Source organism: Protopterus annectens, chromosome 2.part2 (genome assembly GCF_019279795.1).
Source record: "Protopterus annectens isolate FY-2018-M chromosome 2.part2, PAN1.0, whole genome shotgun sequence".
Classification (NCBI taxonomy): Eukaryota; Metazoa; Chordata; order Ceratodontiformes; family Protopteridae; genus Protopterus; species Protopterus annectens.
In genome coordinates, this window is record NC_056730.1 from 171,087,139 (window position 1) to 171,159,227 (window position 72,089).

A 72,089-nucleotide genomic window follows, 5' to 3' on the forward strand; every position below is an offset into this window, starting at 1 on the left:
AGGTATTTAAGATTCAATGGTTAGAACTACTCACCTCCTAAAATATTTTGTTATGATTACTCTGTAATATATTTCATGCTATGCTGGTGAATCTGATCAGTTTTATTAGCAAACAAGATAAAATGTTATGATATGTATTGTCACAAAAACATTGTGTTGATTCTACCTACAAACTTTTTTTCAATTTAGCAACTACAATTTTTTATTTATTTTATGCTTTTCAGAAAGCTTGAATTGCAACTGAAAAGGCTCTGTTGACCACCTCACCTAGCTGTTGAATGAGTGGTGAAGTAAATAAAAATATACAAATTAATTAAAATTAGTACTACAAATGATACATTTATTTTAAAATAAAATTGCTGTTTAACAGCAACTCACTATGGCAATGTCATAAGCAAGTCATATTTTCAACATTGGTGGGGTGGAACTCTACTTTCTCTAGACTGGTCACAGGGGCTGCATCTCTGTTTGAAAATAAATGCTGGTTATAGTTTGAAAAAGATAATTACATTCTCACTTCCATGGATAAATTATGCAGTGGCCTTGATAACTAAGTTCCATCCTGAAATGTTATTGATCAGCAGGTGCATTAACCTATGATGAACTATATTACCAATAAAAAGAAGTGGAACTAGGCAAACATCTTTCATTTCCAAATATTAAAAATAAATCAAAGAAAATAAAACAATTACACTGATTATCCAGAAGCAGACAATGCAATGAGTCAAAATGAGTCAAAAATAAAGAAAAAAAATGATACACAAAACTTGTGCCTACAAACCTAATCACATAAGACAACCTGCTTAACAGCAAACGGAAGTCTGTTTCCTCAAACACAGTTTCCACACCTCTCTGACTGGGAATGCATTAAATGCACTCCTGCTATCCTTTGTTAATGACATTATGTTCACAGTAACACATATGTGCCTTTTAGCTATACTACTTCTTGTTAGCTAAATCTATAGCCAAAAAGTGTACTTCTAAACAATATAATTTATAGAGATAGCAAATATTTTGCTTTAAAATAAATGGTGTACGTCAGCAGTAAAAGCTATCTTGCATTTGTGTGAGTGTGTGTGTGTGTGTTTTTATGTGTATGTGTGTGTGTGTGTGTGTGTGTGTGTGTGTGTGTGTGTGTGTGTGTGTGTGTGTGTGTGTGTGTGTGTGTGTGTGTGGAAAGGGCCTAGCAGACAGCACTGACATATGGACCTGATCAAGATGTAGGTTACATCACACATTTCCACCTGGTGAAATGCCACATACGTGATACACTGGTCTGCCCACTTGGTGATATAGCTGTTTATGGCCACATATGACAGTGTATATTGAATACCTCTTAGTGGATTTGTGTTAGATGCCTTGACCTGGTCAAGTTCAACAAGATGATACTGTTGTCATCATGTATCCCCTGCAGGACCTCTTTGAGGACATCTATCAAATGTAAGAGACATGCTGTAGCATTAAAAACTGATAACAGTCCTGTTGCACACCGCCAGAATATTACTAATGTCCATTTAGAAGAGGCCCATGATGACATGCTGGTCTATCTCACAGTTGAGGAGAGCCAGGATGTCTCTATATATGCATGCATCAGGTGACTCAGATGAATGCATGTTCATGTACACCCTTCTGTGGACACATAGCCCATAAGAAGTGTGTTTGAAGTTTGTATTCAACAGTTTCAGGAAGGTTTATGTGCTCAGTCATGCCATAGGTGATCTGTGGCATTGTCACAGCCCAATGATTCCATATGGCCAGCCTAGATGGAGGTAAGACAGTGCATACTGCCTATCATAATCTGACCTAGAGTTTGGACACAATCACCCGCACAGGTATCATTGAGAAACTCTCACATCTGGGAAGTAACCATTACATCACTAGATATGTAACCACTTGGCGCACTGACACAACACATACTATGAATGTTGGTTAAGCAACCTATACCAGTAGAACTGTCATTACTGGCACACCCCCAGAGATCTGTGCTTGGCCCTTTGCTGTTTGGACTCTATTTCTTGACAGTTCAGGCTAAAGCAAATGGTCTTTGGCTTACCATGTTTGCTGATTCTTGCATATTGGGTGCACTCATTGAGTTTACCAATGATGATATACTACAGAGGAGCTAATACAGACAAATAATTGGTAAGAAATCCACATGATCTACAAATAAATGCAGAAATGTGTCTTTATGTTGTCCTTTTGAAAATTGGAAGTCCATGTTGATTACAATATTAACAACAGTTCTGTATGCTGAAACCCAATGATGTCGGCACTGGAAACGCATGTAGATAGTAATCTGAACTTTGACCAGCAAGTGGCCATACTGGCATTGAAATCCTGTGTTGTGCACATCATACATCACGCTATCATATTCAGATTTTAGCATTGCATGACAGCGCTATACTCAAACTTCAACAAAACACTAACAGAGTAGAATGTTCTCTTTTGCATGTACAGCAACAGACACATGCAGCAGCTGGATAGATAGCAGGGCTTTGTCATCAGGAAAACACAGGGCCTACAAACCATGCCATGATGTATGTGGATAGATTGAAGGCCACATCACTCTAATCTGTATCATATAGGAGGAGGTGATGTCTGCCCAGTATCTTACCTTGTCCTGGTGAGAAGAGTGCATCTCCAAAAAACTGATATAGCTGATGACATCAGCGGTGCCTGTTGAGAATACAGTAATAGCAGTGACTCACATGATGGTGTAAAAGGCTCCATGTAATGTCAAGCAAGAACACAAACACACAGAGACCAGTTGTCTGCAGTGAGAATATAACCCCTACCTATCTAAATACACAGACTACAGAACTCAGTACTTTATGCAAGCACCATAGCACAAGTCCAACTTTTACAAGAGTGCAGGTCAATTTATAGTGGATGACATCAGCAGGCTATGTGGGAGAGCAGAGTTTGGGAGGCCTGCATAAAATTGATGTATAGGTGTGTTCAAATACCAAAATACTGTCAATTCATGGCATTGGAGCAGTAACTGGGGGTAAACACTTCTTCTCTTCTGTCTAGGCACACACACACACACACACACACACACACACACACACACACACACACACACACACACACACACACACACACACAGTTGATTGCAATGAAAACAGATCCCCTACCTACCTAGGTACACAGACTACAGTACTCAGTACTTTATGCGAGTGCCATGGCACAAGTCTGATTTTTGTAAGAGTGCAGGTCAATTTATAGTGGATTACATCAGCAGACCATGTGGGAGAGCAGATGTTGGGAGGTCTGCATAGGTTCATAGCTTCATAGGTTCACAGCAGATTATTAGCATAATGGCCCTAGAGTAGTTGCAACCTAGCTATGTAAAAGCACAAGTATCCTTATTCTATATAGTTAGAGGACCATTGTTAGCAGAGTGATTTTGTGAGCAACACTAACTGGGCCTGTCCATGATAGGCATAGTTGCCACCCCAGGCGTGATTTTACAATCAACCATCCAGTTGTCAAGGTTGTACTTTAACAGGGTCATTGAGCAATACTATTTCACATGCAGTGGGAGCCTATTACAAAGTAATGTTAATAACTGGAGGATATATCTGTCTCCCCAGCATGTTTTGTTCATGTTGCAGGCAAGGTTGAGATCCCAGGAGCAAGTTATTCATATCCCATTTGATTTGCAGATGTCCAGCATTTCCAGTAAGGCAGGGTCTGAGACTATTCTGTAATCCAGGCATAGTTCACTGGTCAGCAGCTTGCATGATACTGAGTACAGTGGCATGTCTATCAATCTTTCCATGTATGTCATGTTTTGGAGGCTCTGGATTCTCCCAGTCACAAACCTCTGTGTTTTCTCCAATTGCTGCAGCTGTCTGGTGAGATACAGATAGAAGGGAGCATTGCACTCAATTAGTGGTCTGATAAGGACAGAGTATAGTACAGATATGATCTCCCTGGTCCTGGATGTGATATCCATATGCATGAGGTGCACAATGCAGAATGTTTGTCTCACCACAATAGACACATAGTGATTAAAGTGTAGATTGCTATCAATGTATATTCCCAAGTCTCATAACACTGTGTTTGAGCTTAGAGAAGTGCTATGTATATCATAATTATCAGGGATACTTCATTGCCAAAGGGGACAATGAGGTGTTGTTTGCTTTAAGATTCAGCCCATGAGTTATGCACCAATCATTTCTCTGTGTCAGCCCCTTCTGTAATATAATACCATCAGTGGGGGACTGTATACTAGTGCATCATCCATTTAACAGTCATCTGCAAACTTGGTAAAGCACAGGCCATCTACCATTGCCTGGGCTTCAGAGAAATAGTTTCCAAACAGGTGAGGGCCCAGCACAGATCCTTGTGGTATTCTACTGGTAAGTGGGCTAGTGGTGGAGGTGCAATCCCCAACTTTGTATGTTTTGTCGGTGAGCCAGTTCACTATCCATCTAGTAATGTATGGCTTAAAAGTTTCACTATGAGACATGAATGGAGGATAGTGTCAAAGGGCTTGGATAACTCAACATAGGAGGTATGTCCTGTTATCCCTCATCTAGGTTTTTGGGTCAATATTAAAGAATTCCACTAAGTTTAATAAGCAAGACCTACCCTTGACAAAAACAAAATGTGTCAGGTCAAGTGTGTTGAAGGTCACCTGTATCCCTGTGTGTAAGGTACATGCTGATTTCTTCCCTAGCCTTGCAGATAAGACTTTTAAGGCTTATGGGCCAATAGCTGTAGTCATGTATGTTACCAGATTGATGTGCATTGCATATCACACACCAGTGAATATTACTTTCTGTAGTGTAGGTGATATATGTGTGGAAAAAGTACTTAGGCACCAGGGTTGCAGTGCTTGCAGGGAAGCAACACATGGCCTTCAGTTTGTTATGTTTCCATGTGTAATTTCATATCATAGACAGGACATGGACAGTAAACAGCAGTAATACATAATAATATTCACTTTTCCATAGCAGGCCGAGCAGCAGGTTTGTGCAATGGTTGGCAAAGTGTATGTGTATGTGAGATGCACATATCCAATACTATTCTTGTTTGTGCGTAGCTAAGCAGTGCATAAATGTGAGTAACATTGCTAAAGTCTGACAGTTAGTATTGACTCTATGAAACACAGCTGCATCTTAAACAGTTATGTGGCAGCATGTGTTAATACATTGATACATAAGCTTTTGAGCTCAGATGATACTGGGTTAGAATCCAAGTGTATCTAATACTTTTAAATACTTTTACGTAAACATTGATAAAGCAATAATATGCATTTTTTATGCTATGTATGTAGCTCTGTGTTGGTATTGCGCAGCTTGGCTAAGTGGCACTGGGCAGAGGTAACAGCAGCAGTTTGCCACCACTCAACATTGGGATGTGCAACTTCTGTGCAAATATGGAGCTCAATAAGTGAAGGAATACATTGGCTTTTCTGCTACTTATGTGTGTTGTGCATGATCCTATTTTTTGACCAGATTAAAGGTGTTAAAATGGGGTAGATAGGAAAGTGGTGAAATGGGAAGCAAGTGGGGGAAGAACAAAGGGAAAGCAGGAGAGGAATGTGCAGGAGGAAGATAGGAAAGAATAATAGATATCCATTTCTTTAACAATGTAAATTGAAAATATGTGCATGATATTAATGACTTTGGACTGTCACCTCCAGAGAGAGAGATAGGTGACCACAACACAATCATGTTGTACAGTCAATTGAACCAAATCAAGTGTGTCAAGAAGACACATGTACAAAATGGAGAACTATGTATAAGACTTTTTTTTGTGGGACAGGTGGCCATTTAATTTTTTTATTTGAGAGAGAGAGGAATGCTGGGAAAAGGATGTAGATATGTCTGGGTCAGGTAAGTTGGGTTGGTGAGGAAGCAATTGCAGACAGACAAGACAAACAAGACAAAAGACAGGGATGGTGATGGACACAAAAGGTTGGGGGGGCACCATGATTGGGGTGGGCACCATGATTGGGGTGAGGATGGGGGGGACAATCCAGGCCCATGGCCATCAAGCTTAGAGACAGTATGAATCGAGTCCTCACTCACTGGACTGTCATCATTGTCACGCTACTCTGCAGGTGGCTGGAGTGCTTGATGTCTCCTCCTCCTCTTCCAGAACATGAGGGAGATTAGCCTTTCTATTCAGCATAGGCATGAACCAATGGTGTGGTGCACCACCCTACCTGCCATCCCTGGCATCTCACTGTGGGGATGAAATCACCACCTCTGACACTGCTCCCAGAGGGTACCAGTGGAACAGCCTTCAGGGCAGGACAGCCTGAAGTTGCAAATAGTGCAGGGGCAGCAGACACAGTGCTGCCAGGTTGGCTCCTAGACTGCTAGACATCAATTCTGGAGCCAGTGGAGCAGGGGCAGGCTTATCCAATGAGGCTGGCCTACCTGGCTGTGCTGTGGAGCATTTAGTGATGTGGTACACATGGATGAGATGGACACATTTTGACAACACAAAATAAAAACAAAAAATAGCAAAATAAAGATAAAAATAAAATATAAAATTAAATTAAATTAAAAATAAAATAAAGAAAATCAAAAAGATATCTAAGGGTTGGGTTGACAAAAAAAAGAAATAACATTAGTACCATCATATGTGACATACAATGTATTAATACAATTATACAGCTCTACTATCTTAAGTTTTACATTTAAGTATACCTCCTGACAGATACACACTATACTATAGATTGCTGCAAGTAATCCTTGAAATGTGCATATATTGTACATATGCATGTTCCAGTTAAACTGATTATAGTTTACAGCCGAACATTTTTGCCACTGGCATAGAGATTTTAATTTAATGTAAATATTATTGAAGAAATAACAGTACTGTATAGTTGTGAATTCTGGTATTTGAACCGACAAACTCTGATTAAAGTCTAATATTGGACTCTTACAATTGGTTTGTGCTACAGACTAATGCATGCATACTTGCTTTTACAGTTGGGATATGCATGCTTAATTTGATATAACTGTATAAAATACCAAAAAAGCCATCTTTAAGATTTAATGCTTGAATAACACTTCTCATCTGTTGCACTCATACCACTTGTTTCCCTCAGTCTCTCCAGTCTAGCCCCATGGAACCAGACATCGAACTCCCGGTCTCTGACAGTTGGTGACAAAACAGAACAGAACAGAAGACCATTATGCATGCCAGTCTTGCCTATATTAAGCCTTTGAAGTATTATAAGTACTTTCTTTAGTTGATACTTATACAGCTGTGGAATGTCCACAGTCCTATATCCTCGAATCAACGGTCAAGAGTATCCTTCTTACCCTTCTGTAGGTCATTAAATGATGCAAACATTGATTTCCAGTGAGTGGGATACCATTGGCACTGGATACAGCCTGGATTAAGCTATTCCAAGCCTCAGACTTGTACTGGGAACCAGAATAGTCCCCCTTTAGAGGCCTGTGGCTGTGGTCCTTTACTAAGAGTCCAATAAATATCCTGGACACCCCACCTTTCTGCCCTAAACCTGGCACCTTCCCCAATAATGATTCTTAATGCTAAGAGCATTAATAATAAAGTTTTTTTTTTTATTGGAAAATTAGCTATGTTCCCACAAGATTGATATTGTGATTGTTTGTGAAACATGGTTAAAGAACAATGACTGGAAACCAGTTCTGTCAGGGTGTAAATGTTTTGCTGTAACAGACATTCTAATAAAAATCAGGTGGAGGTGTTATGATAGGGATTAAAGATAGTTATGAGACTTGTCATTATTACATGTTCAGTGATAACACCAGTGCTGTAGACTGTGTAACTGTGACAATAAAGGTTACCCTGGAACATATATGAATTGGAGTGTATAGACCACCAAAGTCAAGTGCAGATGACCTAGAGGAATTCATACATTTCTTGCATGAAACACAGGATGGAAGAATAATATTAGCTGGGGACTTAAATTTACCAGAAACAGACTGAAATAATATTGATTCAACAATGTTAATAAGGAAATCATTTACAACATATATTCAAGAGCAACTATTGTTTCAGATTGTAAAAAAACCTACCAGGAGACAGAACATTCTAGACATTGTTTGTGTTCCTAAAGAAATTCCTGTTACTTCAAGTCAAGTTTTACCACTGTTGATGTGCAGTGATCATGGGGTTATAAAGGTTAATTTATTGTTAGATAATTCTGCCAAACTAAACCAATGCACAGAAGATTAATCACAGATTATATGGAAGCAAAACAGTCACTATGTAAAACTAACTGGAGTGAGGTGTTCAGTGGAAAAACTACAGATGGACTGTGGAAAGTTTTGAAAGAGAAATTGTTTGAGTGCAAAAAAATAAAAAAAAATGTTTAACATCAGGATCTAGGCATTCAGCATCAGGAGGATATATTTCTATAAGAACAAGATATCTGATTAAGGTGAGAGACAAAAATATAAGAAATGAAAGCAAGGTTGAGCTACAACTTTGAAAACTGAAATAAACAAGGTGGACAAACAGATTAAGCATAGTGTGAGACAGTATCAAGAAAAATTTGTAGAAAATGTATATAAGGATATTGAACAAAATAGGAAACCTTTTTATAGATGCATAAGATTTGGAAGGAGTAAAGACATACACATTGATAAATTGTGTGCAGATTCTAAAATTTATTCTCAGACACAGCAGATTATAGATATATTTACAAAATCTTAAACAAAACAGTTTGACTTCACAAAAGGGATGAAAAGTTGTCCTACTGCCATCCAGGTTTCCCCAGATACTGGAATCAAATCAGATTACATTGAAAAAGAACTGAGCAAACTGGATACAAACAAAGCACAGGGAGGAGATGGAATTACAAACAATGACCAGAGACTACTTCAGCAATAACTTATGGCACTATTATAGCTATTATTCACCAGGTCATATAAATATGGGGAGATTCCTCAAGATTGGAGACATGCACTTATTAAACATGTCTTTAAGGGAAAGGGGAGTCATACAGACCCTTAAGTCTACTTTCATATTGTGGAAAAATAATGGAGAAGGTAATATTGGATAAATTATTGTCAGAACTCAATAAGGTGGGACTTGAAACCATATATCAGCATGAATGTGTTGAAAATAGATCTATCACCACTATTTACATGATGTTCTATAACAATATAATAACAGCTATGAATGAAAAATTGTGCTGTGATGTAATTTATATAGTTTTAACTTTATCATTTGACAGGGTCATACACAAAACACTGATCAATAAATTATAACAACTAGGTATTAATGTACTCATGATAAGATGGATAGTTGCATGGCTTACAAATAGGATATGGCTAGTATCATACAGCAACTGGACAGGTGAAATGCTTGGTTACAGTCAGAGTGTCCCAGAGGGCTCTGTCCTAGGCCCTTACTTGTTTATATTGTATCTTTCAGACCTAACTTTTTCATCTGAGGTGTTCTACAGTCTATATGCAGATGACCTGAAATTGGGTAAACTGATTACATGTGTTACAGATAAGGCTTGTCTGCAGAATAACTTGACTAAATTGACCATTCGGGCACAGGGGAATAATATGCTGATAAATATATCAAAAACTAAGCACATGAGACTTGGGAGACATAAATTGAAAGGTGAATATTTAATACAGCACTCAGTGATTAAAACTGTAGACTTGTTTAAGGACCTTGATATATGGGTAGATTCAGCTGAGTTTTTCTAATCTTATCAACCAATTGGTTAATGATAGTTATAGAATTATAGGTTGCATAGAAAAGGTTTATAAAGTCTAGAAAATCAAAAATGATGATGTCATTGTTTGATAGTTACATTAGACTAAACTTGAGTATGGAATAACAATATGGAAACCCTATAAAAAAACAAACATGAGTAAACTGGAAAGAGTACAGTGGAAATATACCAAGGACGTCCATGGATGTGAACATTTAAGTTATTATGAAAGACTTAAACATCTGAACTTGTACAGTGTCTCTTACAGATATCTAAGAGGAGATCTTATTCAGGTATATAGGGCATTTAGAGACAACTACCTCTGGGAATGTTTGGTGTTATCAAAAAGTACCAGAGAATCATCAGATTACCTATGTTGAAGATTCTATAGGAATGAGAAGTGTACTAATTGGTTCTCTGACAGAATAGCTGATGCATGGAACAGACTACCAAATTACATTAAAGCAAGTACTAGTTTAGATATTTTTAAGAATAGACTGGACACTAATTATGGGAACAAGTGTTTTGGTATATTGGCAAGCTAGAAGGGCATTAATGCCTGTGCTTGAAATATTTGTAAGTATGTATGTATGTATGTATGTATGTAATAATGTCAGCCATGTCTACCAGCAGACCTAGAGCAATGGAGACTGATGCTTTCCTGCCAATTCCAGTTATCATGTTACTGGGTGCACACACCTGAGCAATGCATTTGCATGATGGTAAGAGGAGAACATCAGTGTCAAGCAGTGATGAATGACATAATTGAAACTGAAAGGTTAATTTGCTAACACTTCAACAGTGTCTCATCCCTCATACATATAATTAATATCAGCTCCACTATCTAAAGTGTTATAAGTGAGAGTGAATGTAATGGGAAGTGGAACAGCAGTAAAAGTGCATGGAATATCCTCTATTAGAACCTAGGACCATAGGCATGAGAGTCTTACACTGACAGCTGTTGCTACAATAAAGCTGAAATAACTTCTATTCATGTTTCCCTCCATTGTTATCAACTGCAAAGTCCCAACAGTAAAAATAAATGTTGCTTGCCCTGCACTAGAACCCAGGACAATCTGTACTCCAGACCTACACTTATACTTCCTGCCACAGGACTAGTTACATGACATTCCATGATTAGTTACTAAGCATCTCATCCAAAGGAGGACATATTCAGGAATGCAACACCCCACCTTCTTAAAATACAAATCTACATGCTGCTGGAGTCAAACCTACAGCCCTCTGCATCACGATGCAAGCATGCTACCTGGTGCGCTACTAACACATTCATCAATCATTCTTAAGGTCTGTCTGTTAACTGTCACACAACACTGCTTAGCAGGGTTGCATGGTGCCCAACAAAATTAATTGAATGTATCTGGTTTCTGTTGTTAGCTGTCTAAGTCCTGTATGCTTCTTGGGTGGTCCGGTTGTCCAGTTTGCACACTGAAACACTTTGCACAAACAAAGGAAGCACAACCAAACCTGATATTCATTTCCTTCATTCCTGTGATTGCACTAAGCACTGCATTGCACAAACACTACCCCCAAAAAACATTTAAAAATTTAAAGACAAAAAAAAAAGAAAAACAATGGAAAATTAGCTGACATGAGGAAAAGCAATGCATGACATGCACACCACAAAATGCTAGTATACATGAGATATTTCTACATAGATCTGGATTTGATCTCTGATGCCAGTGAACCTTCAGAACACAGTAAGGGTGCTTTATCCCTCTTTGTCACATAAGCAGCTTTGCAGCAAGGAGCTGAAATCATTCTATATATAACCAACTGTAACATCATCTACAGTAATATGACATCATACGACTGTTATTTGTATATGTATTATTTTTGGATGTATGCAGTGCACTGAGTGATCACACTGCCAGTTATGATTATTGCTTTCAAATATACAGCTCTGTGTTACCTCTCTGTATTTGTTATTCATTCTTCTCTTATCTGACATGTAATCTGAGACATAGTGTTGGTAAGCCATTATATATCACTGGCCTTAGCATTTTTAAGGATATTAAATGGTAATACTATCATATTCAATTTCCAACAAATGAAGGGGAGGTTGGATGTTAATGAAATGAACCTGTGAATTGTGTGCTGCTTACTTACATTTCTAACTTTGACAAAAGTACATCAAACACTTTGTAAGTCTAACCTGACACACCCACTGGCTATAGGGAAGTATGCTTTGCTGTTGTATTTACCTTCTCCCAACCAGTAATCATTCACAGTTGCAATCCATTAAACACAAACACTGACAGAGTGGCTGCACTATATTTACATCTGCTACACAGAGCCAAGGATTTGGGATTCAGTAATTCTAATGAGTTCACACCTCATTTGCATTGTCACTGTGCTGACAGCCCTGAATCTACAACATAAAGGGCAAATGTATAGCTAGGGAAACTGAAGGTGAGCAGACTTGTTTATGTGTTGAACACAGAAGAAAGGCTATTACTTTGGGATATATCTGTACAGCAGATTACTGATTTTGTAAAGGTGTGCTTGCAGTCTAATAGTTTTATATACAGTTTTATTAACAAAGGCCTTTATAGTTTTATCTGTATGCATTAGTTAGACATGTACTGATGGCAAGGACAAGTTTGTCAGGGCATTTCACAGGCAATGATTGGTAATACCTTCATGTGGAATATTCTGTATTAAATCTGTAGATGTGTTTCAGAGACAGGTTATTTGATAGCACTTTTAGCATTTCAAAGATGCTTTATTAGCCAAATATGTTATTTGCCTGTTCTGTTGGGGATAGGGGAGCAAAGCTGCATTTCTGTTATGGCACAAAAAGGACACATTGCTACTGTTACTGTCCTTTTTTTTTTTTGCATCCAGCCTGCACATATAGGTGAAATATGTCTCTGGTCTCACATGTTAAGGTTATTTCTGTACAAATCTCCCATCTTTTGCTTGCTTACACAACCAAGTAAGAATATGCAAGGATATGCCACTCATTCATGTTTTTACGCAATCCACTCCAGTTCAAAACTTACCATCTCTGGGATTCATGAACGGCCTTTTTCCATGCAGGAACAGTGTAGGAGCTCCTGCATGGAAAATGGCCACTGAGTGATCCAGGAAAGTGCTGTTTTCACGTGCAGAAGCGGCCCTACACTGTTCCGGAATGGAAAGCCATGTGGGATGCAAATCACCTAATTTGCTGGTAAAAAACATCCAGATGAGGTGATTTTGCGATCCACGAAGCTGGCCGGACTCCGTGCAGGAACAGTGTCACAGGAGAAATGTATTCAGTTTGTAAGTGAATATATTTCTGCATCTGAGCAAACGGAGGCAGGACAGCTCATGGAAAGCATGTATTACAGTCAAACACACATGCCAATGGCCAAATATAAGGCCATTGGCATTAATAATAGTTTATTATTTTATGAAATTACACTTTTTTTTGCCAGTCATAGCTGTTTAAGCTTAGGGCAGCAGCGCACAAATGGGATTGTGCTGAAAATAAAAAAAACATTTGAGAAAAGTCAATTTTAAGATAATTCTGCATTTTGCCATTATAGTCAATGGCATGCAGAATGTAAACAATATGAGGAAGCACTAGTCATCAAGGGGAAAGGGTCCATCTAAGTGCAGTAACTAAGGACCTACACACTGGGGTATGCAAATGAGGGGAATTATTCAGCTTGTACCTAACCATGTAGGTGCAGCAATACAACAGTCCAAGTATAAGAGCTGAATGACTTCATAAGGGGGTGTGTCATACTTGCTGTAAGCTCAATGAAGCTCTGTGGCCTGCGTTTGCCCTTAGCTAAGCACAGCTAAGGAAGGGTGTATGTCTGAGGCTGTATTGTCTTATTCCATGAAATGCAGAGCGTGTTCATGTCCAGGGAGGGACATTTCTGCTTAAAAGTGCTTACATTAGCTAAATGGGTCTGCACAGCATGCAGCTGGCCTAAAAAAAACAAAAAAAAACCCACAGGAAATGGCAAAACTGTTTACATTTGAGCACCAGGTATGGGCGGCGCACCTCGGGGCTTAAATAGGGAGAAAGTGGGAAGGGGAAACAGCAGTATGAAGGCAATCAAGGAGAACTAGCATAGCTGGCAGGGGGGAATGTATCAGAATCAGTCAATTCCACATGCAGCATCCCAGCACACTAATATAAACTATGCAAAAACCCTACAGACTGTTTTTTTCCCACAAACTCTACACCACTGGTGTACACAGACGGGGGATTTTTAACTTGCAAAAATAACTAAATATGTTAGAGGCTGCTGCTGCTTTACTCCATCAATATGTGCTACAGACTGAGGGTGATGAGGAGGAGAATGCTGACAACTGACCCATAGTGAGGAGGAGGAGAAGAGTGTACAGACTCAGGGTAATTTACAAGGGCCCACATGAGCTGGAGATAGTAGAGCACTATAGGGTGGACAGGGACATTCTACAGCAAATCGGTGAGCTGTGCCAGCCATGCCTTACAAACAGAACTAATAGACGGGAACCCATCCCAGTGGATACCAAGATATGTCTAGGCTTAAGAATACTACCCACAGGTACCTTCCAAAAACCAACTGGGGATATCATGGGGGTTCTCACAGGCATCACCATCCAGGGTACTCCACCAGTTCCTGGATGCCGTGACACAACACTCCACTGAGCACATATATTATCCCACCGCCCGTGAGGCGCTGACCACATGTATTTATCTTTTCCACTGTATAGCAGAATACCCTGAGGTAGTTGGTGCTATAGATTGCACGCACATCCACATCAAAGCACCACCCAGTGAGCGAGGCAGGGTCTACATAAACCGCAAGGGCTTCCCCTCCATCAACTGCCAGGTCATGTGCTATGCCCAGGGCATTATCATGAATGTGTGTGCTGGCAGCCCTGGAAGCTATCATGACTCCCACATCTGGCATTTCTCACATCTGTATTAGGCATTTTCCAGCGGGGACATCCCATATGGCCATCTAGTGGGGGATGCTGGCTATGCACTGGAGCCGTCGTTGATAACACCCATCAGAAATGCATACACACCTGAACAAGAACACCATAATGAGGCACATGCACAAACCAGGATCATTGTAGAGCATGTATTTGGGATGCTCAAGTCATGGTTCTGCTGCCTTGACATATCTGGTTGGGCCTTGCAGTACTCTCCAGCTACATGTACACAAATGTTCATAGTAATTGCCATGCTATACAATATGATCCTGTGGAAACAGCTGCAGCACTAACAGCACGATGCAGGGCCACACAGCCCCCCACTAATGCCAAGGCCAGCACAGGCACAGAGGGACTCGGAGGAGGAACATTCTGAGGCTGCCCCTGTAGGCAGAATGAGGCATGCACAGTATGCCCAGGCCTTGGCAAAGAGGCAATGCATAACACACACACAGACACTGTAGGGACCCAGGTTCTGATACCTCTCTTCAATTCGCACATACAGTAAAAGGGATGCCAAACATGACCCTACCTGAGCTTTACCATGTACAGGGAGTGTACTATGTGTAGTCAACATAGTCAGCCCTCCAGCACTGTCCTCAATTCTGGCCCAGCAACAAGGTAAGTCACTCTTCTTATATATTACTGAATGCAGTTGTATGTTCTCATACTTGTATGTATGATATGATTGCAAGCATGCAAGGGAATTAGGTGGCTGAATGGGATAGCAGCAGACAGCTACATGGGACAGCAGGAAATTCATAACAAATACTGGTGTCAACATACTAGGCAGCACTACACAAGGTGACAACCCCCAATGCAGAACATGTGATGGCCCAAAGAACTGTCGGTGTCAATTGGTCACACACGTGGATGTCAATGTGGGTCACAAATCCACCACCAGCCTCACCCAGCAGGGCAGGTATAGATGACCATGAAGAAAGGCTGGACTAAGGCCCCCAAAAGATGGCAATGGTGAACAGCCCCCCATCAGACCTACACAGACATTCTACAACAGGTCTGGCAAGTGCATTCCAGTTCTGAAGAAGTCTGAAACTGAAATATATGCCATTAAGATCTAACATGTGTACTCTACTGATATGCCTCCTGTCTGCATGATAGGTCACAATACAATATGAAATGGAAGTCAACAGAGTAACCAAAATGCCAGTACAGTCATTTCAAATGTAAAAGTCTGCAGATGTGCACCCCCCTACAATCTCATGTAGAAAATGCAGTAACAGATGGCCTGCAGCACTCTCAAATGGCCTACAGTCCTCTGGCAAAGGCAAATGACTCACCCATAGTGCCAATGTATGGAATGTCAGGGGTCCCAACTAACAACCTAACAGTAAACAGAAAATAAATGCAAGGCCATGATGACAAATGCCAGTAGCATGCCTCCCCATGTCCTACTGCAAGGACTGTGGATCAGGCCATAGATACTACTGGGATAAAGGCCCAACTATAGGGATACCTCTGAGATATTGCTTACATAATGTTAGCTAGAGGAGACAATAACATAGGGTGTGTGTGTAAAAGCATGGATGTCATGGAGTGTTAAGTCTGAAGCTCTAATATCCACCCATACTACTCCCTGCTGCAAACCCATGAATAAATAGCCACAAAACCACTTGTAAACCACAGTGTGAAGGTAAACTGACCAGATATACAAGTCATGCCTCTGGATAACCTGCGTGTATCTGTACAGCTGAGAGGTATGGCCCCAGCAGGATATGGCCATTCTGTGAAGTTGAGAAAAGTACGAGTGGAACCCCAGCCAGCATACTAACAAGGTGCTGCACCATCTACACAGAACCAGCAGTCTATTGTCTGTAGCTACCCCTCCACAATGGCAGGTGTGTACCAGAATGTGTAGTCTGTATACCTCAGAATATTGGTCTCAGCTTCATTCATCTTGTATTTCCTGGTAAATAACTGTGAGCAAAGAATGATAACTGTCAGTAGTTGATGACATGACACATCACAGTGTAAAACAGTACATATGTCAGAATATATATGCTACAACCAAACATGTCACACAAGCAGCACAGACAGCAATAATTACAGTATCCCCTGTATGTTAAGCTCATTGTGTCTCCATAATGGCAACCTATCTACAGATATCCTGCAGAAACAGTTTGCTAGATGTAGCTATAGCACACAAAACCCAGAATTGGAGTCCAACCCTTCCTGGAATGGATGCATGCACTCAATATAGAAGGTCATACTGGGCATGCTCCTACACTTAGAGAAATGAAGTCCATGTCTCACAACACAGTGGACTACAGATATCGGTTATTCACAGCTGTCTGTGCATACACACCAAATTGTACACCATTGGTACTTCACACACACACATTGGATAGGAATACACACACACATATCTAAGGCCAACATAATATATGTCAAACATACACACAGAGACGTGGGGAAGAGAAATACAGACAGCGAGAGAAAGAATCCCATTATGAGGCCTGTCCCACCCACTACACATCCCATTGGCCTATATCACATGATGTGCTGATGTTATTCACTGTAGAAATACCTTTGGTTAGCCCTCAGCCCACAGTGTCAGTGGTGCTTGTGATAACTGTGTAGCACTACAGTACAAATATGTATCCATGTAGCAGTTGTAATCTCAGTCCTGTCAAATGTAAAGTTGTGTGAGTGTGTGTGTGTGTGTGTGTGTGTGTGTGTGTGTGTGTGTGTGTGTGTGTGTGTGTGTGTGTGTGTGTGTGTGTGTGTTTCTAGATGAATGTGGTTGAGACCATTCAGACTCACTAAATCTCCTGTACTCCTCCTTCAGCAATACTGCTGATGTCACTCACCTTCAAAGATACCTTTGGAAAGTTCCCTAGCATATAACCTCCAGGGAGCTTGTAATAACTGAGTAATACTATAGTGTAGCAAGCTAGTTAGATAGAAGTTCCAATCCTGATCCTGGCAACTGTGTAAATATAAGTGTTTATGTGAAAGAGTGTGTGTATCTTTGTAGAGACCTGATTTTGTGGTCATTCACACTTACAACACTTCCCTTACTCTTCCTTTAGCACTGCTGCTGATGTCACTCACCTTCAAAGATACCTTTGCACAGCTCTCTAACATGTAAGCTCTATGGCATGTGCTATAAATGTGGAACAGTGTAATAGCATAACTGCATAGGCATGGGTTTTAATCCCATCCCTGGCAAGTGTTTGTGTGTGTACATATGTATGTCGGTACCTCCAAAATGTTGGCCCAATTTACACCCAGTACACATCTCAGTGTCTGACTTTAGCAGTCCTGCAGATATCATCCACCTTAGCAGTACCTGTTGGCAAACCTAAACCATGTAAGTTCAGTAGTGCATGTGGTAAATGTGCAACCATAATAGTCCAAAAATATAGTTAGAGGTTTAAACCTCACCCCTGGCAAATGTAAATGTGTGTACAGTAAAATGCTTTTTGGAATCTCTCACCCACTACATCACCCAATGCTAGTCTTTACAAGGGCTGGTGATGTTCCTCACATTAGTAGTACCTTGGGACAGCAGTTTGAATCTCATCCCTGGCAAGTGTTTGAGTGTCATAGGTGTACATATGTATGTCCATACCTCAAATAGTTTGGCCCCATTTACATCCAATACACATCTCAGTGCCTGACATTAGCAGTCTTGCAGATATCATCCACCTTAGAAGTACCTGTTGACAATCCAAACTCATGTAAGGTCAGTAGTGCATGTAGTAAATGCGTAATGTAATGGTCCGAAAAGATAGTTAGATAGAGGTTTGAACCTCATCCCTGGCAAATGTAAACATGTGTGTAGGGTAAAATATTTTTTGGAATCTCTCACCCACTACATCACCCAATGCCAGTATTTACAAGGGCTGGTGATGTTCCTCACCTTAGAAGTACCTTCGGACAGCCTCCATTCTATAAGCTCTGTGACACATGCGATAAATGCAGTACACTGTAGTACCAACACCATAACTAGGTAGGGGTTTGAAACTCATTAATGGCAAGTGTGTATGTCATCTGTATCCTGTGTGGGGGGTTGGTGCATCTGTGTAATAACAGGACCTAGTGAGGGGTGGGTTTTGCTAAATTATTATGTTGAGGACCTAGTATATGTCACAATGTCTACATTACAAGGCTAACAGTTTTCAAACACTGTAGAGGTTGGTGTGGACAATTCATAGCCTTAAATATGACAGTATGGATTAGTGAACAATATAGGCAACCCTTCTGTTACTCAGAGACCACTCTCCACCTACACATCATACACAAACACACTTGGATAGGCAACAACCACTATATTGGTAGTTCCCTGCATATTGCCTCAAAGATAGTATCCACAGTATGATTGCAGTGGACTACATGCCTGTTGACCACAACAGTGCCACTGACATCAAAAAGTACTTTTATGTGTTACATCTCCTGACTGAGTGTGTGTTATCCAGCAAGTAAAAGGACATAGCACACTGTTCCATCCCCTCAGTAGCCCAATCAATGTGTACAGTGGCCCTTTTGCCATATTCCCCACTGGACACCTGCAACAACTGTAAAGTTTGCAAACATACCCCACAAAGGGAATACCATGCCTTATACACATGCCTGTATGGACAGACGCCACTAACTCCACTGAATACCTGTATCATACTGTTAATGTAGGTGTAATCAGTACCTCAGTAACATAGCCAGGTCTCACCAAATGAGGTCACATCAGAAGATACCAATCTGTCCACACAACATGCTCCAGAGACCACAAGCACACTTCCACATGTCAAAGAGCATGCATGTGGGACATGTCCACAACCCAGACACTGTCCATATTATGGAATATAGATCACATACATGGGAAGCAGTGTACATCACTGGCCATCCACAACAGAAACCTGGATGAGTGGATGGGGAATACAATGCCCAGCCCTGGAGACTACTCCAGTGACTATACTCCCAAGCCACACTGGGAACTATTGTTATGTGGCCTGATGCCAAGGTATTCTCTTGGGCTAGCCTTGTAGAGCCTTCAGGCCCATTCACCTGCTCTGTACTGGCAAGTGTGTGTGTGTGTGTGTGTGTGTGTGTGTGTGTGTGTGTGTGTGTGTGTGTGTGTGTGTGTGTGTGTGTGTGTGTGTGTGTGTGTGAATAGTAATCCCAGTGTGTTTGGTTGATGAATATCCCCTGTAGCTGTGGTTATTAGCAATTGGAGGTGTGTCCAAACTAGAACATGTACCATTCTCCATTCTACAACAGATGCTGTACATCAACATGTACCTATGTACAACCCTCAGCCATATAATCTGTGAGGCATATGCAATCACTTTTTTACAGACTGGAAATTACCGTGCACATACTGTACCCTACTGTACCCTGCCTATGACATGTTGGATGTGTCACCACACTGCCATACCCTGTGGCCTTGCTGCAGGGCCACATCCTGGTGACACACAGACACCAGGAACGGAAATGGGATACAGCATGTGAGAACACATTCACTCAGCACTTCACTTGGTGAGGAAGAGAGGGATAAAGCTGGCACTGAATTTGTTGCCAAGACTGTGGCCAATGTCTGTTGTTTCAGGATAGGTATTAGCTTTGTGCAGTAACTCGCAGCACTTATGTTTAATGCTGTGGAAGTTGTTGATGTAACTGTCAAGGCTGTTGTGACTGTCATCAGTGTCTGCTGCATCTCTGCCATATATGCCTGTCAGGGACTCCATGAGGGATCCAAAGTTGTGTTTGAGGCTAATAAAGGAGTTCAACAGTCATGGGACACCACCTTTTCCTGCAACAGTGTCCTTCTTCTGATATACAATTTAACAATGACAGGGAACTATCACATTGTCTCCCAGTGTTTGGAGGACAGTGTCTGAATTCTGTTGGCTCTGGCTAGTGCTATGCATTCATGTACAATAGAAACCTGGATGAGTGGATGGGGAATACAATGCCCAGCCCTGGAGACTACTCCAGTGACTATACTCCTGAGCCACACTGAGAACTATTGTTATGTGGTCTGAGGCCAAGGTATTCCCTTGGGCTAGCCTTGTAGAGCCTTCAGCCCCATTCACTTGCTCAGTACTGGCAAGTGTGTGAGTGAGTGCATAGGTGTATGATTCCACAGTCATGCAGCTGCATCCCTTTGCCATGGGTGCAGTGAAGACAGCCACCCCTGTTTTCATGGGTGCAAAGTCAGCTTTGGAGAGTTTTTCTGCCAGGTGGTTATCTTTGTGGGGGGGGGGGGGCTGACATGTTGAGTTCCATGTTTTTTACAGCCTGTGTGAATCTCACCATGCAGGGATTAACATCTGGGGATGATCAACAGTCCCATATTTAAGTGGTCAACACAGGTCAAGGTAGTTGCATCCTCTACCAGGGGTCAGTATGAGCTGGTCTAGGGCAATGGAAATGATGAATCACAGAAGTGCTGGGCCACTGTACAGTTAATTGGCTACATTCTCCAGGTGATGGAGGGGTAGCTGAAGACTCGTACTATGTCAGTGTTGCATTGGGCCATCAGAGATGGCAGGGTGTTTAGGAATGTGCATTGACAGTCTAGGGACATAGATGTGGACCCATAGCAGTCTATGGTCAGGATAACACTATTACTCCAAAGCAGTTGTACTGGAAGTATCTCCAATGCATTACAATGGAATACTAGTCTGGAGGTGTTCCTGGCCATAATGAATATGGAGACAACACCACCTGTGGAGGTGTGGTGTGGTCCATATTTGGGGGCTGACAGCTGTGGAATGCATCATACCCTGATACTGCAGGTCTGCTGTCTGCTGCTGTGAACCACCTCTCCATTACAGCAGACATGTGTCCTCCACTCCAACAATTGTTATAAGTGACTGCATCCTGGCAGTTAGATGTTCACTGTTGAGTAGTATAACCTTCAGATTGCATGCATGTGTAGCTGTTATGGTGGTAATAACATTAGGAACACTGCCTAATAAAGCACCATAGGGGTGGCAAGACATGTAGTCAGTACCTGGCAACCCAGCGGTGACAGATGTAGGACATCCATGGCAAGTCATTGGGTTCTGTCAATCATGCCATCCCAAGCAGAGAGGTCCTGGCTCCCCTGAAAATGACACATAACACAGAAGCCAATGTTGCAGTCAACCAGCTGTTGATAGTACCACAGCATCATTCTGGGTGGCAGCGGTACACTTCTCAGGGCTACTGTCAAACCTGTCTGAACTGCATAATCAGAGAGTTCAACCATGTCTCCTGTCATGTAGTCCAGGGAGGTGTGTCCCAAGTCATTCACACCCACATGAATACGAATGATACTCATAGTTGTTGTGGAGTGACATGACTGGCTGTGTCATGTGTTAGATGCTGGTATGTAATTGATATTTGGCTGTTACCTGTTCCATATTCAACCTAGTGAGTAGGATGTGTGTGCCTCAGTATTGCGTTACCCATGATCACTGTATTGTGCAAGGTGATAATTCTTAGGGGCTTAGGTTGGGGGCACACTGTGTAGGTTAAATATATGTCCCTTGGCATGTGCCATGTCCTGGTGTCTGAGTGGGTGTCTGCCTTGCTGGTCTGTGCTGTTTGCATAGATGTCCATTGAGTGCCTCTGGGAATGTGGGCATGTGGCTTTTCACTGTATGTCATGGCTGTCAAAGTGGGTGTCATGGTGAGCTACGTGTTACACATGGTGTGGTGCAGGTGTTGATCTTAGCCTCTTGGCCTGCTAGTCCAGTCTTTGCTGGAGAGTGCATATGTCCACATTAGGTGATATATGGGTAACCCTCACAGGTCTGAGTGTTTGGAGTTTAGAGGGGAGGGTTGTCTGTGTACATGCAGCAGTTGCAACAGTACCCCAGAATGGACATGTGCACCAGGTCAATGGGTGAAAGCACAGATAGCCACCCTTCAAACATGCCAGGAGGGGCGGACATAACTAGTAAGTACTGGGGAAACATCTGTGATGAACGAGTACTGCTGACGGCTCACAGGTGTGCCACACTTCATGGTACAATAACCTGGTGAAGTGCCAAGCCATAATGCTAGTTGAAGTGCAAGACAGAAAGAACTAGGATGATGTACGGGTGGAACAGAAGGCAGACTGTCTACCAGCTATAATACTTTACCACAGCTGTGCAGTTATCAGTAGCTTTGGCCATGTGAAAATTTAGTAAGCTCTGTAGCATGTGCAGTAACTGTGTAACACTATAGTAGATATACCTAGATAGGCAGGAGTTCTAATCCTAATACTGGCAGGTGTGTGTGCGTGTATGTATGTGTGTGTGAATCATGTACTGTCTGGCTTATACCATTTTTGACCTGTGTACTACCCTTTACACTTCCCTTCATGCCGATTTAGTAGACCTGTTGATGTCAACCACCTTAGAAGTACCTTTGGAAGAGAGACATGTATAATCTCTGTAACACATCTGATAACTGTGTAGCACTATAGTAGGAATACCTAGAAAGGCAGGAGTTTTAAACCTAATGCTAGCAACTGTTTGTGTGTGTGTGAGGATCATATCATGTGTGGCTTATACCATTTTGATGTCTATACCATACACGGCTGATGACCACCTCCCGGTGCCATTACTTTATATAGTGTGGTGACAGAATTTGCCTCACATGCAGCAGGTTAAACCATTGTACAGTCCTCTGTACAGATGTGTCTGGAATATCCATATGTTTGAAATCTATACATGGTAGGAAATGGTCTGTGTGCCTTAACAATGCCCATGCATGTGATATTATAGTCAAATAGGCCCCAGAGAGTGTACTGACACATGTGGCAGCATGAGGTATCATACCTGACTGAAACATCATGCTGATAGGATGTCTGCTACCCTCACAGGTGGCCTGCCTTTTAGGTGCAATACATGAGTACAGATGTTTGGTTTTACAAGAGAACTGTACTTGTTATGGGTCACTTTAAAGGCTGGAAGAGGTGTGGACTGTCATGTTGTGATCCTAATTAGTATGTAACAGGAATACCTTTCATCTTAAGAGGGGTGTGTATACAATTTATATCCACTGTGTACTAGTAATGTGTCACGCATGACCTTACCTTTGGCTGTTTGCCCAGCACAATTTTCTGGCCTCTGTCCAGATGTCTTGGCACTGACAAGTTGTGAGGCATGCTACAGGAATGTTGAATTCACATCAGATAGGCCCCAGTAGTGACCACTGTTATGCAGTGCAATTAATCCCAGCACAATTGGACATGCACAACAAGCAATATAGCTATAACATAAAGCAATATAGCTGTTACTGATGGTTGTGTGCATGGTAAATTGCATGCACTTCACATGCCTGGGGTATTTCCAGACAAGAACAGAACAATGTAATACTTACCAGCTTCAGGCTGCTGTCCCATATCCAGACCAGAGGGCCCTAAGTAGTTGTGAGATGGAGTTAGTGTCAGCAGATGCACATGTGACCTTGGTATAAGATGGATGCAGCATGTCTGCACATCTACAGTACTAATCACAGTAATACACAATGTCCTGTCCTCACCATAGATGTGCACTCTGTGCATTAGAAAACCACATCCACAACTGCAATCGGATTGACACATGCATGTAAAAACAATACAGATAGATGTATGTCTGATACATTAGTGTACTAATCCCCACTGGGCCCTTACCTGCATGCTCCTCATCTAATATGTGTGTGTGACCCACCTCCACAATGCTTCCCTCAGTGTCATGGCTTGTGCCATCGGCGTGTGGCCCAAGTGTGGTGAGGAGCTCCTCGGTGGGTGCCAGTAGGGACTGGATGGCTGGGCCCCCACATGTGGCTAGCCCATCCTTCGCTACAGCAGCAGCCAATTGATGGGCATGGCATTTGAGGTCGGTGGCCCGATGCTGCACATGCACGTAAGTTCTTCTGTGCAGGCCAGCATCATTTTCCCTGTGAACCACACTGTTCCACAGGGCAGTCCTCTCCCGCATATCTTCTGCTCTCCGTCCACATGACAGGGCACAATGTCCAATCACATATTGGGTGATGATGTCTGTTTCCCCAACAGAGAATGCTGGTAAGCGAGCACTCTGCATGTTACCTGGGAGACATAAACAGGAAAAGGTCACAGGATCTCATACAGTTGTCAAAATGCACATCAACAGTCGATATTACTTGCAAATAATATAGACTACATTGGAACCCTTCAAGCTATCATGGCTATAGCAGCTTGCATTACATGCCTGTCCCTGAGCTATCTTATTCTCCTCAGTGTTGGACACTTGATTGCATAATCATCTATCCTCCATTTATTTCTGTGTAGAGGGTTGCCAGTGGTCATCTTCCATGTGGATGGTGTATGTATGGTGGCAGGTCTGTGACTGTGGTGCGTTGGAGCTCTGAGCACATACCTGAGTCCATGTAGGAGGCAGACACTGATGCTATTATGCCCCATGGAGATATGCTGTTATTGCCATCAGTAGGCAATATGTACATGTTCACCATTGCTGATAGGAGGAGTGTAGTTGATGTGCATATCTCCATGTACAACTGGGATGGACAGGGTAGCAATGTTCCCACCTAACCTGTGTGATGCAGGTTGCCTATATCCATGGCATGTGTGTATGAGGTGTTCTTTAACCCCAGTACAGGGTGAATTGTGTTGTTTCATCTGAGACTTAGAACATATGTGGAGACACGGTTGCAATTGTTCTTGGTGGTGTGGATATGTCTGATACATAGTCATAGTCAGCCTTACAGGACATCACCTGTGAACTTACCTGCTTGCTCAGATATAAGTGGACTTACTTCAAAGTTTTTGTCTGCACCTATGTGTCCCTTTACAACGAATGTAGCAGCCTATTATGTGGTTTGTGTATTGCTGCTCTCCACCAAAGGGGATTACTCTGCCTTGGTGGTGGCTGGATATACAGGTCAGGTACTGCTGTGTCCATATAGCTACAGTAGATATAAAGGGGATACACCACTGATACACTGCCTGGTATTTGTGCAATTGGAACATGACACCACAATAACTCATTTCATAACAATTCCCAACTGTAGTTTGGCCTATAGCCTGTACAATCCAATTGAAAACATAACAATCTGCTCTGTGAAAACACATGGAAATAATACTCAGTACTGATATATTGTAAATGCACCTCTTGAGATGGTTACAGCCTTCATCTGCCCTGGTCTGGACTCTAACATCATGGCACATCTTCACATGGAAATAGCTGGTCACTTTCCTAGAAACACCTTTGATTGTATTTTAATGGAATTGTATAGGTTAGGGGTCAAATAAAGATGAGAAACATTATGAAATGATCTTCTGTGGTCTGATTGCCATACAGCACACATACCTGGCAATCTAACAGGGGTGTGTACACTTGTGATATTCACTGTATATAGGTGTGGATATAGCTAGTAGTGGTAGGCATGGACAGAGGGTCATAACACAGGTGGACACTTCTCTGATTAATAGCTGAATATCATGCCTACTCTAGTACCAATATCAGTGTCAGGGCACTGTAACAACTAGTAGCTGTACACATTTCTGTCTGTTGTATGCACTGACACTGATATTACACACTTGTGCAACATGCACAACCTATGTACCTGAATGCTTGAAACCCATGTGATTTAGTTTTGTGCCTTCCGGATGAACATAAGCATACATACATGTGCTCAGGGGATACCTGGTATAGATTTCTGTTGTATGTTAGTATGGCAGACTGTAGTTACAGTCTTGCTGCTCAATCATACTTCTCAACCTGTTACAGCAGTATGTCTGGACAATGGCACACATAAATGGGTGTCAAAGGGGACATCAGTATTGATACTGTATTAATATAGCTGCACCAAACATTAGTACGTTGCTTGCACGGTAGGGTTTGACATCACTGTGATAACCTGGAAGATGTCTAACAGTCATAAGTAGGTTATTATGTCACAATGCCATTGCTCACAGACCTGCTGATGGTTTGGCTGACGTAACACAGGTATATGTGTATGTGACTACATATATCAGTCACAAATGTGCTTATTAAAAATAAAAAATCCACAACTTGCCAAAAAAACACACAAACTTTATTGACCAAAGTGCTTTTATCCACAATTCTATTGGGCTTCATCAGAGTCATACAAAGCTAAGCATTCGATCCTTTTATACATTAAAATTGAATAATTGACAATTTACGTATTCACCAATTAAAAGCTTCTGCTTATAAAAACCTGTTATGCCATAGTTGTAAATAATTGTAAACTGAAACTTGACTACACACCAATGCAAAACAACAGGCCCATAAAATATCATACTAAATTATAAAAATTAAAATACTTTCATTTGTTTTCAAAACATTCTAAAAACAGTTTAAAAACATTTTAAAATATTTTAGCAATACCAAGAGAAAACAGTGTTGACTTGATGTGGTAAGGTAAAATATATTATGTTGTAATACAGTCTACTGTAGCCTTACTAGTGTCGTGTACTGTCATATAAAATGTGATTTGTATTTTAAATAACTAGAAATAGAAATTTTATCATTGATGCCTAATGGTTTAGTTGCATCCAGGCGTAACTGCCATAAACATTCCTTAATTTCTACTAAGGTTTTCACATACCCACTGTCTCTCTTAGGAATCCTGTCAATTACAAAGAATAAAAATCTTTTAAAATTTGCACATTCCTTACTGTGAACAAAAAGTGTGCTGGACAATTTCTTATTTTTGATATCCCGACTGTGGTTCAGGACTTGTAACCTGAATTTATGTGTAGTCTTTCCCATGTAAAACGTAGGACAAGGTAGACAAGTGGCTATATAAACAACCGTGTCAGTGTTACAACTACAGTGTCTTGGACATTTCAATGATCTTTTGTAATTACTTATATAAACATTCGGTCCATCATAAATAAATTTACAGGCATTGCATAGGCCACATTTTTTCATCTGAGAGGTTTTATACTCTACAGTAGATGCACCTTTTTCTAAGAGGTCCTTCAAATTTTCCCCTTTACTGTTGACAAATATAGGAGTGGGTCCCAGTGTTTTCTTCATGTCTTCCGGAAACACGCTATCCCATACTGTGTGTATGATATTTTTTGTCTTGTGTGCTGTATGATTATATTCCAACACCATTACAGCACCCTTGTTCAATCCATTTTGTTCTATAGAAATGTTCACAGGTTTATGGCCCATTTCTCTATTTTTATCCAACAATATGGGGCAAAATGTAGTAACCCTTTTCTTAGACACTTCATTACGTGTCTTAACCAAAAGGTCAGTTGGATGCCCTCTGTTTTTAAACATGCCTATAAGTTTCACCAATTCCTTACTAAAAAAAAACTCATCTTGACTAAGCAGCCTTGAAAGATGGACAATTTGTCCCTTTATGACATTTTTCTTCTGAAAATAAGGATGGCAACTATCAAAGTAGAGAAATTAATTGCTGCAAGTTTTTGTACGTTAGATACTAGAGTGTATCTGACCACCTTTTTTAAAAAAAAAAAAAATGTCTAAAAATTAAATTTTCTCTTTATCACTTTGACTGGTGAACTTTAAAAATCTTACTGTACTATCTAAAAAAAACTATGAATTGATCCAGTTCATCTTTAGTTCCGTTCGGAACTCTCTACTTTCAGAGTTGCCGTCCTTATTTTCAGAAGAGAAATGCTGTAAAGAGACAAATAGTCCGGCTTTCAAGGCTGGTTAGTCAAGATGAGTTTTTTAGTAAGGACCTGTGAGACTTATTGACATGTTTAAAAACAGAGGGTATCCAACAGACCTTTTGGTTAAGACACATAATGAAGTGCCTAAGAAAAGGGTTACTACATTTTTCCCCATATTGTTGGATAAAAATAGAGAAGTGGGCCATAAACCTGTGACCATTTCTATAGAACAAAATGGATTGAACAAGGGTGCTGTAATGGTGTTGGAATATAATTATACAGCACACAAGGTGAAGAATATCATACACGCAGTATGGGATAGCAGGTTTCCGGAAAACATGAAGGAAACACTGGGACCCACTCCTATATTTGCCAACAGTAAAGGGGCAAGTTTGAAGGACCTCTTAGAAAAAGGTGCTTCTACAGTAAAGTATAAAACCTCTCGGATGAAAAAATGTGGCCTATGCAATGCCTGTAAATTTATTTATGATGGACCGAATGTTTACATAAGTAATTACAAAAGATCATTGAAATGTCCAGGACACTGTAGTTGTAACACTGACATGGTTGTTTATATAGCCACGTGTCTATCTTGTCCCATGTTTTACATGGGAAAGACTACACGTAAATTGAGGTTACGAGTCCTGGAACACAGTAGGGATATCAAAAATAAGAAATTGTCCAGCGCACTTTTTGTTCACAGTAAGGAATATGCACATTTTAAAAGATCTTGCTTCTTTGTAATTGACAGGATTCCTAAGAGCGACGTTGGTGGGGTTGTGAAAACCTTACTAGAAATTAGGGAATGTTTAAGGCAGTTACACCTGGATGCAACTAAACAACCAGGCATAAATGATCAAATTTCTATTTCTAGTTATTTAAAATACAAATCACATTTTATATAACAGTACACAACACTAGTAAGGCTATAGTATACTACATTACAACATAATACATTTTACCTTGCCACATCAAGTAAGCACTGTTTTCTCTTGGTATTGCTAAAATATTTTAAAATGTTTTTAAACTGTTTTAGAATGTTTTGAAAACAAATGAAAGTATTTTAATTTTTATAATTTTAGTATGATATTTTATGGATCCGTTGTTTTACAGTGGTGTCTACTCAAGCTTCAGTTTACAATTATTTGCAACTATGGTATGAAAGGTTTTTATAAGCAGAAGCTTTTAATTGGTGAATACGTAAATTGTCAGTTATTCAGTGTTAGTATGTAAGAGGAATGAATGCTTAGCTTTGTATGACTCTAATGAAGCCCAATAGAATTATGGGTGAAAGCGCTTAGTCTGGTCAATAAAGTTTGTGTGTTCTTTGGCAAGTCATGGATTTTTTGTTTTTACAAATGTGCTTATTGTCCAGCAGAACACTGTACAGTTGAATGTTATTAATTCAATATATCACATGCAGTATAACACGTCCGCAACAGTACTCTACTATGCACATGCTCTCTATAGGTGTCTTAGCTTTACAAGGCAAACATGTGTCATACTCATAATCACAGGTACATGGATATAGAAAACATACCATTAACTGGCCTAGCAGTGGCACAGTTACAACTGCTTGACAGACACCCCTGTGGTTTTCATATATGAGTTGTCCTTTCCCAGGTGAGTCAGGCTCCTGAGCTTTGATCCCTCCTTACAATCTCTCAGAGCATTACATCTGGACAATGCCTAAAGTGATGGGGGGATAAATAGGGACAGACTTTAGATATACCTGTTGCAAACATAGGAAGTTCATAGAATGATAAATTTAGCATTACGGTGAATATTCTTAAGGATGTGGTGTCTTAAACGGAAGTGTTTGCCATTAACTGATGACTTCAATCATCAGCTATTTGCCAGAAAAGTACTGATCTCAGGGGGAACAGACAAAAATACATGATGGTAAAATGGGGACATTCTGTGAAGATCTATACAGTTGAGAGGTATGTCTGTGATATCTCCCAGTGCAGAGAGGGCCAGATGCTACAGCCATAGTAGCTGTTTAGCAGGACATTAGTACAGCATGTCTTGTTGGGACATATATTCCTCCAAATCATATTTCCTCCAAATCATAGATAAACTTACTAAGCTGGGCATTAATCCCTACATCACCCAATGGGTTGCTAACTGGCTTACTGATAGAACTCACACTGTAAAAGTTGCTGACTCTAAATCCAACTCCAGACAAGTGACAAGTGGAGTACCTCAGGGTTCAGTCCTAGGACTGCTCTTGTTTGGCATCTACTTCTCTGAAGTACAGGCCAACACTAAGGGACTCTGGCTAACAAAGTTCACAGATGACTGCAAACTGGGAGCCATTACTGAATCCCCAAATGATGTGGATATTCTACAAAAGGGCCTTACAGAAACAGATGCTTGGTGCCAGAGCCATGGGCTCAAGCTCAATGCCAAGAAATGTATAGTTATCCCCTTTGGGAAAAAACATGTATCCATGAATTACCATATAGGTGGCAGTACACTAAATACCAAAAGTGTGATAAGAGACTTAGGGACACAGGTGGACGGTGGTCTCACCTTCAGTAACCACATCACCACAACAGTCAGGAGATCCTTCTATGTGGCACACCTCATCACCAAGGGCTTTTCATCCAGAAAAAAGGAGGTCATTGTCCCACTGTACTCATCCCTCATTAGACTCATTATAGAATACAATGCCCCGTTTGTTATGTACCTCTCAAGACATCTGCAACAACTGGAAAGGCTGCAGAAATACCTCACTAAAAGAATCACAGGCCTAAAGCAGATGCCCAATGCTGACCACCTTAAAACACTCCAGCTATACTCTGTCGCATATCGTCTACTCAGAGGTGATCTCTTCTTAACATACAAGGCCATGTCAAACCCAGAGCTGTTGGACATGCTACACTTAAAGAAATCCCAATCCCTCAGAGCCACAATCTCCAGGGATCTAAACCTTGTCATCACAATAAACAAAACATGCTGAAGGGATAGGATCCTGACCCAGAGACTCCCCAGACTCTGGAATAGATTGCCCATACATGTCAAGTAGAGTGCCTCTTTGGCCCTCTTCAAAAGGAACCTTGACGATTGGATGGGAGAAAGGAAATTCACCCCGGGGATCACGTCAGTCACCCTGTTAGACAGGGGTCCAGGGAAGTAAATAGTGTGGGAAGAAATAGCCAGGGAATTGTTTTGGTTAGGCTTGTATAGGCCCTAGGGCTGATAGCCTAGTACCAACCTATGAACCTATGAACCTATTACAGACCAAGTACTACATTCAATTATGTGCTTACATGTTCCACTTACCTTTTTCTTCTCTTTTCCACTTTATGTTTCATTTGTTATTTCTCTCTCTCTCTCTCTCTCTCTCTCTCTCTCTCTCTGCATTACAGGGATAGAGCTGGTTTGAATAGGTGGCAGCATGGCTTTTGTAGGTGATGCTCATGACCAGGTGATGACCTGTGAACCTATTGGGGTCCCCCACTTGCTAATTGCATGCAGAGCAGCTGTGTAGTTCTTCCAATAGCCAATGTCATGGCAACACACTCCTATAAGTGAATACTCCATGTGGGCATTGTCCCTTTTCCTTACTTGTGAGGAAGACATCCTGGAGTTGTGTGAGCTACTACCTCTTACAACAAGACTTGTGGAGACAAGCCAACTAAATGGTGGTGAAGGTTCAAGACTTAGGAGCCAAATGTGAGTATTGCTGATATATGTTTGGAATACTGCTAGTTTAATAGGGTTTGTCTGCACATGCTACTTCTGCATGGGTTTCAGGTTGACAATGTTCTGTCTCTGCATAGCTCTCAACTGTAGGGCCATCCACATAATGGCCACAGGTTAGTCTGTTATGTATGGGCTGTTCCCCAGACAAGTGTTGTTCTTGGCAAATCAGTAGCATACTCTGGTGGTGGTGGTGGTGCGGTAGTGTTGTTGCCTCACAGTAAGACGTTGTCCTGTTCAATTCTCAGCTATAGCATCTTCTGTGTGGAGACATATGTGAATGGGCGTACCTTTCTTGAAGGTTGTGCATCAGAGCTGGCAACTTAGCATGTAAAAATCTACTGCCAATCATTAGCGGACCGGAGTTCTGCTGTGGCGACCCCTAACCGGGAAAAGCCGAAAGACACAACAACTCTAGTGATTGCATTATGTAGATGGTAACATACATTTGTTTTTCTGACTTTATATCCCTCAGAAAAGATATGTTACAAGAAACCCTGTAACACCAACAACTGTCTCAGTGTATAACAGCAGTATTTCATGTATGGCCGTGTATTTGGGCTTCTGTCCACCAATTATGTCAGGCTTTGTCCAGATGTCATAAAGTAGTAAGTGGAGAGGTATAATGGTCTATCATTATTTAGTGCTGTAATTCCTGCTGAGAGAAATGGCTGGGAAACATGTTGAACTTTGTACATTCAAGAGGTAGGTGTATAGAGAATGCTCTTAGATGGCCTTGTAACATATTTTATGTGGGGGACAGTAACACATGTTTTAAAACTAGGCTGTTAGAACATGTCAGACATATTACTGATAAAAAATATGTCAGTTCTATAGCTGTACATTTGAATAAATCAAACCATGGGGACAGTAGTGGGTCTCAAGGTACTGTTTCTGAAAACATCTGTTCCTCAGTGTGATGAAACATTCATAAAAGGACAACTGTTATGTACAGACTCAATGTATTAACATTAACTGTGATACTTTATCCCGTAGGGGGTTAAATGACAAGTGTAATTGAAGGCTGTGTATTCAATTATGTAATTAGGTGTTAATTGCTTCTTGTGATTAAGGTATGTATTTCTGATAATGTTTACTCCTTGAAGGCTTTGGCTAAGACATCAGAGTATAATAAACATGTGTGAATTACAGGCTGGTTGTATTTTTTCTTTGCTATGTTCAGACATTTTATTTGTTTTGTTAAGAGATTGTTATGTCTGGCCATTGTGTATGGCCTGTCATGATTTTGTAGCAGTGTACTGTTCACTTATTTATTTGGACTGTGGGGAGGGCAGATGTGAGTGTCATGGCTGCTTTTGTATCCAACTGTGCATGCTGCGCTGTGGGTGGTCTATCAGCAGCATATGTTTGTATGGGCATTTTGCGACATGTATGCATATATATAAGTTTGTATGCACATATATATATATATATATATATATATATATATATATATATATATATATATATATGTATGGTTTACTATCAAAAATTCGAAAATTAAAAAAAAAAGTGTACGGAACTTCGAATTTAAACATCGGAAATTAACATTTCCGTATGCACCTAATATCAAAAATAGCTGTTAATTGTCGAAAATGTCACTCGCGACATTTTCAACAATTAACAGCACTCCCACCCTTCCCTTAACTCCCTACCTAACTAGCCTACACTCACATCTATGCAGGGAGCAAGCCCCCCTGCACCCCCCACACCCCCCTAACTTAATATTCCAACTCCGAGATCGCACTACAGTGAGGAAAGGGATGTATTTCCCTAATCGCACTGTACCGCAATCCGCTTACATCAGCGAACGTTATAATTGCAAATGCACAGTCCATTCGCAATGATAATGTTCGCTCACATCTTCTACCGTTAAACTATGAAGTATTCAACATATGTTGTTGAATACTTCATAACCGTCTAATTGCGTCGGCATTTTGATAGTAAACCCTATATATATATATATATATATATATATATATATATATATATATATATATATATATATATATATATATATATATATATATATATATATCTATATATATATTTATATAGTTAAGTATGAGTGTCATGGTTCATAGGTTCATAGGTTCATACTAGGCTATCTGCCCAAGGGCATTTATAAGCCTAGCCCATAGTTATGTGGCTTTTGCCACCCCTTTAGTTTGAATAAAAACTATGCCTATCATTTTTCTGTGCCTCTGTCAAGCAGTGACACTGAAGTAATCCCTGGGGTATATCTGCGATCTCCCATCCATTGGTCAAGATTCCTCTTGAACAAGGCCAGCGAGGTGCTCTGCCTCACATGTACTGGGATTTTGTTCCACAGCATAGGGAGTCTCTGGGTGATGAATCTGTCCCTCCAGCACGTTCTATTTATAACCGTGTCAAGGTTTAAGTCTCCCGCCCTTGTGGTTCTGAGGGATCTAGATTTTTTGAGGTGAAGCATATTCATCAAATCTGGGTATGACATGGCCTTATATGTCAGGCACAGGTCACCTCTGAGCAAGCGGTATGAGACTGAATAGAGCTGGAGTTCTTTCAGTCGGGCAGCATAAGACATATTTTTGAGACCCTTTATCCTTTTGGTGAGGAACTTTTGGGGCCTTTCAAGCTGCAGCAGGTGTCTGGTCAGATACATTCGACGGGCATTGTACTCAATCATAGGTCTAATGAGTGATGAGTACAGGGGACGATGACCTACTTGATCTAGATGTGAATCCCTTCATGATCAGGTGGGCGATATAGAAGGTTTTCCTAACTACTTTAGCAACATGAGTGTCAAACGAAAGGCTACTGTCAACTTGGGTCCCCAGATCCCTGATGACTTTTCTGTGCTCAGTGGATTGCCACCTATATGGTAGCTAGGGGTAACCTTGTTTTTCCCGAAGGTATGACTATGCATTTTTTGGTGTTTAACTTCAGGCCATGGCTCTGGCACCAGTTATCCGTTTCTGTGAGGCCCTTCTGGAGGATATCTGTGTCAGATGTGTTTTACTATGGCCCAGTTTGCACTCATCTGCAAACTTTGTCAGCCATAACCCTCCTGTGTTTGCTTGTACTTCAGAAAAGTAGATGCCGAACAAGAGTGGACCCAGGACTGAGCCCTGTGAGACACCACTTGTGACAGGCTTTGAGTCTGACATGGCTCCAGCAACTCTGACCCTGTGGGTTCTGTCACTTAGCCAGTTTGCAACCCATCTTGTGATGTATGGGTTTACATTCAAGCTGATGAGTTTTTCGATGATACCTGAGTGGGGTATTGTGAAGGCCTTTGCCAGGTCGAGGTAGGCTGTATGGACTGCCTTTCCCTCATCAATGGCCTTGGTGACTGTCTCGAAAAAGTCAACCAAGTTTAAGAGGCAGGATCTGCCTTTGACAAAGCCAAACTGGGTTGGATCCAAAGTCTGCAAGTTCCCTATGTCTTTATTTATGAGTTCCATTATGATCCTCTCCATGGCTTTGCAGATAAGGCTTGTCAAGCTAATGGGGTGGTAATTTCCAGGGTCTGTGGAGGCACCGCCTTATGAAGTGGGACCACAGTGCTGCGCCACTCCTTGGGTGTATCCTGAGGTGAGGCTAAGATTAAACAGCTGTCCTAACTGTGCGTTTAATTCCTCATTGGGTTCATGAAGCACACAGCCGGGACACCACCCGGTCCCATGGCTGCTTTGTTTTTGCCTTAGTGAGGGCAGTTCTCACCTGGGCGTTGGAGATGTTTGGGGGCTACAATCCTCTGGAATAGATATCTCTCCTTTGGGGAGGGGAGAAGTTTGCACTGAACCTGTCAGCCAGTATGTTAGCAATGTGTGTAGGTTCAGTAATTTTCACATCATTTTGAACTAATTCTGAGCATATCTGGGAGTTTCCTCCTAGGTTTCTAACATAGCTAAAGAAGGCCTTATGATTGTCTTTAGAGTCCTTGGCGATTTTCTCTCAAAATTTGCCTTGGATGATTTTATGAGAGCTCTTAGTTTTTACTTATAATGATCAAAGGTGTCTTACCTTTCAAGGATTTTGCTCTATCTTATAGTAGCTTCCTCCTTTTGTTGTAGAGCTTGTTTATGGCTGGGGTCCACCAGACTGGATGCTTGCCTTTGGTACAGAGAGTCTTAGTTTTGTTTGGGATTGCCTGATCCATGCAGTCCTGTAGGTGCTGGTAGAAGGCATTTGTAAGTGATTCAGCGGTTTGAGTAATGTTTACCACTGGCTCAGGGGCCTTAAAGGAGACCACACTAGTTTTTAGAAGTGTGAAATCGGCTTTTGAGAAGTTTTCACTGTGGTCTTTTTGTTTCAGGTGGGGCGGATGAGGACCTCCAGCGAGATTAGTTTATGATCTGATCTCACCAGCGAGGGTATACTTCGGTGTTGAACATTTTGATCCCATGTTCGTGATGATGAGATCAAGTATGTTTTCTCCTCTTGTGGGGATGGTGACTAGTTGTTCCATGGCATTTGAGTTTATGAACTCCAGGAATCTTTGGGTTAGAGTGTTCGGGCTTGAGTAGTGTTCCCAGTCTATATTAGGGTAGTTGAAGTCACCTAGTATGATGGTGTTTGGAGATACATTTATCCCCTCCAATGTTTTCAGGAAGGCCATGTGAGATTCCTGAGTTTGAGAGGGTGGCCTGTAACATGCTACAAATTGCAGAGCAGTCTTGCCTATGGTTAATTGCACCTGGATGGTCTGCGATGCATCGTGCGTTGCCACCAACCTTGAGGTGTGGGTGTCCTTTATGAATATGGACATAACCTGCCAAACTATGAAGTATTCGAACATATGTTGTTCGAATACTTCATAGCCGTGCAATTGCACGTCAGCATTTTGATAGTAAACCCTATATATATATATATATATATATATATATATATATATATATATATTTATATAGTTAAGTATGAGTGTCATGGTTCATAGGTTCATAGGTTCATACTAGGCTATCTGCCCAAGGGCATTTATAAGCCTAGCCCATAGTTATGTGGCTTTCGCCACCCCTTTAGTTTGAATAAAAACTATGCCTATCATTTTTCTGTGCCTCTGTCAAGCAGTGACACTGAATTAATCCCTGGGGTATATCTGCGATCTCCCATCCATTGGTCAAGATTCCTCTTGAACAAGGCCAGCGAGGTGCTCTGCCTCACATGTACTGGGATTTTGTTCCACAGCATAGGGAGTCTCTGGGTGATGAATCTGTCCCTCCAGCACGTTCTATTTATAACCATGTCAAGGTTTAAGTCTCCCGCCCTTGTGGTTCTGAGGGATCTAGATTTTTTTGAGGTGAAGCATATTCATCAAATCTGGGTTTGACATGGCCTTATATGTCAGGCACAGGTCACCTCTGAGCAAGCGGTATGAGACTGAATAGAGCTGGAGTTCTTTCAGTCGGGCAGCATAAGACATATTTTTGAGACCCTTTATCCTTTTGGTGAGGAACTTTTGGGGCCTTTCAAGCTGCAGCAGGTGTCTGGTCAGATACTTTCGAGCGGGCATTGTACTCAATCATAGGTCTAATGAGTGATGAGTACAGGGGGACGATGACCTCCCTTGATCTAGATGTGAATCCCTTCATGATCAGGTGGGCGATATAGAAGGTTTTCCTAACTACTTTAGCAACATGAGTGTCAAACGAAGGCTACTGTCAACTTGGGTCCCCAGATCCCTGATGACTTTTCTGTGCTCAGTGGATTGCCACCTATATGGTAGCTAGGGGTAACCTTGTTTTTCCCGAAGGGTATGACTATGCATTTTTTGGTGTTTAACTTCAGGCCATGGCTCTGGCACCAGTTATCCGTTTCTGTGAGGCCCTTCTGGAGGATATCTGTGTCAGATGTGTTTTCGACTATGGCCCAGTTTGCAGTCATCTGCAAACTTTGTCAGCCATAACCCTCCTGTGTTTGCTTGTACTTCAGAAAAGTAGATGCCGAACAAGAGTGGACCCAGGACTGAGCCCTGTGAGACACCACTTGTGACAGGCTTTGAGTCTGACATGGCTCCAGCAACTCTGACCCTGTGGGTTCTGTCACTTAGCCAGTTTGCAACCCATCTTGTGATGTATGGGTTTACATTCAAGCTGATGAGTTTTTCGATGATACCTGAGTGGGGTATTGTGTGAAGGCCTTTGCCAGGTCGAGGTAGGCTGTATGGACTGCCTTTCCCTCATCAATGGCCTTGGTGACTGTCTCGAAAAAGTCAACCAAGTTTAAGAGGCAGGATCTGCCTTTGACAAAGCCAAACTGGGTTGGATCCAAAGTCTGCAAGTTCCCTATGTCTTTATTTATGAGTTCCATTATGATCCTCTCCATGGCTTTGCAGATAAGGCTTGTCAAGCTAATGGGGTGGTAATTTCCAGGGTCTGTGGAGGCACCGCCCTTATGAAGTGGGACCACAGTGCGTCGCCACTCCTTGGGTACGTATCCTGAGGTGAGGCTAAGATTAAACAGCTGTCCTAACTGTGGGTTTAATTCCTAATTGAGTTCATGAAGCACACAGCCGGGGACACCATCCGGTCCCATGGATGCTGTGTTTTGCCTTAGTGAGGGCAGTTCTCACCTGGGCGTTGGAGATGTTTGGGGGCTACAATCCTCTGGAATAGATATCTCTCCTTTTTGGGGGAGTTTGCACTGAACCTGTCAGCCAGTATGTTAGCAATGTGTGTAGGTTCAGTAATTTTCACATCATTTTGAACTAATTCTGAGCATATCTGGGAGTTTCCTCCTAGGTTTCTAACATAGCTAAAGAAGGCCTTAAGATTGTCTTTAGAGTCCTTGGCGATTTTTCTCTCAAAATTTGCCTTGGATGATTTTATGAGAGCTCTTAGTTTTTTACTTATAATGATCAAAGGTGTCTTACCTTTCAAGGATTTTGCTCTATCTTATAGTAGCTTCCTCCTTTTGTTGTAGAGCTTGTTTATGGCTGGGGTCCACCAGACTGGGTGCTTGCCTTTGGTACAGAGAGTCTTAGTTTTGTTTGGGATTGCCTGATCCATGCAGTCCTGTAGGTGCTGGTAGAAGGCATTTGTAAGTGATTCAGCGGTTTGAGTAATGTTTATCACTGGCTCAGGGGCCTTAAAGGAGACCACACTAGTTTTTAGAAGTGTGAAATCGGCTTTTGAGAAGTTTTTCACTGTGGTCTTTTTTGTTTCAGGTGGGGCGGGATGAGGACCTCCAGCGAGATTAGTTTGTGATCTGATCTCACCAGTGAGGGGTATACTTCGGTGTTGAACATTTTGATCCCATGTTCGTGATGATGAGATCAAGTATGTTTTCTCCTCTTGTGGGGATGGTGACTAGTTGTTCCATGGCATTTGAGTTTATGAACTCCAGGAATCTTTGGGTTAGAGTGTTCGGGCTTGAGTAGTGTTCCCAGTCTATATTAGGGTAGTTGAAGTCACCTAGTATGATGGTGTTTGGAGATACATTTATCCCTCCAATGTTTTCAGGAAGGCCATGTGAGATTCCTGAGTTTGAGAGGGTGGCCTGTAACATGCTACAAATTGCAGAGCAGTCTTGCCTATGGTTAATTGCACCTGGATGGTCTGCGATGCATCGTGCGTTGCCACCAACCTTGAGGTGTGGGTGTCCTTTATGAATATGGACACCCCCCCTCCTTTCTTGGTGTTGTCCAGATTTTGGGGCGGGCATGATATGAGGTGAAACCTGTTAGTGCTGGGGTGCTCTCAGGAGCCTTGAACCAGGTTTCTGTCACAGCACAGACATCGATGTTCTCCATATTGAGAAGGGCCTCAAGTGCGTGCATTTTGAGATTGAGACTTCTGGCATTGAGCAGCATTACCCTTAGTTTTTTTTCCTTTTTGGTGTTCTAGGGTGGTAGGTTTAGAATTTGAGCCTTGCCTAAAAAAGGCACTATGGGGTGGCAAGAGCCTTTGCCAATATCTGGAAGCCCAGGGTGACAGGTGCAAGCCGTCCCTTGCGAAGCAGCGTGGCTTGTCCAGCATGTCATCCCAGGCAGACAGACATTGGATCCCCTTTGAATGACACCAGAATTTAAGCCAATTATTAAAGCTGATCATCTTATCACTGTATTGTGGCATCATTCTAGGTGAAGGTAGGATACTGCTCAAGGTCAGGGTCATACCTGCCTGGGCTACATAATCAGAGAGCTCCTCGATGTCCCTTTTCATGTAGTCCAAGGAGGTACGTCTCAGGTCGTTGACACCAGCATGGACAATGACTGAGTCGTACTTGTACCTGCTGTTGAGAGACCTGAGTGCTTACGTTATGTGGTGGATTCTAGCGCCCGACAGGCAGCTTACTGTGACCTTCTCCTTACTCAGTCTGGTGAGCGGGGCGTCAGTGTGTCTGACTATGGAATCACCAATGACAAGTGTGTCTGGCATTTTGTTTGGCCTTAAGGGCTGTGACTGTTTGACACTCTGACTGTGTGGTCTATGTGTTGCATGTGTTGGGTCGTGAGGTGGTAGTTGTTTGGGTGTCTGCTTTGGTGGCCTCTGCTGTTTTGGTAAATTTTTGATCAGAGCCTCCGAGTATGTCTTTGTGTGAGTATGTGTATGATTTGAAGTTGTGATGGTACCATGTGTGACTGGGTATGTATTGTGTGTGGTTACCTTCTCCTCCTGTCTGGTCTTGCCAGTCCTATGTTGAGAGAGCTCAGCCTCCAGTTTGGCCGTATAGTTGCATCTCTCGCATGTATTTGTGTTTTGTGGGAGAAGGAGAGGATTGTCTGTGTATATGAGGCAAATGTAACATTGCCTCAATATTCCCAGCTTCACCAGTTGAGCTGGAGAGGACACTAGCAACTGATCCCTCGACATACTAGAAGTAGTAGATAAAGAGACTTTCAAAGGACTCCGGGGGAAGTGGGTTTTAGGCTGGTGGGGTACTATCTATAATAAGAGTGCTTTATCAAGGTGCAAGTACTGTAGGAGTAAGTGCTAGGCTTTACAGATAGAGAATAGTCTACTTGGGAATCAAGTAGAGATGAACTTTTCAGTTATAGGATATGCTGGTTAGATCAGCAGTACAGCTCGAGGAAGGCAGTTCTAAGGGAAAATTTGAAGAATGGAATTTAGATGGCCCGAATAGTTTAACCTTGTTTAACCGCTGCTGCTCTTGTGTGCAACAGTGGCAACTCCGCACTAAATCGTGCTAACGCGCGTTTAGCGTGTTTTATAGCAGGGGGCTGAAGGGAGCTAGGAATTGGCCCAAAACGACCAATGGACTACTAGTTTCTGGCTGAAACTTCACCAAATCGGACAAAAAGGCCGCTCAGTGCTTCCCACTCCCACTGGTAAGCAAAGAAACTTCCCTCCTTCCTAATAAGGCAATGGATCAGTAACAGGAACTAAAAACAAAGCCCAGGGATCAGCAACTCTGAAACTGGACTACTCTAGTTCAGTAAGGCGGGAAAACAAGAGATTTTTTGTTTTATTACAGAGATAAGGAAAAACAGACAGTAAATGCTATAAATGCTGTAAATCGGCTAAGCGCACTTTAGTGTGTAGCCTACAGAAACAATTTGCAACAATTAGTAACTTAAAGTGCAATAAACAGTGTAAAATGCAGAAATCACTTAAAGTAGCAGTAAAACAGGCGAAATGCAGTCGCTAGCTTAATAACAGTGGGAAAGCCACAAAAATACTTATATCTGGTAGAAAGTCACTCTTTTAGCTCTCTGCTGCTTGGATCACTCTGCAGGCCACCACGAGGATCTGTGCTGAGTTGGTACAAGCTGGAAAACGCGTGTTTAGCGTGTTTTATAGCAGGGGGCTGAAAGGAGCTAGGAATTGGCCCAAAACGACCAATGGACTACTAGTTTCTGGCTGAAACTTCACCAATTCGGACAAAAAGGCTGCTCAGTGCTTCCCACTCCCACTGGTAAGCAAAGAAACTTCCCTCCTTCCTAATAAGGCAATGGATCAGTAACAGGAACTAAAAACAAAGCCCAGGGATCAGCAACTCTGAAACTGGACTACTCTAGTTCAGTAAGGTGGGAAAACAAGAGATTTTTTTTTTTTTTTTGTTGCTTTTGTATCCAACAGTGCAAGCTGCGCTGTGGGTGGTCTATCAGCAGCATATGTTTGTATGGGCATTTTGTGACATGTATGCATATATATAAGTTTGTATATGTGTATATATATATATATATATATATATATATATATATATATATAGAGAGAGAGAGAGAGAGAGAGATAGATATATATATATATGGGTCCTTATCACTTCGTCGAAATTTCAATTCACCTAACTGTCATTTAGTCTAAACTTCATTACATCGACAAGCATTTGCCCCCGTCCCCAATGTTGTGCGACCCTGGAGTTGATATATATATAGTTGGGGGTGTGTGGGGGGCACAGCCCCCCACATTGGGGGGTGTGGGGGGCAAAGCCCCCCACCTAAAATTCTTGTTGATGTAATGAAGTTTAGGTGAATTGAAATTTCGACGAAGTGATAGGGACCCATACATATATATATATATATATATATATATATATATATATATATATATATATATATATATATATATATATATATATATATATATGTATATATATATATATATATATATATATATATATATATATATATATATATATATATATATATATATATATATATATATATATATATATATATATATATATATATATATATATATATATATATATATATATATATATATATATATATATATATATATATATATATATATATATATATATATATATATATATATATATATATATATATATATATATATATATATATATATATATATAAATATATAAACACACACACACATACAGATATATATAAAATGCATATATGTATATGTGTCGATATATAAATATATATATATATATATATATATATATATATATATATATATATATATATATATATATATATATAAATATGTGTGTGTATATATATATATATATACACACACACACACACACACACACACACACATATATATATATATATATATATATATATATATATATATATATATATATATATACACACACACACACACACACACACACACACACACACACACACACACACACACACACACACACACACACACACACACTTCCTTATTTATTGGTAATATATTTATATATTGTTGTACACATCTATGGATCTCCCAACATATCTCACTCTCTCTCTATGTATGTATGTTTCTATTCATTTATATATATATATATATATATATATATATATATATATATATATATATATATATATATATATATATATATATATATATATATATATATATATATATATATATACATATAGATAGATGGATACAAATCCTTCCTAGTTGCACACTTGTCTCTTCCCTGTTGTAAACTGGCTGTAAAGAAGGGTATCTTTGAGAAAACATTCTGAAGCAATGCAGCTGAGGTGGCTTAGGTTGTCAGTCTGACAACAAAATAAATAAATAATTAAATAAATGCATTCCTTGAATGTGAATAAGGAATGTGTTAACACATCCGGTACGGCTGTCTCTGCCCATTCATAGATTACAGCTGCAGCGGCTAGGCTTTTCAGCCATATTGCACTACGGCAAAGTGTCGCTGCAGCCATTTGGTTTTGATGATGTAGCTCACAGGGAAATGTCTTGCGAGCTACACACTGGAACCCTGTAAATTGCATAGGCTATGGTGTGCAGGGTCCTGGGGTCAAGACCGGTAAGATCTGTTTATTTTGCTGCTAGACAGAACAAGGGTCATTAGAGGCAGAGTGGTTAAGGCAGTTTTGTGCTGCTTTGAGCAGGTTTGTACAGGTTTGCACAACGGTAAGTGATGCTAATGTACTGTTAAACGATTAGGTGCCTAAAAGATGTAAGCTTCACTTACCAGTGCACAAATCTGATTAGCATTTACATTTAAGCAATGCTTAGCCCTGGTACCCAGTGATCACATTCCAGTCTGATAAAATAGGATAATGACATCTTTAATAAGTGTATTTAATTTCTTGCACATAACATGTGTCTATGTGCTGTCATTACAGTTGCAAGGGGTGTGAGTATACTGTATGGGACACCTGGGTATACATGGGTAGTACCACAATCTTTTCTCTTTGGATTTGTTTCATACATGGGTAGTATCCCAGGTTATATGCAGTGACACTTGCATGTTACACCAGCGACAGTGCACTGGTTGACAGAAATAATTTAACACATATTGTATCATTACGTTAGTACTTTTAACAGTGCTTTTTCAAGTAAGAGTAGATTGTAGTACTGGAACCATACACCCCTGCATGCAAAGCTGGACTCTGAGTACTGAATATCTTGTTCTTGGTGTTTGAGCTGTATGTTTATAAGTATCTCCTATTGGATATTGATCTGATATGTTGATATTAACTGTAGACTACTATGTTTTTTGGACAAGTCATTGAGGACTGCTGTCATGTAGTAATGGCATAGCTTTCAGTTTCAGATGTGTATCTTTCAAAACATTTATCCTAATGCATAACCTGTTGGCCAGCTACTTTCTGTCTGTCCTCTATATAGATGAGCAGATGGCAGGTATTGCTACGGCCGTACCATTATGTAGGTGCCCACATTGTATTGTGCTGTGGACCTGGACACTGCTGCTAGTTCTGACATATGGGACATTCTTTAATGTGGACCTTGCCCCATTTCCTTGCCTGTGTGAGGGACATTACAGAGATGGTGGCCTACGGATTGACATACAGTGGGATTCAATACGTCACAGGACAGGACAGGACATGGGGGCACAGCCAACCAACATGAGGGACATATCCCCTGATTTGTGAACAGATTCTATGTCATCCTTGCTGTTATACATATGGTGGAATGATAGATTGACAGGGTGTGTGTGGACATGCATTTAGTGTGTGATGTCACAACTCACAATGATATATCTCTGACATACCTCTCCACTGGCACACTGTCCACAGACTGGCCACATGTCTGCCTGTTATGTTTTGTGTGTTCACCAGACAGTTGGTGTCCTTCATAAATTAGTTGTGGACTCTGGGGAATGCAGTCAGTAAATACTCATATCTATCGATATTACCAATGTCTTATTCCTCATAAAGGATGTTACAACAAACCCATTGCCATCTGCAACTGCCTCAATGTATGACAGCAATATGTCCAATCTACCCCTGTGTTTGTTCCTTTGTTCCCACCTACTTAGTGAGTGGGGAATGTTATCAAAGACTTTGGCCAGATAAATATAGGCTGTATGTGTCATCTTGCCTTCATCCACAGCTCAGGTGTCTGACACCAAGGAGTTAACAAGGTTGAATGTGCAGGTATGACCTACCCTTCACAAAGGTAAACTATGTGGCATCCTGAGTCTGCAGATTCCCATATCGTCTGTTGATTACATGCATGATGATGCATTCCATAGCTTCACATAACAGACTTGTCAAGCAGTTGGGGCGGTATTTCCCAGGGTCTGTATTTACACCTTGTTTGTGGAGAGGGGTGACTGTAGCAGTGTGCAATTCAGTAGGCTCAAAGCCAGAAGTGAGGCTGTGCTTGAACAGGGCACACAGGTAAGGTGCCAGGTCACTCTGTAGTTCATGTAGAACACAAACAGTGCTATTCTTAGGTTTCATAGAAGCTGTATTATTGGTGTTGGACAGTGGAGTTTTAACCTGTGCTGCAGTAATACTGGGTGCCTGGTGGTGTACTGGTATTGTGATTGGTCCTTTGGGGGGGTGAGAGGTAATGTTTCCACTCAAGATGCCAGCCAGTATATTGGCATTATTTGTTGGCTCAGTCTGGGAGGTTCCATCGTCTAGTAGGTCAGAACAAATCTTGCTATCGCAATGGAGATTCTTTACATAACTGTATGAGGCCTTGAGGTTGTCTTCACTATGTGCTCCAATTCTGTTCTCACAGCTAACTTTGTAGTATTTGATGAGGGATCTCTACCTTCGATTGAAGCTGATAAAGGTTGATTTCCAGTCTTGGGACTTCACCTTATTCCATATCAGTTTCACCCTTGTATTGTACAGTGTCTGTATGGCAGGGGACCACCAGATCAGCTTCCTTTTTTTGGAGGTAAGGGCCCTGGTTGTAGTGGGTATGGCAGTACCCATTAATTTGTGTACATGTTCATAGTGCATTGTTGTTTGATTCAGCTGTCATGCACCTAGTCTCCATTTCCATGGCTGCCATGAGGTTAGCTACCTCTTTTGTTATGAGGCCATATTCAGCTTTGGAAAGGCTTTGCATGGTGGTTACCTGTGCCGGGGGGTTGGGGTGGGATGGCCATGGATTTCCAAAGGTGATTAATTTGTGTTCACATATAACAAGGGGGGGTTGACTATTGGTTTTGAGCAATAGTCGCACATATTAGGAAGGACCAGGTCAATGTAATGGGCATGTGCATTGGTACATGCGTAGCTTGCCAAGTTAATGGTGGGGGTAGTTGAATTCAACCAGTATGTGAGGGTTAGGTTGGACAATATTATCCTCCAGGTTGTTTAGGGACATGGAGTGTGAGTGTTGGGACATGTTTGGGGACCTATAGCAGGCTATGACCTGAACCACTGTCCTACCCAGTGTTAGCTATACCTGCAATATCTGTAATGCCTCATTTGGTTAACACTCTGGAGGTGTTTGACTCCTTAATGGATATGGAAACACCACCACCTTTCGAGCTTCAGTCACAGTTCTGCAGCCAAGAGTTGTGGAATATGTAATAGGCTGGTAGTGCAGGGGTGCTTCCTGCTGCCTTTAACCAGGTGTCTGTTACAGCACAGATGTCATAGTTCCGCATTTTAAGGAATACGTCCAGTGAGTGCATTTTCAGATGTGGACGTCTAGTGTGTAGCAGCATGACGCTTCAATTGCATGTGTCTGCAGCTGTCATATCTTTCTGTATATTTATGTATATATATATATATATATATATATATGTATGTATTTATTCACCTTTCTATGTATATGTATGTATGTATGCATATATGTGGATATGGGAACACTTTATAAGCTCGAAATACTGAAATCTTGAATTTCATTATCTCAAGTTCATAAAGTGAATGATCAGAAGATCGCAACCACAGAAGCACAAAATTCAAAATATCGAATGCTGGAGATTTTGAATTAGTGGTTCTGGGGTTCTGATGTGTTTGTGGATTCAGGTAAGTGTTTATGTTTAAGGGTGTATGGTAGGGGCTGTAGTGTGTGTTAGTGTGTGTTTTTAATGTGATGTGTGTGTGTGTGCGAGAGGAATTCAGTTTGTGTGTGTGTGTGTGTGTGTGTGTGTGTGTGTGTGTGTGTGTGTGTGTGTGTGTGTGTATGTGTGTGTGTGTGTGTGTGTATGTAGTGCGACCTTGGAGTTAGAATATTTATGTAGGGGGGGTGTGGGAGGAGCAGCCCCCAACATGGGGGGGTGCAAGGGGCTTGCCCCCTGCATATAATAAGGGTAGGTGTGTGTGCTAGTTTAGTTGTCTGTGTGTGTGTGTGTGTGTGTGTGTGTGTGTGTGTGTGTGTGTGTGTGTGTGTGTGTGTGTGTGTGTGTGTGTGTGTTGTAATGGTGTTTAAAAGTGTTGGGAGTTTGAATTTTGTGGTTTTGCGGTTTCGGCATTTAGGGCTTCATGATTGTGTGGTTTAGAGTATTTGGATTTTCTACTTTATGGGCTTGAGATTCTGTAATTCGAGATTTCAGAATTTTGAGCTTATAAAGTGAATCCGTAGATATACATGTGGATGTATATCTCTCTATTTATAAATATATATATAATATATATATATATATATATATATATATATATATATATATATATATATGTGTGTGTGTGTGTGTGTGTGTGTGTGTGTGTGTATTATGTATAGATTTGTCCACATATATGCATCTCCATACATATATAGAGTACCTGACTGATTCCACAGAGTACTTTCCCTACTGTTGAATGGCTGTACTAAGTGATATGTTTGGAATGTTATCACTATTTTATATGGCTCAGCTGGTGCAATGGTATATTGTCTTGACTGTAGTTTAAAGGGCCCTGGGTTCAAGCTTGACAAGCATTATTATTTTGTTGCAAGGCAGAACAGTCCTGCTGGGGAGGAAGGCATAACGGCAAAACTTGAAAGAGCTCCCTAGTTTGGGCCCCTCCACCTGCATTTAGACAGCCTTTGGTCAGAATTCACAGTAAGAGTTACAGAGTTCGGATCCGATGTCCAACTGCACTATATATATATATATATATATATATATATATATATATATATATATATATATATTGTTTCACTTCAGAATCCTGAAATATCACAGTCCTGAATTTTGAGAAAACTTCATAATCTGGAAGCCCAAAATCCTGAAAACACAAAATCCAGAATGCCCAGACTGAAAACACATGGGATACATATACTGACTATAGAGAACACAAACCAGATTACATTCCACCAAATATTAACAGGGAGGTAAGCCCCTCTGCACCTCCCACACCCCCTTCTAATTAAATATATCAACTCCAAGATTGCACTTCACTACACTATCATGAGTTATGTTGTAGTATAGCAAGTTACAAGGAAAGTTACTAAGGTTACAACAGGCAGTCGTGAACACATGTGATGGTATGTTTGCCATTTTTTTTCTGTGGACTGCAATCTTGGAGGTTATAAATTTAATTAGCAGGGGGAGTGGGGGGTGCTACCCCCTGCCCATACTTGGTGAAAAGTGATATTCTTTGTCTTGTATGTGTCTCTCTATGTCCTTGTACTGGAATACTGTCATTCTTTGCATCCTGTACATTTTCAGTATTTTGTGATTCAGGATTTTGGGTTTTCAGGATTTTGGGTTCCAGATTATGAAGTTCAGGATTGTGATATTTCAGGATTCTGAAGTGAAACCATTTATACATATGTACATATATATATATATATATATATATATATATATATATATATATATACATAGATTCACTATACAATCTCGAAATGCTGAAATATCGAATTTCAGTATCTCGAGACTCTATAGCCAAAATCCACATGACCGAAAACCCACAACCATGAAAATCAAAATTGTGACCATACACATACACATACCACCACACAAACAAACACACATTCACCTACCTAACTACACTACAAGAAAGAAAACAACACACACAAACACAACATAACATACAAACATACCTACCCTACCTATAAGCAGAGGGCAAGCCCACTTGCACCCCCCCCATGTGGGGGAGCTGCGCACGCCACACCCACCCTACTTATATATATTAATGCCACAGTCGCACTAAACACAGAAACACATAAAATCTACCAGGACACACACTCACACACATTAAAATCCCTACCCAATACCCTTACGAAAACACCACTTACCTGAATCCCCAGCTAAATCTACACACCACACCACACATCACGAATGCAATACCACAACAGCTAATTCGACATTTCCACATTCGATATAGTGCAGTTTTGCGTAACTGCACTTCCGACTGTACAGCCGCGAGATACTGAAATTCGATATTTCAGTATTTTAAGATTGTAAAATGAATCCATATATATATTATTTTTATATATATATATATATATATATATATATATATATATATATATATATATATATATATATATATATATATATATATATATATATATATATATATATATATATATATATATATATATATATATATATATATATATATATATATTTACAGAATCCTTAAAGCCCAAAATCCTGAAAATTCAAAATATTGAAAACTCAAAATTCTGAAAACACACAGGATACCAACATTCACAATATTTCAGCACAAGAACATACAGAAACAAATAAAACACAAACTATATTACTGTTCTCCAAGTATAAGCAGGGGGCATGTTTTCAGGATTTTGAGTTTTCAGGATTTTGAATTTTCAGTATTTTGAACTTTTAGGATTTTGGTCTTCAGGATTTTGGGCTTTCAGGATTGTGTAGCTCCTAGATATATATATATATATATATATATATATATATATATATATATATATATATATATATATTTATATATATATATATATATATATATATATATATATATTTGGATTTATATACATATGTTCAAATATGTATATATATATATATATATATATATATTTATATATATATATATATATATATATATATATATATATATATATATACATATACTCACTACACGCACACATATATATATATATATATATATATATATATATATATATATATATGCGGATTCACTTTATAAGCTCGAAATTCTGAAATCTTGAATTACAGAATCTCAAGCCCATAAAGTAGAAAATCCAAATACCCAAAACTACACAATCACGAAACCCTAAATCCCGAAACTGCAAAACCATGAAATTCAAACTCCTAACACTTTCAAATACCATTACAACACACACGCACAAAACTAAACAAGCACACACACCTACCCTTATTATATGCAGGGGGCAAGCTCCCCTGCACCCCCCACTCCCCCCTACTAAATATTCTAACTCCAAGGTCGCACTACATACACACACACACAAAACACCATCACACAAACTATATTACTCTTGCACACACACATCACAGTAGCAGCACACACTAACACATGCTAAAGCCCCTTCCCAACATCCTTAAACATAAACACTTACCTGAAACCACAAACAGATCGGAACATCAGAACCGTTAATTCAAAATCTGCCACTTTCGAGATTTTTAATTTTGCATTTCTGTGGTTGTGATCTTCCGATCCTTCCCCTTCATGAACTCAAGATACTGAAATTTGAGATTTCAGTATTTTGAGCTTATAAAGTGTTCGCATATATATATATATATATATATATATATATATATATATATATATATATATGTGTGTGTGTGTGTGTGTGTGTGTGTGTGTGTGTGTGTGTGTGTGTGTGTGTGTGTGTGTGTGTGTGTAAATATATATATATATGTGTTTATGTATATATATGTTTATGTGTGTACATATATATATATATATATATATATATATATATATATATATATAGTTCCCTTTCACAAGATCGAGTTACTGAAAGCTCGAAATTCATAAGCTCGAGCCCAGAATCTCAAGTTTCAGTAACTCGAAATTGTAACGGGAAGAGAACCAAAACAAAAAAAACAAGTAACCCAAACGAAGACTTGAAACAAAAACTGATGGCAGCCATGAATCACCAAACTTGCTATGATCACTCAAAAAAGTGAAATCAAAGTGTGCAAAACACAACTTTATTTAGTGCTTTCGTCAGAATGTAACAAAGACTTCTTCAGAATACTAGAATCAATAACCACATAAATCTTAAAAACTCTCATTAAAAACAGTCATGTGATAAAATAGTGCAATAAAAACCCAACTGATACATTTTAAAAACACAAGGTGAATTCTCTTAAAGACATAAAACAAGAAATGACGTGTCTTAAAAATACTGCATATTAAATATCAGCAAAGAAAGATGAAACCAAGATTCATTGTACCTTACTTTACTAAAATGATGATAGTAACTACACTCTATATGAGCGCAGTTTTAAAAAACTGGCTAAAAAGATACCATCATTTAACCAAGGTACACATAAGGCATTCAACCTAATCTGCCTACATAACTCTTTGAAATCTAACAAGTCTTCTCAAGGTCCTCCTCTAGGGTCCTGTGGGACTTTTTCAATAACTACAAATTTAAAACAATGTGAAGGATCATTCTCAACATGCCTATATAATGCACTGTTTTTTTTTTTATTATTGATGTCTCTAGCATGCTCCTACATCCGTTCTTTAAGTTTTCTCTTGGTCTTGCCAATATAAAAACCAGAACAAGACTCACACAAAGCTCTATAAACAACACCCACAGTGTCAGAAGTGAATTTTCCTCCTATTTTGATGTAATTATAATTTATTTTGATCTTATTTACTAGTTTAATAAGTGAACATTGAGAACAAAATCCACATTTTTTCATTCCTATAGGCTTTTCTTTCTTGGTACTTTGTCCTTTCTTTTCTAACAGTTGTTTAAACATATGCCCTTTTCTAAAAACAATACTAGGTCCGGATCCTAATTTTTCCATAATTCCATCGAAACCCTGGAAAATATGCCAGTTCTTACTTAAGATGTAAGATAAAAATTGATGGTCTACACTAAACCTAGTAACAAAAGAACAAATTTAGTCTTTGTTACCTGTTGATATTGTTTGTTCATGGTTACTATTTTCCGAAATAATAGTGTTACCATAATTCAAAATTGTTACGATCAAAACTTGTTCCCTTTTAATACTTATTTCATTAAAGAAATTATCCAAAGGTTCTAAGGGATAGTCTCGAGAGGAAAACATATCCAAAAGTACATGACATTAAAATCTTTGTCTTTCGTAACCATGCGGGCTAATCTGATAAATTGCCTTTTCACCAAATTATTTTTTACATGCAAAGGATGACTGCTGTTGTAATGCGATAAGCTATTACTATAAGTTGGCCTTCTAAATAAATTACAACACAGTTGTTCTCCCTTCTGATAGTGACATCTAAATAATTAATACTGTCCCTACAATTTGTGTAAGTAAATTTCAAAAACTCTGTAGTATTGTTAATGTAGTCCATAAAGCCATGAATTACTATTTCATCACCTGTCCATAAAAAAAACAAATCATCCATGTAATGCAAATAAAGAATCCATTTGTCAGCAAATAAAGAGTTAAATGAATATTTGCGTTCCCACATTAACATGACAATGTTTGCAAAAATGGGGGAGCATATTGCCCCCATTGCCACATCCATTTTTTGATGAAAATACTGACCTTCAAAACAATTAAATTATTTTTTAACATGATGTCCATCAATGAAACAAGAATAAGTACTTGGTTGTTAGTGAACAAAGAGCTACCATGCAAGAATTCTTCAAACCACTCAATACCAGTATTGTGTGGAATGGAACCATATAAATTAACTACATCAGGAGTCAAAAAATAAACATTTTTATCATAATGTGAAACATTTAATTTTTTCAAAAAATGCCAAGAATCAATGCATATATGCTCTTCTTTTTTCAACAAATCTTTGAGTGTGTAATCCAAGTATTTTCCTATGAATTCTGTTTTCGAACCATTAGCACTGACAATGGGCCTCATAGGGGGGTCCAGTTTATCTTTGTGTATCTTTGGAATACCAAAGATACACAGTGTTCTAGGAAATTTGACTACTAGAAAATCAAGCAGCCTACCATCTTTTAATTATTGGTCATACAAATCTTGTAAAGCCATGTCAATTCTTTGGTATGACACATTCATGAACCTTTTAGAAACTTCTTCATATGTACTATCTTCTAGTAACAAAGTATTAATTCTATTGGTATAATCATCTTTAGACATTAGTACCACACCCCCTCCCTTGTGAGGCTTCATTATACAAATTGAGGTGTTTTTAATCAATTTGTTTAACAATTGACTTTCTAATTGAGATAAATTGTGTGTCAAACTTTCTTTACCATCTAACATTGCTTGAAAATCAGAATCACACAGTTTCTCAAATACTGTCAAACAATGTATCAAGGGAGGGCTGAAAAGACTTTTTTTGTGTAAAAAATAGTTGCGATCATTAGTCACATTGTTGCTAAACATTAAAGAAAAATTTTAATTTCTAACAAACATCTTTAAATCTAAAATAACTTCTACTAAATCAGAGCGTCTTGAAGGCACAAAATTTAGGTCCTTACATAACAAATTCACAATTTTTTCATCAAACAGATAAGTAGTAAAATTAAAAACAGTAAAGTCACCTTTGGAGTTGGTCATTTCCATAACATGCTCACACTGAAAATTGTGTGTATAATTAAGTTCTTCTGACAACACAACTGGTGCATCAAAAGTTTCAAATTGCAGACTTTGGAAATCGTTGTGAAAGTCAAATGTACTAGTTGCTTCTGTAGCAGTTATTTCCAGTACTGTTGTTGTCTGTTGTAAAAGGGCTGCTGATTCTGATACCCCCGCCCTTGTCAATAGCACGGTGGCCTGTAACTTGCTTGCTGCAGCTGGTTCCATATTCTTGAGGATCTTCTTGGAATGCCCTGCCCCAAAGGGGCTTGTTGATCATGTGAAACATCAGAAGTGACTTCCTGCTCGTTCGTATTGTCGCAATCAAAACCTGGGTTGTCTGAAGTCTGTGCTGGCTTGGGATACGCCAAACTAGATGCATATGCATTAATGTCCCTTAGCAGCTTTTTCTTTTTACGATTTTGTATATCTCCAGTAATTTTATCAGTATCATCAAACACATTCTTATACTTAGACACATTGTGATAAAATAGTAAATCACTGCATATAGTTTTGTCTAAGTCAGACAACTCTTTCTGCAAACTTTCTATGCTGTTATGATTGTGCTTCATTAAAATATTGAGCAATTCCATACCTTGTCTATCAAACAGTGCAATAAGTTCAAGATAAAGTGATGAGTTGTATACAAGTCATGTGGGGAACTTCCAATGCCTAAGACCCTTCGGCACCACTTTATTTTTAATACATTCTAGAAAATAGGCATTTTCTAGCTGTAACTTTCTGTATTTAAGTAATTTTGTTTCAAACATATTCAAAGATTGCTGAAATGTAGGAGTACCATGATTATTGTTTCTTCCACCCATAAACAAAAAATCTTTTTGTAGCCAATCTGTTAAATTCTGTCTCACCAGTGAGCCATTGTTGTTACCTTGTAAATTGGTAGTGTCCAAGCGTGAGTCAGACAGATTAGGACTTAACACTTTCAGATCTGCTTCCACTAGGAGTCTCTTTAGATATTTCTTGTATCAGTTCTCAACTGGGTCATTCCCCAGAGTGATGTGCACAAGGAGGTGTCCATGTCTAAAATCAGCGTACACTCACAACTCGACAAACCAGTAACCCAAACGAAGACTTGGAACAAAAACTGATGGCAGCCACAAATCACCAAACTTGCTATGAGCACTCAAAAAAGTGAAATTAAAGTGTGCAAAAACACAACTTTATTTAGCGCTTTCGTCAGAATATAACAAAGACTTCTTCAGAATACTAGAATCAATAACCACATAAATCTTAAATACTCTCATTCAAACAGTCATGTGATAAAATAGTCCAATAAAAACCCAACTGATACATTTTAAAAACACAAGGTGAATTCTCTTAAAGACATAAAACAAGAAATGATGTGTCTTAAAACTACTGCATATTAAATACCAGCAAAGAAAGCTGAAACCAACATTCATTGTGCCTTACTTTACTAAAATGATGATAGTGACTACACTCTATATGAGCGCAGTTTTAAAAAACTGGCTAAAAGATACCATCATTTAACCCGGGTACACATAAGGTATTCAACCTAATCTGCCTACATAACTCTTTGAAATCTAACAAGTCTTCCCAAGGTCCTCCTCTAAGGTCCTGTGGAACTTTTTCAATAACTACAAATTTAAAACCATTTGAAGGATTATTCTCAATATGCCTATACAATGCACTGTTTTTGTTTTTATTTTTGATGTCTCTAGCATGCTCGTACATCCATTCTTTAAGTTTTCTCTTGGTCTTACCAATATAAAAACCAGAACAAGACTCACACACAGCTGCATAAACAACACCCACAGTGTCACAAGTGAATTTTCTTCCTATTTTGATGTAATTATTATTTATTTTGATCTTATTTACTCGTTTAATGAGTGAACATTGAGAACCAAATCCACATTTTTTCATTCCTATAGGCTTTTCTTTCTTGGTACTTTGTCCTTTCTTTCCTAACAGTTGTTTAAACGTATACCCTTTTCTAAAAACAATACTAGGTTTGGATCCTAATTTTTCCATAATTCCATCGAAACCCTGGAAAATATGCCAGTTCTTATTTAAGATGTAAGATAAAAATTGATGTTCTACACTAAACCTAGTAACAAAAGAACAAATATAGTCTTTGTTACCTGTTGATATTGTTTGTTCTTTTGTTACTAGGTTTAGTGTAGACCATCAATTTTTATCTTACATCTTAAATAAGAACTGGCATATTTTCCAGGGGTTCGATGGAATTATGGAAAAATTAGGATCCATACCTAGTATTGCTTTTAGAAATGAGTATACGTTTAAACAACTGCTAGAAAAGAAAGGACAAAGTACCAAGAAAGAAAAGGCTATAGGAATGTGGATTTTGTTCTTAATGTTCACTTATTAAACTAGTAAATAAGATCAAAATAAATAATAATTACATCAAAATAGGAGGAAAATTCACTTGTGACACTATGGGTGTTATTTATGCAGCTTTGTGTGAGTCTTGTTCTAGTTTTTATATTGGCAAGACCAAGAGAAAACTTAAAGAACGGATGTACGAGCATGCTAGAGTCATCAAAAATAAAAACAAAAAACAGTGCATTATATAGGCATATTGAGAATAATCCTTTACATTGTTTTAAATTTGTTGTTATTGAAAAAGTCCCACAGGACCCTAGAGGAGGACCTTGGGAAGACTGGTTAGATGTCAAAGAGTTATGTTGGCAGATTAGGTTGAATGCCTTATGTGTACCTGGGTTAAAAGATGGTATCTCTTTAGCCAGTTTTTTAAAACTGTGCTCATATAGAGTGTAGTTACTATCATCATTTTAGTAAAGTAAGGCACAATGAATGTTGGTTTCAGCTTTCTTTGCTGGTATTTAATATGCATGTGTTTTTAAAATATATCAGTTGGGTTTTTATTGGACTATTTTATCACATGACTGAATGAGAGTATTTAAGATTTATGTGGTTATTGATTCTAGTATTCTGAAAAAGTCTTTGTTATATTCTGACGAAAGCGCTAAATAAAGTTGTGTTTTTGCACACGTTGATTTCACTTTTTTGAGTGCTCATAGCAAGTTTGGTGATTCATGGCTGCCATCAGTTTTTTTCAAGTCTTCGTTTGGGTTACTGGTTTATCGAGCTGTGAGTGTACGTTGATTTTAGACATGGACACCTCCTTGTGCACTATCACTTTGGGGAATGACCCAGTGGAGAATATAGGATTGTTAACTCAACTGATAAAAGAAATATCTAAAGAGACTCCTAGTGGAAGCAGAACTGAAAGTGTTCCATTAAGTCCTAATTTGTCTGACTCAAGCTTGAACACTACCACTTTACAAGGTAACAACAATGGCTCACTGGTGAGGCAGAATTTAACAGATTGGCTACAAAAAGATTTTTTTGTTTATAGGTGGAATAAACAATAATCCTGGTACTCCTACATGTTAGCAATCTTTGAATATGTTTGAAACAAAATTACTTAAATACAGAAAGTTACAGATAGAAAATGCCTATTTTCTAGAATGTATTAAAAATAAAGTAGTGCCGAAGGGTCTTAGGCATTGGAAGTTCCCCACAGGACTTGTATACAGCTCACCACTTTATATTGCACTGTTTGATAGACAAGGTATGGAATTGCTCGATATTTTAATGAAGCACAATCATAACAGCATAGAAAGTTTGCAGAAAGAGTTGTCTGACTTAAACAACACCATATGCAATGATTTACTATTTGAACACAATATGTCTAAGTATAAGAATGTGTTTGATAACACTGATAAAATTACTGGAGCTATACAAAATAATAAGGAGAAAAAGCTGCTAAGGGACATTAATGCATATGCATCTAATTTGGCATATCCCAAGCCAGCACAGACTTCAGTCAACCCAGGTTTTGATCGCAACAATACGAGCAGGAAGTCACTTCTGATGTTTCATGTGATCAACAAGCCCCTTTGGGGCAGGGCATTCCAAGGAGATCCTCGAGAATATGGAACCAAGCGCAGCAAACAAATCGACAAGGGCAGGGGTATCAGAATCAGCAGCCCGTTTACAACAAACAACAACAGTACTGGAAATAACTGCTACAGAATCAACTAGTACATTTGATTTTCACGACGATTTCCGAAGTCTGCAATTTGAAACTTTTGATGCACCAGTTGTGTTGTCAGAAGAACTTAATGGTACACACAGTTTTCAGTGTGAGCATGTTATGGAAATTGCCAACTCCAAAGGTGACTTTATTGTTTTTAATTTTACTACTTATCTGTTTGATGAAAAAATTGCAAATTTGTTATGTAAGGGCCTAAATACTGTACCTTCAAGACGCTCTGACTTAGAAGTTATTTTAGACTTAAAGATGTTTGTTAGAAATTTTAATTTTGTTTAATGTTTAGCAACAATGTGACTAATGATGGCAACTATTTTTTACACAAAAAAAGTCTTTTCACCCCTCCCTTGATACATTGTTTGACAGTATTTGAGAAACTGTGTGATTTTGATTTTCGAGCCATGTTAGATGGTAAAGAAAGTTTGACACACAATGTATCTCAATCAGAAGGTCAGTTGTTAAACAAATTGATTAAAAACACCTCAATTCGTATAATGAAGCCTGACAAGGGAGAGGGCGTGGTACTAATGTCTAAAGATGATTATACCAATAGAATTAATACTTTGTTACTAGAAGATGGTACATATGAAGAAGTTTCTAAAAGGTTCATGAATGTGTCAAACCAAAGAATTGACATGGCTTTACAAGATTTGTATGACCAAGAATTAAAAGATTTTAGGCTGCTTGATTTTCTAGTAGTCAAATTTCCTAGGACACTGTGTATATGTGGTATTCCAAAGATACACAAAGATAAATTGGACCCCCTATGAGGCCCAGTGTAAGTGCTAATGGTTCAAAAACAGAATTCATAGGAAAATGCTTGGATTACACACTCAAAGATTTGTTGAAAAGAGAAGAGCATATATGCATTGATTCTTGGCATTTTTTTTTTAAAATAAATATTTCACATTATAATAAAAATGTTTATTTTTTGACTGTTGATGTAGTTAATTTACATGGTTCCATTCCACACAATATTGGTATTGAGTGGTTTGAAGAATTCTTGCATGGTAGCTCTTTGTTCACTAACAACCAGGTACTTATTCTTGCTTCTTTGATGGACATCATATTAAAAAATTATTTCATTTATTTTGAAGGTCAGTATTTTCACCAAAAATGGGTGTGGCAATGGGGGCAATATGCACCCCCATTTTTGCAAACATTGTCATGTTAATGTGGGAGCGCAAATATTTATTTAATTCTTTATTTGCTGATAAATGGATTCTTTATTTGCATTACATAGATGATTTGTTTTTTTATGGACAGGTGATGAAATAGTAATTCTTGACTTTATGGACTACATTAACAACACTACAGTGTTTTTGAAATTTACTTACACAAATTGTAGGGACAGTATTAATTATTTAGATGTCACTATCAGAAAGGAGAACAACTGTGTTGTAAGTAATTTATTTAGAAAGCCAATTTATAGGAATAGCTTATTGCATTACAACAGCAGTCGTCCGTTGCATGTAAAAAATAATTTGGTGAAAGGGCAATTTATCAGATTAGCCCGCATGGTGACGAAACACAAAGATTTTTTTGATCAATGTCATGCACTTTTGGATATGTTTTCATCTCGAGACTATCCCTTAGAAATTTTGGATAATTTCTTAAATGAAATAAGTATTAAAAGGGAACAAGGTTTGATCGTACCAATTTTGAATTATGGTAACACTATTATTTCGGTAAACAGTAAGCATGAACAAACAATATCAACAGGTAACAAAGACTATATTTGTTGTTTTGTTACTAGGTTTAGTGTAGATCATCAATTTTTATCTTACATCTTAAATAAGAACTGGCATATTTTCCAGGGTTTCGATGTAATTATGGAAAAATTAGGATCCAAACCTAGTATTGTTTTTAGAAAAGGGTATACGTTTAAACAACTGTTAGGAAAGAAAGGACAAAGTACCAAGAAAGAAAAGGCTATAGGAATGAAAAAATGTGGATTTTGTTCTCAACGTTCACTTATTAAACTAGTGAATAAGATCAAAATAAATAATAATTACATCAAAATAGGAGGAAAATTCACTTGTGACACTGTGGGTGTTGTTTATGCAGCTTTGTGTGAGTCTTCTTCTGGTTTTTATATTGGCAAGACCAAGAGAAAATGTAAAGAACGGATGTACGAGCATGCTAGAGACATCAAAAATAAAAACAAAAACAGTGCATTATATAGGCATATTGAGAATAATCCTTCACATTGTTTTAAATTTGTTGTTATTGAAAAAGTCCCACAGGACCCTAGAGGAGGACCTTGGGAAGACTTGTTAGATTTCAAAGAGTTATGTTGGCAGATTAGGTTGAATGCCTTATGTGTACCTGGGTTAAATGATGGTATCTCTTTAGCCAGTTTTTTAAAACTGTGCTCATATAAAGTGTAGTTACTATCATCATTTTAGTAAAGTAAGGCACAATGAATGTTGGTTTCAGCTTTCTTTGCTGGTATTTAATATGCAGTAGTTTTAAGACACATCATTTTTTGTTTTATGTTTTTAAGAGAATTCACCTTGTGTTTTTAAAATGTATCAGTTGGGTTTTTATTGGACTATTTTATCACATGACTGTTTGAATGAGAGTATTTAAGATTTATGTGGTAATTGATTCTAGTATTCTGAAGAAGTCTTTGTTATATTCTGACGAAAGCGATAAATAAAGTTGTGTTTTTGCACACTTTGATTTCACTTTTTTGAGTGCTCATAGCAAGTTTGGTGATTAGTGGCTGCCATCAGTTTTTGTTACAAAAGAAAACAAGTTTACATACATGTATGCAGAAGGTGCAGTCCCACTGCACTCTCCCTGCTTAAATGTATCAGCTCAGTGACCGCACTATGGCGGTGGAATGACAATCATCCCGTTGTGCACTTCTGCATACAGCCTAAAACAGGAGATTTCCCTCATCCTCATTGTAGTGCGATCTCGGAGTTGGTATATTTAAGTAGGTGGGTGTGGGGGGTGCAGGGGGGCTTGCCCCTTGCAAAAACATTGTAAAGACATTTTTGAATGTCTTTTCTGTATGCTTTAGAATTTTGAGTTGCTAAAAACTCAAGATTCTGGGCTCGACCTAATGAATTTCAAGGGAACCATATTTATATATATATATATATATATATATATATATATATATATATATATATATATATATATATATATATATATATATATATATATACACTCTGGCAAATGTCTACAGCTGCATGATAGAACAACAACACCAGAACAATAATTGAGCATGCTTTTGTTCTTTATATATACATATGTGTATATATATATATATATATATATATATATATATATATATATATATATATCTACATATACATTTTCCCCACTGTTCAATGACTGAGCTGCATGATATGTTTGAATAAACATAAGACATCTTTACAGCTCAGATAGCTTAGTGGTAAATTGCTGAGGCTATGGTATGCATGACTATGGGTTCAAGACTTGCAAGAGCTCATTATTTCATTGCTGGACAGAAGAAGGGCTATTGGATACAGAGTAATTAAGGCACTTAGAAGCAGTTGCACAGCCTTCATGTTTATTCATGCTGGCCACACATATGACTCTATGCACCTATGGTTCCCAGTACTGGCAATTGTGGGTGTGTGTGTTTGAATCGTAGTCTCTGTATGTTTGGTTGATGCAATATCCCCTGGGGGTGTGGTTATCACCCAATGTAGGTGTGTTCAACCCACTACACTGACCATTCTATGTCAATCACCACATACCTATAAGCTGTGAGGCATATGCATTCACTGTTACACAGATCTTGCAAATCTGAGCGGATAGAACTGTACCTTGCCCATGACATGACTGATGTGTTATCATACTGCCATACCCTTGTACTTCCTGCAGGCCCACATCCTGGTGACACACAGACACTTAGGACACAAACAGAATACAGACTGTGAGAACACATTCACTCAACATTACTAATAGCAAGAATGCACAATGGCCAAAACTGTACACACACTCTGAGGTGTACCCTTTATCCATGCCAGATGACAATAACTACAATTTAGTATGGTCATCCTGTGCGTTAGACCCATAGTTGCATGTCCCTGCATCGATGGTGCAGATGCCAGGGATCTGGCTCAGGTTTCATCATATGCACAGGGTGTTGTGCGTTTTTGCCAAAGGCCTAGGCTGTGCCATTCGGTTGACATTATGGGTGTGTGTTTGGCATGTGGGAATGATATGGCTTATGCATGTTTGGTGTATGTGTGTGGAGGTGACCTCTTTCCTGATTGTGATATGTGTGTGTGTCTGCCTGCACACAGTCACAACATGTGGCTGCCCTACACTGATGTTTTGTGGACAGCTATGGCCATACATGGCAGGGTGTACAGTTCACCATCTCCAGCCATGGGCACGGAACTGAACCTGCCATGGGTCTGACTGGCATCACCAGGCCCAAGGTAGTACTACCATCCAATGGTGACTGATGTCTGCTGGAACTGTGACCCTGTTGGAACTGGCCAGGACCATTTGCCCATGGCCTTCTATATCATGGCATGGACAGCACACCACCCTCAGTACTGCCAGTGTCACTGCCACTACGGAACCGTGATGGTGGATGACCATGTGGACCCTCAGCTGATTGTGGTGGTGAGCTACATCCATGCAGCTGCTGACTTTCACCTGCCAAACATTCAAGCACAGATATTCCTTGGCTGATGAGGGCCTCTATCTCTCCCAACCATCTATCCATAATCTCCTTGTCCTCCCACCTGGCTGCAACAAGGTCCTAGAGACAGCCATGAGCACCAGAGAAATTTTCTGCCACAACCCTGTTCATTTCTCTGGTGTTCCATTCATTATGTTCCTGCACATGCATTACAGCCTGAAACATGCACCTGGTAACTGTCGCATTGGCACTTGCTATATGGGCGGACAGGCAGTAATCCTCCTTTGACCACTCCTGCCTGTCTGCCTGTGTATGGCCTCAACAGCAGTCTGGCTATGGTTAGTGGCTGGCTGCTCACTTGTCATAGTCTCCACACTTGCATGTCCTGTGCCTGCACCCAGCTGTCCTTCACTTGTGACCACTGGTGACGGGGAATGTGTGAGCATTGTGACCATGTGCAGGGATGGGGTTGACAAAGGTGGAATGCCAACCAGTGGCACAGCTGCAGCCCATGACAACCCCATCTCTGCCCCACTATGGTTGTCATCACTGTCAGAGTCGCCAAACAAGCTAACATCACTTGTATAGTGGAAGGGACTGGGACCACCATGCCCACCTGTGAGGAAAAGACAAGATATGTACATTACTAACATCATTATATGGTTTGCTATCATATACTCTCACATGCACACTCTCACACACACACACTCAGACACACACTCAGACACACACACACACACACACACACACACACACACACACACACACACACACACACACACACACACACACACACACGCACACACACACACACACACACACTGTAGACAGAACCTCAACATCATGCAGTGCATACCTTTCAACTTATTTGTACTACTTCTTTATACCACTGGGATGTGTGAGTGCCTTTAGTAGGTGTTGAGCCTTCACCTAGAGCACACTACACCCATGGATACATTGGTGCTGTTCACCTGTATAGCACTGTGGCAAAACCTAGGGAACACAACTACAAACTGTACAGGGTTTTCACAACTATTTCGATATGTGGGTCATACTCCTTGTCTGCTGCACATATCTCCTATGTTGGTCTGGTACATTACTGGTTTGACCAGTGGATTTCTGACCCTACTTTTAATGTCATACTGTGACTTCCAGTTGTCATAACCTGCAGTAGATGTATGTGAAAACAAGGGCATTTCCTCAAACAACTTCACAAACTGACAGTGGATATAGTAAGTGTACACACCCCTCTTAACATGCAAGGGTTTTGTGACATATCATATAAGACCACATTAATATTGCCATGAGATTTCCACCATTTTGTATGACATATAATCTGTGCATTCTGAATGAGAAACATACACATCAGCTAGGGGTGGCATATCGTACATGTTAGTATTACAATAGCTGGCTTGCAGAAGGTGCACATCCATAAACCAATACTTGCAATTGCTGCTCTCAGTACAGCATTCAGTCCTCTTGAGGTGGTGTTTCTCAGCATGGCACATCTCAACATGGCAATGTTTGCAAACTCTCCCTTGACAAACACCTCCAAATCTGTCCAATTGCAAGGCCATCCCCTGTGAACAGCACTTGTCAGGTCAACACACAGACTGTGTTTAATATGTAGGTGTTGCCTCTGGCTTGGCCACAGCATACTGTTGATTGTGCTCTTGTGAATCCATCCTTTTGTTCATTTGGATGTAGGGTGTGGCCCATTGTTGTGTCAATGTTGGGATACCTCCTCATCCACAGCTATGTGGCAGACACCAGACAGATCATAGCCACAAGGGACTGGTGTTTGGAAGTGGTCATAATACAATCCAAATTGGCTGCAGCTACAGTTCAAGCTGGTGGACAGCAAACCCAAAGCAGGACAATGCCATTACCCTGCTTCACTGTGTGGGTAGTGCTTTTCTGCTGCTGTGCAGTGCTGTTACTGTACCAAACTAACATGACCAAATTGTACACAAAGAAAATTCAACCCTGGTCTCAACACCCTCACACACTTCCACACATGCGTTTTGAAAATTTGATGTATTGTTGTCCAGACGTTACCCAGAACTAGCTGTTGTGTGTTGTGAGGAACAGCTGCCATCATCAAAACACACCCTATACCCAAGACATGTGGAGGTTATGGAAGATTGTCACATGTAGTACATACCCAGTACTTGCCAGAGATGTCTGATACCCCTTCAATATTGCTGTATGGATCATGGCAGCCTCCCTGGACATTTCTGGGATGATTTTTCCAACATATGTGCAGGGATGTCCACTTCTTCAAACTGTCACGGTTGCACCATCTCTTGTACACTTTTTGATAACTATCTGCACTGTGTTCCATGGCATATGTAATGCTGTGTGTATGTGTCCATAGCGTTCAGTCCCTTTGCAGCATGCTAGGCTGTATGCGAGCCATGGCTTTTGCTGTAGCAGACAACTCTGGGTCTGTGTTGGGATAATCCTGGTATGTGAGCTGACTGTTATATGGAGGTACTCCAGGAGTCCATGATTGATGGCAGGTGTGTAGCCAATATGATCAACTGCAGTGGTTGTATCACACACTGATATACCCCAGTATGAGCTTTCTCCTGTCCACACATATGCATATAGCTTCTTGGACTGTTTCCACTCCACATACGTGTTCCCCTAACAGAGTTGTATGTTTCATATTTGCATTGTACAGATTATAGGCCACATGACAGGTTGCATGGCTTTGGTCTTGTGTATTGTGCTCACATTGTCATATCTCATACATACCTCACATTGTGACATGTGTGTACACCTTTTATATGTACTGTCTCACAGTACTGTATACAACATGTCCCTGCTATTGGCACTCTCTCCCCACATTTTGGCAATCATTATCCAGATGTCCTGCAATAAGAGGTTTGTGAGTTATGCTACTGATATGTGACATCTCATGCAAATAAGCCCCTGTGATATCATGCAGTGAACCCCACCACAGGTGATCTCACAGATACATGCAATTTGCTGACTATGACAGTTCAGTGCATGGCCACATGCATGACCTTAAAATGCCTGGGATACTAGTAAGCCACATCAGGAAGATCTCATACTTACTGGCCTCAGGCTGCTGTGCCTCATGTTGATGAGAGGTACCTAGGTAATGTGAGGGAGAGGTATTGTCAGCAGCTTCACAATAGCCATCAGTCCAGGAGCAATACTACATGTATGCACAGGTATGGTCTACACTATATTACACTATTTGTTATTCTTCACTTGAAATGGGCACATGTGTGCAGTACTAAACCCCACACAGTGCTCTAATTTGCAATGACATCTGCATATAAAGACTGTTACTGCACAGTTGAAATGTAACCTCAGTGCACTGATGTGGACTTTTGCCTTACCTGGACACTCCTCGGCAGTTTCCTGAGTGGCACCCACCTCCATGACAGCTACATGTTGCAGTGGTTGTTCTCTGTTGGCCACCTCAAGGTTGGCAAGGAGCTCCTGCATTGCTGTAAGTGGGGCCTCTCTGGCTGCCCCCCCCACCAGTAGCAGAATAGTCCCTTGTCACCACAGCAGCCTGTTGTTGTGCACGCCGAATCAAGTCAGTTGCTTTGTGCCTGACCTGTTCATACTTGCGGCCATGGTTCCCCAAGGTGTTCACTCAATGGGTAATGTCTTCCCAGATGGCTCTCCTCTCCCGCTGATATTGGGGACTCCAACTGAAGAGGATGTGGTAGTGTTCCAAGATGGCCTCAGTTATGGCTGCTGTCTCCTGGAGATTATAGGCTGGAAGCCTCTGCATCACACCTGAAAGACATAAACAGAGAAAAACACATCACAGGACATCAGACCTTGTCCATAGTTCTTTACAGAGACAGCTCACTAGTAATGAGTATCAGTAGCCACAGCATTACATGTAATATTCCAGTACCTAGCAACATTGTATGGACATGCATAGCATTATGTGTAAGTAGGCAGTTTGCACCTGATTAATGTTGAGGGTAGGGGTGTATGTGGTGTGCGTATCCTTATATACTGATGTTGAGCCAGGGGGTGGTGCTTGTCCTAAACATGTCTGAAGCAGGTCGGCTTTAGTTATGGTGTGTGTGTGTATGTGCTGTGGCTGACCTCCATTACAGGATGGGTTGGATAGTTGCATGTGAGACCGCAGACATATGTGGGAATGGCCTTCCAATTGCCTTCAGTGGATGTGTCCAATTTGTACTCATACTCAGCATTACACTAATGCACCTGTGACCTACTATGCTCAATCAGAGACAGGTTGACATGCTGGCCACATGGTGACTGCTCCTACACATGTGTTAGTGGAATGAAGAAGTACAGGGGAGTATGCAGAGAAAGGTGTTGGCAAAGGAGAAGTGGGATTGACAGATGTAGAGAGTAGACATGAATATAAAGAGATGGGGTGCATAGCAAAGAGAGTGTTGGACATAGCTATGGATGTGGAGTCTGACATACAGATGTGGAGTCTGAGGTTGTATGCAATGTTGGACAGCACGGATACTGTATAGGGCCTGTAGCTATTGGCTAGACAGAAGCACATAGCTAGGAAGGATGTGCAGCACAAAAGGGTGATACAGGAATATAGGTGAAACATACAAACTAGGAGTGTGTTTAGAACATATGGAAACATCACTTTGATGGCCTGTTCCATGAGGAAAATGGGGGAGGGAGGGAAGGTTTAATGAGGTGGATAGGGTTAATCAGGAGGTGGAACCAATTATCAAGGAGACTGTAAGGATAGCTATGAGGGGGTTTAACAGTGGAAAGGCTGTTGTTCCAGATGACATACCTGTGGCTGCCTGTAGGTTTTTCTGAGACATGGCAGTGGTATTTTTAACTAGACTGTTTACTGTAATCTTGGAAAGTGAGAGGATGTGTGAGATGTTGGCGAATATGTATGGGTACTGCTTATCTGAACAAGGGTGGTCTGCAGAGCTGTAGTAACAACTGAGGGATAACACTGATCAGTCACAGGATGAGGTAATGGTAAAGGGTGGGGGGAACTAAGTTGAGAACATGGTGATAATTGATGATTTGCAGTATGGTTTCATGCCACGTAAGAGCGGTACAGATACAAATGTTGATCCACAAGTGTTGATGGAGCTCTGCACTGAGGCTGAGATGCAGCTGCATTGTGTCTATGTGCACATACAGTGAGCATATGTCATGCTGCCTGGAGAGTCGTTATGGTATTGTATGTGGAAGTCAGGGGTGCCAGAGGAGTCTGTCAGACACCTACAGGATATGTAGGAGACTAGTGTGACAGCAGTGATTTCTGGTTTTGACATGACAGGTAGGTTTAAGGTAGAGGTGGGAGTGCATCAGGGGTCAGCTGTGTGTCCTTTCACATTTGCAGTGGTGAGGGACAGGTTGACAGATATGATCAGACAGGGGCCCCTGTTGACTGTGCAGTTTGCAGATGACATTGTGGTCTGTAGTGAGATTAGGGGACAGGTTGGGGAGATCCTGGGGAGGTGAGGTTATGTTAAAGTGGAAATATGCTACAATGAAATACTGGTGAAGGATGAAACAATGGGAATCAAGAGATTGAGCAAGTATAACCGGGAACTGTCATAGGCAGGGGAAGGGACGATGTCCGGTGTGGTGAAATAGGATTACCGAGAAATCTTAATTGTTAGGATCTCAAGGAGTGGACTGGCTACATTATATGGTTCAGACAGTGGATTAGTAAAGACACGAATTAGGCTGACACAGCAATGAGATGTTCACATGACTGTGCTGACAGGGATAGATTGGACATTGTGTTAGGGTCAGCCCATTGGTTGACATCCAGACAGGCATGCTTGGTTGGCATGTGCTATGACGATAGCACAAAAAACCATTAAAAAAAATAATGCATCGGAGACCATCCAGGTGCAATTAACCATAGGCAAGACTGCTCTGCAATTTGTAGCATGTTACAGGCCACCTCTCAAACTCAGGAACCTCACATGGCCTTCCTGAAAACATTGGGGGATAAATGTATCTCCAAACACCATCATACTAGGTGACTTCAACTACCCTAATATAGACTGGGAACACTACTCAAGCCCAAACACTCTAACCCAAAGATTCCTGGAGTTCATAAACTCAAATGCCATGGAACAACTAGTCACCATCCCCACAAGAGGAGAAAACATACTTGATCTCATCATCACGAACATGGGATCAAAATGTTCAACACCGGAAGTATACCCCTCACTGGTGAGATCAGATCATAAACTAATCTCGCTGGAGGTCCTCATCCCGCCCCCACCTGAAACAAAAAAGACCACAGTGAAAAACTTCTCAAAAGCCGATTTCACACTTCTAAAAACTAGCGTGGTCTCCTTTAAGGCCCCTGAGCCAGTGGTAAACATTACTCAAACCGCTGAATCACTTACAAATGCCTTCTACCAGCACCTACAGGACTGCATGGATCAGGCAATCCCAAACAAAACTAAGACTCTCTGTACCAAAGGCAAGAGACAATCATAAGGCCTTCTTTAGCTATGTTAGAAACCTAGGAGGAAACTCCTAGATATGCTCAGAATTAGTTCAAAACGATGTGAAAATTACTGAATCTACACACATTGCCAACATACTGGCTGACAGGTTCAGTGCAAACTCCCCCCCCTCCCCCCCAAAAGGAGAGATATCTATACCAGAGGATTGTAGCCCCCCCCAAACATCTCCAACGCCCAGGTGAGAACTGCTCTCACTAAGGAAAAAAACACAGCATCCATGGGACCGGATGGTGTCCCCGGCTGTGTGCTTCACGAACTCAGTGAGGAATTAAACCCACAGTTAGGACAGCTGTTTAATCTTAGCCTCACCTCAGGATACGTACCCAAGGAGTGGCGCACGGCGACTGTGGTCCCACTTCATAAGGGTGGTGCCTCCACCGACCCTAGAAATTACCGCCCCATTAGCTTGACAAGCCTTATCTGCAAAGCCATGGAGAGGATCATAATGGAACTCATAAATAAAGACATAGGGAACTTGCAGACTTTGGATCCAACCCAGTTTGGCTTTGTCAAAGGCAGATCCTGCCTCTTAAACTTGGTTGACTTTTTCGAGACAGTCACCAAGGCCATTGATGAGGGAAAGGCAGTCCATACAGCCTACCTCGACCTGGCAAAGGCCTTCGACACAATACCCCACTCAGGTATCATCGAAAAACTCATCAGCTTGAATGTAAACCCATACATCCTCACAAGATGGGTTGCAAACTGGCTAAGTGACAGAACCCACAGGGTCAGAGTTGCTGGAGCCATGTCAGACTCAAAGCCTGTCACAAGTGGTGTCCCACAGGGCTCAGTCCTGGGTCCACTCTTGTTCGGCATCTACTTTTCTGAAGTACAAGCAAACACAGGAGGGTTATGGCTGACAAAGTTTGCAGATGACTGCAAACTGGGCCATAGTCGAAAACACATCTGACACAGATATCCTTCAGAAGGGCCTCACAGAAACGGATAACTGGTGCCAGAGCCATGGCCTAAAGTTAAACGCCAAGAAATGCATAGTCATACCCTTCGGGAAAAACAAGGTTAAACTTATTACCAATTATATTTGGGTTAAAGGGACAAAGGCTTAGGGATTTTTGGGGCCCAGGTTGGGCAGAGTGCTTGGCCCTAGGGTTTTTTAAAAAGTATGGAAAACCCAATTTGGGACCTGTATAAAATTCCATTTCCCAAATCATACCCCCTACTCATCCATTAACCTATTGTTTGACATCCCGTTTTTTTTGACCCGATTCCGTTGAAAAGGCCCGTCTCCCCGGTTTGGTTAAAAAATTCTATCTCCCGGGATGAAAGGGGTTTTGTTTTCAGAGCCCCCGCTTGCCTTTAGGTTTCCGGGCGGATCATAAGGCCTTTCATAAAATTTATGTTTTCCCTTAAAAATTTAATTCCCCGAGCCAAAGGGAAACTTGAAACAGTTTTAACTGTGGACCTCATTACCCCCAAACTCCCTTGCCCGTGAGATTTTTTCATGTGACAAGCACTGGGTTGTTCAAAAATCTGACCAAATGGAAGGAGCCCATACCCGGGAAAAAACTTCAAGTGATTTGGAACAAAAAATATGCTGGGTTTACAATGGGGTAGGCGCCATAATTTTGGGGTTGGGTTTTTAAATGTTGGGAGTAGCCCGATAATTTGAAAATTTTTTAACAATTAAATTTAATTGGGGAAGGGCAGTGGGTGCTCTGTAAAACCCTCAAAATGGAAAAAACAGGTTTCTGCTTTAATTGCTCAAACCAAAATGTTCAATAAACCAATTTCCTTCCGTTTAAGCGTATGTTTTCCCGACCTGTGTTTGGCCTCTGTCCAGAGTTTCCAAAATTTTTCCACTCTAAAAAGGGCCCCTAAATTTTTGGGTTTTTAACAAGGTAATTTTAAAACCTCCCAGTTAATCAATTTTGGGCATTTTATGTTAAGCTATATATGATGACAACCTTACATTTTTAAGTCCCTTTAGTTTTGACCTTTTTGAAATTCAATTTGAGATAATTGTGAATATGTTATTTCTTGGGGAGGGGGTGATAGATGTAAGTGTTATGTTTCTATTTCTATCTGCCTTTGCATGCGGATCCAGTTTCTGGTGGTCTATCGAGTGTTACATTTTTGTAGGGTAAGACTGTGAAATGCCCCATAACACAGTCAGGCATCATACTACACCGTGTATCGGGTCAGTATATGTAGGAATAGTGTGTGAGTGTCAAACTTGCTGACAGTTTGGTTCACATACTCCTTATACTGCATGCACTTTCACACTGTTGTCTGTTTTTCAGTGCTGTTACATCCCTGGAGTGCCTGGTATATTTGCAATTACATGTGTATTCCACCATAGCAAGATTGCTTTTTTGTTGTTCATAAGTTCATAGGTTCATAGGTAGGTACTAGGCTATCGGCCAGAAGGACCTAAGTAAGCCTAGCCAACAAGGTTCCCTGGCTTATGCCACATAAGAAAGTTAATTTCTTGTGCCCCTGTCAAGCAGAGGCACAGAAGTGATCCCGGGGTGTATTTCCTATTTCCCATCCACTCATCAAGATTTTTCTTGAAGAGTGCTAATGAGGAACTTTGCTTAATATAGATGGGTAGCTTGTTCCAGAGTATAGGAAGTCTCTGGGACAGGAATCTATCCCTCCAGCATGTCCTGTATATTGTGGTGACAAGGTTTAGGTCCTTAGAGTGTGTAGCTCAGAGGGATTGGGATGTCTTTAGGTGTAGCATGTCCAACAGCTCTGGGTTTAACATAGCTTTATATGTTAGGCAGACATCTCCTCGGAGTAGGCGATATGATACAGAGTAAAGCTGGAGTTTTTTGACACGGTCAGTGTAGGGCATCTATTTGAGGCCAGTAATTCTCTTTGTGATGTACTTCTGTTGCCTTTCCAGTCGCTGCAGATGTCTTGTGAGGTACATTCCAAAAGGGGAGTTATACTGTATAATGGGTCTAATGAGTGCTGAGTAGAGGGGAACAATGACCTATTTTTTCCTGGATGAGAACCCTTTTGTGATGAGGTGTGCCACATAGAAGGATTTCTTGACTACTGTGGCAATGTGATTATCAAAGGAGAGACTACTGTCCACCTAGGTCCCAAGGTCTCTAATCACACATTCAGCATTAAGTAGACTGCTTTTTATGTGGTAGTTCATGGGTACAGAGCTTTAACCAAAAGGGATGACAATGCAA